Source organism: Heptranchias perlo, chromosome 2, assembly GCF_035084215.1.
Source record: "Heptranchias perlo isolate sHepPer1 chromosome 2, sHepPer1.hap1, whole genome shotgun sequence".
NCBI classification, from domain to species: Eukaryota; Metazoa; Chordata; class Chondrichthyes; order Hexanchiformes; family Hexanchidae; genus Heptranchias; species Heptranchias perlo.
The window spans coordinates 1,304,224-1,376,312 of NC_090326.1; the positions used below are offsets into that span (position 1 = coordinate 1,304,224).

At 45.5% G+C, this 72,089-nt stretch overlaps 1 protein-coding gene across 1 annotated transcript; it reads left to right on the plus strand.

Moving 5' to 3' along the window:
* The first annotated feature begins 12,770 nt into the window (after window positions 1-12,770).
* LOC137300291 (probable G-protein coupled receptor 139) lies at window positions 12,771-60,171 on the plus strand. The gene is made up of 3 exons (XM_067969399.1): window positions 12,771-12,960; window positions 36,847-36,999; window positions 59,270-60,171. Exons 1-3 carry the CDS (start codon window positions 12,771-12,773, stop codon window positions 60,169-60,171), a joined length of 1,245 nt encoding a protein of 414 aa, XP_067825500.1.
* Window positions 60,172-72,089: the final 11,918 nt, after the last annotated feature.

Here is a 72,089-nt window from a genome sequence, read left to right on the forward strand (position 1 = left end):
TACTGAGTGAATAACTTGTAAGCGGTAGGTCAGTGGTTAATATCACTGAGGGTAGTCAGGGTTTAAGTTTCTGGTGATTGGATATAAACAGGAACTAGTGATCAAAATATCACTGAGTCAGGGTTCGAATTCCTGGTGATTGGATATAAACAGGAACTTCGAGTCCCTGGGGGTTGGGTATGAACGGGAACTGATTGCTTGCGCTGATCGACTACAGAAGGAAGTGCCTGTCTCAACATGCAGCCTTAGACCGGTTGTTAAGAGGGGAGATCCCCCACGTGAAGGTCAGGACCCTGAAGTGGGCGTAGGGACCAAGGGCACTGAGGATTGTGAGGCACAAGCATCAGTACCGTCCTCATATTCTGTAATAAGCAACTGAGTGGCGATAATACGGTTGTGTTGACTAGTTGAATAAGAATAAAAGAACGGGGAATGTAAATGGCCATTGGGAGGAACTAAAAACTTAGATGCCGCCAAAAAGGCTCAGGAATTAATTTGGAAAAATAACAGAGGTACCACAGCCAAAGAACTAATTGCTTTATGGAGACAGTACTGTAAAAAAAAAATATGGATAGAATTAAGTGACTAGACAAATGTTTAAAAGACAGAGACCCGAAAAAGAAAGGTTCTGTTGTTTAAGTGTACTGTCCCTTTAAAAAGCCTGTCTTGATCAGTGTTTTTTTTTGTCGGTGTTGTGGGCCACGCCCCCTTCTTACTGTGTCTTACGTGTTTTCTTCCTTTGTGTAATGTATCTGTCTTGTCGTGTGTTTAATTCTGATGCTGCTGAATTAAAATTGGAGTTATTGAGGTTAAGTGACCTATTAAATTTTGGTTCTTATAAAGTGTGGGCATGTTAAATTCCAGACATGGGATCTTCAAAAAATTGGCATTTTGAATGTTTATTTTGTGATTGGCTGTGGTTTAAAAAGAGGTTAAAAATTAACGGGATAGATTAAAAAAACTATCTGGTATCACTGTGATAGGAAAAGTCGGAAAGCTGGAACAGCTCGGAGCGTTGATTATAATCACATCCACTAAAAGTATGTGAAAAAATAGTGTGCAAAAATATAGTATAAAGCAATCCACAAATGTGAGAATTAAAAAAATCAGTCAAACCTGTGTAAAGTGAAATTTTGAAGGTGGAAACTTAATCTCAAAGGGAGAAGGATCAAATTACTCCTGCCACAAGAGCAAGTTAATATTAACCCCTTCCATCCCAAGAAGCCAGGCTGTCATGCCAAGAGCAATTCAAACAGATAGAAATGACCCAGTCGGTTGAGAACTGTCTGAGGCTTGCCCAGAACACAGGTGAACATGAGGTAACAATTGGTATAGGTTATATTAGTAAAATTGTCCCAATCACTCGGAAATGCCAAAGGCTACAATTGACTGAGATATAAGTTTTCACGCTACAGTGAAAAATTGATAAGAAAGGAATGTAAAACAAATCATATGAAAAGGAAGCATAGGTTAGACAATTGGAAGTCCATTACTTGAGCTATGTACTGACACAGGGTACTAAACACCTATCAGTTTTACCCTGCCACAGTATGATAATGAAGTTTTGACAAGTTCTGGGGCTATTCAATTTTATTTGAAATTAATAGTAGAATACAAGATCTGACCAAAGAGGGGAGACCTTCCATGACAAATTATATAACTCGCATTGAGAATGCTAAGAAAACTCAACAATTAGATCAACACCTCCTAACTCAAGTGTTAAAACAAAGAGTGACATGGAATGGAGGTGGACATCGTAAAAAGAGATAGGCAAATATGGAGACGTAAAGGTCTGTGATAAGTGATATAGCAACTGCCTTTGCCTCAGTTGTTAACACCATTGATTTGACAACATGAGATCAAAAGGTCAGAGATTTAGGGTCGCGCATTAAAGATATATTAAAAGATAAATGAAAATACAGATAAGGAATTGTCTGAGGATCAAATGCTGACCATACATTTGCAACAGATAGCTACAGTGCTAGAAACACATGCCCAAACCATTAATAAATTAATAAAAGAGGAATATAACGTATCTTAGCAGGCGGCTGCTAATGATATCTGCTTAATGTGGTTACATCTTGAAAACACAGAGATTAGGACTTGGAGTTAGAAATTCCAGTCTGCAGCCCTGTTTACATCTGTATGTGGGAGAGACAGTGTTTATTTCAGACAGGCTGCGGGCTTCAGAGAGAGAGCGAGAGAGGGACTAGGCAATTTCTCTCTCCTGTTTTGTTTTCTGAATTTGTTTCGGGTAAAGGGATTATTCCTTTGGATAAATAAATAATAAATGAAGATTTGACAAATTAATCACTTGGGCTCTCAAGAAGAGCCGCAATGGATTTTCTGTGTTTCTTTTAAAACAGGTGACCCTGGGGTTTTTTTGGGACCACGTGAGTGTTGATGGTGCAGGATTTCCCAGAGTAGTTACAAAGTTACGGTGCAACCTTTGCTGGAGAAATTTGGTGCAGGAAACGATCCAGTGGTGTTAAAAATTTAAGACTTTAGCTGCAGACATCAGCGGATACCTAATGTCACAGCGTGGTGATATCAACCTGATTCTCTTCTTTTGAAAACATTTTGATTTGTTTTGTTTTAACCTATTTGTTGTCTTCCGAGACAGAGTGCTTGAGGTGGGGAGATATGGGAATTTCTCTAAAGTCATTTAATTGGGCATGATTAAAAAAAATCAATCTGGCATAAATATACAATCTAGTGGAAGTCAGGAAAGTGTAGTTGAGAATAGTAAATTGATAGCTTTCTCGTGGAGATATTTGTGTCCTTGTCTATAATGAATAATGAGAAAACTACACTCAATAGCCTGGCCACTACCCTGACATCGGGACCATGCAGGGGGAGATAAGAACTCTGGACACCCCTGACCTTTTTGATAAGATAACCTGAAAACCTAAGAATGGCTGCAGTGGACATAAAAGATACAAATGTATGTTGCCATCATCTGAAACGGAGATCAGGATGAAGAACATGATTACAAAGGCCTATGGCCTGGTGAGCTATTGCAACCACTCTTTAAACAAACCAGTTGCTTTTACAGGACTGAATCCTACAGGACATATGATGTGTGCCATGGAAAATGTTCGGAAATACCATGAGGAAGAAGAGACTGGCCAGCAGAAAGTTAATATCCAAGAACACGAAGCTCATTCCTATGAGATGCTGCTAGTATGCGGAGATACATGAAGAAGATACAGTGAAGAATGAGTCTCAGACAGGCTCAGTTACTTGACAACAGCACAACAGGAAAATGGTTAATGTGGTCCAGGCGAGTGAGAAATCCTTTTAAACAAGGCACTGACACATGGTCCATAGAGAAACCAACTAATTAATGAAACAGTCAGGAAACACTGGTATCAATCAAAAGGACTGTATTTAAAGTAAAGAGGGACACAGTAATTTGGATTTCCAAAATTCAGGGTTAGGTTCCCATCAGTTAACAATAAAATTGGGAGAAACAATATTTAGAAGATATCCGCACGATGGATACAAAATTACAAGATTATGAGGGGCCCAAATAAAGTAAACAGGAAGTACATGTTTCCCCTCGCAGAGGGTTCAAGAACTAGAGGACGTAGATTTAAGCTAATTGGCTGGAACAAAATTAAAGGGATGTGTTACTAGACATGCTGTCACTGTGTGTCCACATAGTGTTGGACACAGCCTAGAAGCAAGGTGTGGGTTTAATAATACCGGTACCAATCAGGATATTAACTGTACCATGGAGGCCCTAGAGGCGGATCTAAAACCCACTTAAGTGGCATATGCCGTAGAGGGCGAATATTGTGTTATAACTAATTTGAAAACGTTTAAATATGCCAATCTAACTTGTGATATTTTAAGTCCAGAATTCTACACCATTTCTGAAGTCCTGGTTCGGATTGGACCCGAGGAACTGGTAGAGATACACCGGCATAACCTCACCACCTTACAAGTTTCTGAGAATGTCAAAAAGGATTTAAAAGCATATCAGGACACATTTGGGTATCTGACACCCCTGTTGCCTAAATACTTGAAAGCATTACGAATGGAGATACGCCTCTCCCAGAAGGTTTATTATAACCTACAACAGGACAATAACAACATTAAGCATGACATTGACCAAATTAAAGTCACCACCTGGTGAAATGACCTCTGGAATTTGGGACTGAATATACAGATCCATCTTTGGATTAGATTAATTTGATATGTATTAGTCGTAGTGCAGTTTGTTGTAATGTGCTTCTTGATTTTCATTGCATGTAATAAATGTAAGCAGAGGATGAAGGGTTTGGCAAAGATAGTAAAACAGAGCCTGGGTGAGAATGTCCCCATTGTCTCTGTGGTTTCATAGAGTCATAGAGTCATAGAGTCATACGGCAAGGATAGAGGCCCTTCGGCCCATCGTGTCCGCGCCGGCCATCAAGCCCTGTCTACTCTAATCCCATATTCCAGCATTTGGTCCGTAGCCTTGTATGCTATGGCATTTCAAGTGCTCATCCAAATGCTTCTTGAATGTTGTGAGGGTTCCTGCCTCCACAACCCTTTCAGGCAGTGAGTTCCAGACTCCAAACACCCTCTGGGTGAAAAAGTTCTTTCTCAAATCCCCTCTAAACCTCCCGCCTTTTACCTTGAATCTATGTCCCCTTGTTATAGAACCCTCAACGAAGGGAAAAAGCTCCTTAGTATCCATCCTATCTGTGCCCCTCATAATTTTGTACACCTCAATCATGTCCCCCCTCAGCCTCCTCTGCTCCAAGGAAAACAAACCCAATCTTCCCAGTCTCTCTTCATAGCTGAAGCGCTCCAGCCCTGGTAACATCCTGGTGAATCTCCTCTGCACCCTCTCCAAAGCGATCACATCCTTCCTGTAGTGTGGTGACCAGAACTGCACACAGTACTCCAGCTGTGGCCTAACCAGTGTTCTATACAGCTCCATCATAACCTCCTTGCTCTTATATTCTATGCCTCGGCTAATAAAGGCAAGTATCCCATATGCCTTCTTTGCAAGTTTCAACTAAGAACACATCTTAATGGTACCGGGAGTAGCACCCGCTGGGGTAAGGTGCATGTAAAAGGGAAGACAATTATAGTTTGATAGGATTATCAGATGCTCTGCCTCTCTTCCACCCGGACTGGTGGCCAACACGAAGGGAACCTGGTTAAGATGAGGTACAGCATCTAACGGGATATTGTAGGGAGAATTTGGATTAAGGGATATAATGGGGAGGGCACCAATTCACAGGTGTAAAACGGTCTGAAAGGTACCATTCAGTCCAGTTAGGCTGGAAACAAAATATAAAGCACCATAGGATATTTGACTATGATAGCCTTTTCAAACTAACATGAATAGGTTTGATGTGGAGATGCCGGTGATGGACTGGGGTTGACAATTGTAAACAATTTTACAACACCAAGTTATAGTCCAGCAATTTTATTTTAAATTCACAAGCTTTCGGAGGCTTCCTCCTTCCTCAGGTAAATGTTTACCTGAGGAAGGAGGAAGCCTCCGAAAGCTTGTGAATTTAAAATAAAATTGCTGGACTATAACTTGGTGTTGTAAAATTGTTTACAATTGAATAGGTTTAGCTGACCAAGGACATTCGCAGCTTACTTGAGAGATGATGTGGAGATGCCGGTGATGGACTGGGGTTGACAATTGTAAACAATTTTACAACACCAAGTTATAGTCCAGCAATTTTATTTTAAATTCACAAGCTTTCGGAGATTTTCTCCTTCATTTGTATCCATTTGCCTGAGGAAGGAGAAAATCTCCGAAAGCTTGTGAATTTAAAATAAAATTGCTGGACTATAACTTGGTGTTGTAAAATTGTTTACTTGAGAGATGTTTAGAAGGAGTCTGTTCCTGAGAACAGATAAGAGTACAAAGGCGTATTGATGAAACATGTCTGTGTTCTATTGGGACTTCTCTAGTTCAAGGGCTAGTCATATTCATTGTTATAATTCTTATAGTTTATTGCTTACTTAAATGTTGCTGCGCTGCAGAACCTGCAGAACCAGTGAGCACCGTAATAATTGGTTATCATGAAATGATAATAGGGAGGAATGAGAATCCCTACGTGGTCAGTATTCGGTAAAATATTAAGATGCCAATGTGGCAAAGAAGCAGAATGCAAAATGGTTAGAAAGGGTTAATTAGTTAGTAACTGAGATTGGTAAAGGTGGCCTGGCCTCCTGCTGGGCCATATGTTTGCGTAGTCAGCAGGTTTGCATTGTCTTATCAATGCAGAGTTTTTGATGTGATTCAAGGACAGGTCTGAATGTCTCCATGTATATGGCAGATCAATATAGGTAACGAGCTTAGCCAAAGTTGAAAGACATTCCAGGTTGGGAGATAAGGAACAGAAGGAACAGGGAAGAACATTCCAAGTTGGAAGATGAGGAAGTATCCCCTTTGATGTCCAACAGCAACATGGTCAGCACATGGATTGTCTATGATTGGCCGGAAATAATGTAACCTCGCATGGCAACCTATGCCCGGCTTATGATTCGTGTTGACCCTCATTAAGTATGTTCCAACCCCTATTGATCTGTATAAAAACGTGTGGATTTCTGTATGTTTTTGTTCTTGCTCTGCCAGCATAGAGGGACTCTATCAGGAGTCCAAATCAATGCTGCAGACTAAGAACCCTGCTATTAAAGTTGTGATGAACTTTAAAATGTATTCGACTCAGTTTTTACTGAACCAGACTGAGGGGAAAGAATCCGGATCGTCAACACGACAACGCAAAATCGTCGAGCAGAAATTGATAGCCAAGTTCCGCACCCATGAGGACGGCCTCAACCGGGATCTTGGGTGCATGTCACGCTACACGTAACCCCACCAGCAGAAAAAAAAATTATCTGTTTTTAATACAACTGGAAATTCTCTCTCTCTCTGCCTTTCGGGTCCCTTTCTCTCTGTCTGTGTAATTTGACACATTGTGTATTCAGTATACTGGGATCTACTGTTTTCCGTGGCTAACCTGTCTGAACACCAACGACACCTTTGATTGGTGTGATGGTGTCCCAGCCTAATATAAGATATGCGATTTGAGAACCTCTCATTCACTCACTCACCTGACGAAGGAGATAATCTCCGAAAGCTTGTGATTTTAAAATAAAATTGTTGGACTATAACCTGGTGTTGTAAGATTCCTTCAATAAGATCATGGCTGATCATCGACCTCAACTCCACTTTCTTATCCCATCCACATATCCCTTGATTACCCCAGAGTCCAAAAATCTATCGATCTCAGCCTTAAATATACTCAATGACTCAGCATCCACAGCACTTTGGGGTAGATAATTCCAAAGGTTCACAACCCTCTGAGTGAAGAAATTCCTCTTTGTCTCAGTCTTAAATGGCCGACCCCTAATCCTAAGACTATGTCCCCTAGTCCTGGACACTCCAGAAAGGGGAAATAACCTCTCAGTATCTAGCCTGTCAAGCCCACTCAGAATCTTATATGTTTCAATGAGATCACCTCTCATTTTTCTAAACGCTAGAGAATAGAGGCCCATTTTACACAAACTCTCCATGTAGGACAACACTCTCATCCCAGGAAACAATCGAGTGAACCTTTGTTGCGCCGCCTGTAAGGCAAGTATATCCTTTGTCAAATAAGGAGATTAAAACTGTGCACAATACTCCAGGTGTGGTCTCACAAAAGCCCTGTACAATTGTAACAAGACTTCCTTACTCCTGTACTCCAATCCCCTTGCAAAAAAGGCCAACATTCCATTTACCTTCCGAATTGCTTGTTGTACTTACATGTTAACTTTCTGTGTTTCATGTACAAGGTCACCCGAATCCCTCTGAACACCAATATTTAATAGTTTCTCACCATTTAAAAAATATTCTGTTTTTCAATCTTGCTACCAAAGTGAATAACCTCACATTTCCCCACATTATACTCCATCTGCCACCTCTTGCCCACTCACTTAACCTGTATACATCCCTTCACAGATTCTTTGTGTCCTCCTCACAGCTTACTTTTCTACCCATCTTTGTATCGTCAGCATACTTGGATACATTACACTCGGTCCCTCCATCTAAGTCATTAATATAGACTGTAAATAGCTGAGGCCCAAGCACCGATCCTTGCAACACCCCACTAGTTACAGTCTGCCAACCTGAGAATAACCCGTTTATCCCTACTCTCTGTTTTCTGTCCATTAACCAATCCTCCATCCATGCTAATATATTACCCCCAACCCCATGAGCCCTTATCTTGCGTAACAACCTTTTATGTGGCACCTTATCGAATGCCTTTTGAAAACCCAAATATACCAGATCCACTGGTTCACCTTTATCTACCCTGCTCGTTACATCCTCAAAGAACTCTACTAAATTTGTTGAATGCGATTTCCCTCTCATAAAACCATGTTGACTCTGCCTAATCATGTTATGATTTTCTAAGTGCCCTGTTACCATTTCCTTAATAATGTATTCCTGCATTTTCCTGACAACTGATGTCAGGCGAACTGGCCTGTAGTTCCCTGTTGTCTCTTTCCCTTCTTTCTTGAATAGCGGAGTTACATTTCCTATCTTTCAATCCGCCTTGTCCGTTCTAGAATCTTGGGAATTTTGAAAGTTCACAACCAATGCATCCACTATCTCTGCGGCCACCTCTTCTAGAACCCTAGGTTGTAGGCCATCAGGTCCAGGGGATTTGTCGGCTTTTAGCCCCGTCAGTTTCTCTACTACCTTTACTCTACTGATATTAATTGTTTTAAGTTCCTCCCTCTCATTAGACCCTTGGTTCCCCACTATTTCTGGTATGCTTTTTGTGTCTTCTGCTGTGAAGACAGATACAAAGTATTTGTTTAGAGTCTCTGTCATTTCCTTATTCCCCATTATAATTTCTCCAGTCTCAGCCTCTAAAGGACCAATGTTTATTTTTGCTACTCTCTTACTTTTTACGTATGTATAGAATCTGTTTCGATATTTCTTGCTAGTTTGCTTTCATATTCTATTATCTCCCTTTCCATCAATTTTTTGGTCATCCTTTGCTGGTTTCTAAAGCTCTCCCAATCCTTACTGTTCTTCGCAACACTATCAGCTTCTTCTTTTAATCTAATACTATCCTTAATTTCTTTAATTTGCCACGGATGGATCGCTTTTCCCGTAGAGTTCTCAATGGAATGTATATTAGTTGAGAATTCTGAAATATTTCATTCAATTTCTGCCACTGCTTACCTTTTAATTTAATTTCCAATCTATTGTAGCCAACTCGCCCCTCATGCCTATGTCATTGGCTTTATGTAAGTTTGAGACTCTACTTTCGGACTTAAATATGACATCCTCAAACTCAATGTGAAATTCTATCATTTTATAATCACTCTTGCCCAGAGGATGCTTCACTATGAGATTACTAATTAACCCTGTCTCATTACACAATACAAAATAAGTTTGTTCCCTGCTTGGTTCCATCTTGTATTGTTCCAGGAAACTGTCTCGAATGCATTCCATGATACCATTGCCAATTTGATTTGCCCGGTCTATATAAAGATTAAAGTCCCCCACAATTACTGCATTAGCTTGGTTGCAAGCTCCTATTATTTCTTGATTAACACTCTGTCCAACTGTATAGCTATTGTTAGGGGGCCTATAAATTACTCCCACCAGTGTTTTCTGCCCCACTTTCAAATCCCTCCACGATCTCGCCTCTCCCTATCTTTGTAACCTCCTCCAATCCTACAACCCTCCAAGACGTCTGTATTCCTCTAACTCTGGCCTCTTCTGGATCACCCACTCCCTGTGCCCCACTATTTTTGGCCATGCCTTCAGATATCTAGGCCATAAGCTCTTGAATACCCTAAACGTCTTCGCTGCTCCACCTCTTCCTCCTCCTTTAAGATGATTCTTAAAACTTATCTCTTTGACCAAGTTTTGGTCACTTGTCCTAATGTCTCCTTCTTTGGCTTGGTGTCATTTTTTGTCTGATTATGCTCCTGTGCAGAACCTTGGGACTTTTTTTATTACGTTAAAGGCACTATATTGAGTTACGTAGACTCATAGAATGGTTGCAGCAGAGAAGAAGGACCATTCAGCCCGTCAAGCCCCGTGCTGGCTCTCTGCAAGACCAATCCAGCTAGTCCCACTCCCCTGCCCTTTCCCCGTAGCCCTGCAATTTTTTTCACTTTAAGTACTTATCCAGTTCCCTTTTTGAAGGCCATGATTGAATCTGCCTCCACCACCCCCTCGGGCAGTGCATTGCAGATCCTAACCACTCACTGTTAAAAAGTTTTTTTTCTCATGTCACCTTTGGTTCTTTTGTCAATCACCTTACTCTGTGTTGGCTGGTTCTTGACTCTTCAACCAATGGGAACAGTTTCTCTCTATCTACTCTGTCTAGGCCCTTCATGATTTTAAATACCTCTATCAAATCTCCTCGCAACCTTTTCTGCTCTAAGGAGAACAACCCCAGCTTCTCCAGTCTATCCATGTAACTAAAGTTCCTCATCCCCGGAAAAATTCTCGTAAATCTCTTCTGCACCCTCTCTAAGGCCTTCACATCCTTCCTAAATTGTGGTGCCCAGAACTGGACACAATACTCCAGTTTTGGCCGAACCAGTGTTTTATAAAGGTTCATTATAACTTCCTTGCTTTTGTACTCTATACCTCTATTGATAAAGCCCAGGATACTGTATGCTTTTTTAACCGCTTTCTCAACCTGCCCTGCCAACTTCAACGATTTTGCACATATTTCCCCCAGGTCTCTCTCTCTTCCTGCACCCCAGAATTGTACCCTTTACTTTATATTGTCTCTCCTTGTTCTTCCTACCAAAATGTATCACTTCACACTTCTCCACGTTAAATTTCATCTGCCATGTGACCACCCATTCCACCAGCCTGAATATGTCCTCTTACAGTCAGTCCACAGCACAGAAACAGGCCATTCGGCCCAACTGGTCTGTGCCAGAGTTTATGCTCCACACGAGCCTCCTCCCTCCCTATTTCATCTCCCCCTATCAGCATATCCTTTCTCCCTCATGTGCATATCTAGCTTCTCCTTAAATGCATCTATATTATTTGCCTCAACTACTCCTTGTGGTAGCGAGTTCCACATTCTTACCACTCTCTGGATAAAAAAGTTTCTCCTTCATTCCTTATTGGATTTATTAGCGACTATCATATTGATAACCTTTAGTTTTTGACTCCCCCACAAGTGGAAACATTTTCTCTACATCGACCCTATCAAACCCCATCATTATCTTAAAGACCTCTGTCAGATCACCCCCTCAGCAGTCTCATTTCTAGAGAAAAAAGCCCAAGCCTCTTTAGTGTTTCCTGATAATTATATTCTCTCAGTTCTGGTATAATCTTTGTGAATCTTTTTTGCTCTTCCTTTAAACCCAAGTGCTCTGTAATTACACAGGTGAATCGACCTGTCTGTGTTCAGGATGAGGTGCAGAGTTTGTTCGGTCCCCATTGCTCTGAGGTGCCGCGTTCATCGAGGAGAAGCTGTCATCTCCCCTTATGTGCTCATCAAAGAATAAGAGCTTGTACCGAATGTCAAAATAGCTCCGTTGGGCGAGTGTTAGACGGGAGGTTTACAGGTCTTTAGTTCATTCTTGGGATTCGACAGCTTTTTCTGTTGGGAGAATCCAGAATGAGGGGGCTTCATCTTGGAAGCAGAGCTAGACCGTCCAGACAATAAATCAGTCATCATTTTATAACGGAAAGTGTTATAGAAATCTTGAACTCTCCCCAGCAAAAGGCTGAAAATGCTGGGGGTCCAATTGCATTTTCAAGACTGAGATTGATCGATCTTTCCCCGAACGGGGATCGAGACTTTGTGTCACAGGCGGGTAAATAGAGTTGATGTACAGATCATCCCTGATCGAATTAAATGGTGCAGCAGGTTCGAGGGAATTAATATTTTTCTCTTGTGCCTATGTTCCTAAAATTCTCAGCGCGGGGCTGGATGACAAGTTTATTCATCAAGCCTTAATGCAACAAGACTCAGAAAGCCCTTTAATTAACTTCTTGCCCAACTCAAAAGCGCTGGACTCAGATGGGAAAGAGCAAGAAAGCCACTGTTCAATCACCAGTCACATATTTCACTATTGGTTGAGCACTCCAGTGCTTGCGTTGCCAAGCGGTCGATGGATTTAAGGGCCAATCGCTGCGGGGGCGTGGGTTTGAATTCTCACCGCGACTCGAATTTCCAGCAATCCTCATTTTGACCGATTCACGGAAAACCGGATTGCGGTGCGATGGAGCGGAGCAGGTAAAAGAAGCTGAAAGTGAAAGTGCAGATTTTAGTTTCATCAAGGGGACACGACACGTTTCCACAGGTAAGGGCCTCTCACCTTAATTTTTTTCCAGCAGAGTTGAATGTTTTATATAACAGTCCAGGCTCGGGAAATGCCGACCTTGTAAGTTCGACTCTCACTGAGAGCAAACAATCCTATTGCTGTGAACATTTCGACCTGAATTAAAGGTACAATTGGTGTGTTCCAAAATAGACCTGTTTATTAGTGTTGTTCCTCCTGCCTACCGTGTTCCAATAGCACATAAGAGGTTTAAATCAGTGCGTTAGTATTAATTGTTTACAGCAGGGAAGCTGCAGTTTTAGAGCCACAAACTATGATTTTGATCCATCAGAAAATTGTGTGATTTAATTAGAGCTTTAAACCAGCGCCTGAGAGCACTCAGCCAGGATAGTTCCCACCCTGCACATCAGGAGCTACTTTTACAGGAATAGAATTACTGCAAGCAAGAATTCTACCCCTGAAGCACCAATGCTCGCACGGTAGCAGGCTGCATGTGTCCAGTTGGAAACCTGTCTGAAAGAACATGCCGCCTGACAGAGCTGGAAGTCCAGGAGATTGACTTTTGCTCTCAGCAGATGATGAGCCTCCTTCTTGAGTGTTTCACCGATCCAGCTCAGAGGGGATTGAGCATCATGAACTCCGGTGGGACTGGAGCCATTTGTATCACAGGAAGTGGAGTTGGTAATTTCCCATCCTGGACGGACATTAATGATATAGTTGCCGTCTTGCTGCAAAATTTCACTCCCAGCTCCGTAAGCACCGAACCCAGAACTAAAATTCAACTCTGGTGGGACTCAAACCAATAAGCTTCCAATGGCTGTTTCACCATTAATTAGAAATCCAACACGCTATCCATTGCTTCAGAGCGAATTGTGTTTTCTGTCAAATCTACTGTCAGTTTGTCCAATACAAAGTGTTCTCTCTCTCTCCCTTTCTTTCTTTTCCCCTGTCTCTCTCGCTCTCTTGCGCTCTCGCACCTCTCCCCCCTCTTTATCTCAAGATGGTTGGAATACAAACCGTTGGAAATTATGTTAGAGCTGCACAGAGTCCTGGTGAGACCCCATCTGGAGCATTGCATTCAGTTCTGGAATCCACACCTCGGGAAGGATACATTAGCCTCTATGCTCGAGGGGCTGAGTTCTTCAAATTGAATCCCAGTGTGACAACATACACGATTTCAAAGCTGAACAGGGTGTGTGAGATTGGCAGGAGAGTGCGAGTGGGGACCACGGGCCTGGGAGATCAGCTCCTGTTCCTAAGTTCCAATGAATGAAACAATAATTTAAGTATAGAGACCCTACTGTATCAGGATGTATGAGGGAATAATGTTTTCTGTTTAATGTACTGATTTCAGTCGTTGACTGTCCTCAGTGTCCCAGCTCAGTCCAGTCCAATCCGGACAAGCTGCTCACACAAAGTGCCATTGTCGGTGAGGACATGAAATACTTCTTGAGGCAGTGAGAGCACCGAGTGCGGGTAGGCCTGCGCATGAAACGGAAAAGTGAGGTGAAATTCTCCCACAAGCTGCTGATGTCTCTGTTTCCATTTACAAAATGAACGCCCGCACGGACCGAATCGATGCAGCTCCTGGAAAAGGTGCGAGGAGACTCAGGTCAGCAACTGGGACACACAAAATCCTGCCCGTTTCACGGGGCATCTCCTATTTTTGATTCTTCTTTCCCTCCAGTTTTCCTCTGCTCCCCTGCCAGCTGAATTAGATGTTCGATGCAAACACAGCGAATTTATGAAACCCAACCTGACATGGAGAGCGGGGAGAGAGGGAAAGGACGGTGCTGACCATTGAGTGGGGATGGATTTTGCACATGCCGGAATAAATAGACACAGAGATCTTATCTCCCTGCTTCTTTCCTGTGCGGAATATCTTAATGTTCAGGAGCTGATCTCCCAGGCCCGTGATCCCCACTCGCACTCTCCTGCCAATCTCACACACCCTGTTTAGCTTTGAAATCGTGTATGTTGTCACACTGGGATTGAATTTGAAGAAAGCGGTGCTGTAATAACCGAGGGCTATTGAGGAGATACAGTGTAAGATACATAAAAGGCACTAAAAACAGTGACTGCTCTGACACTGTGAGCTACAGTTAAAGGCTGCCAATATTTAAAGTTTCATGCAACAGGTCTGGGTCCAAATCTTTCACGGAGCATCTCCTTCTGCTTCTGTCACTTCCTTTCCTCCTCGCAGGGTGGATTTGAAATTCCTGTGCGGCTGCACTGCGCAATTTCCAGATCTACTTCGAGCGCAATTCGCTTCAGTTGATCGATTGCAGATATTAGTTTCCGAGAGGTGAGGACAGTATAAAAGGAGAGACCGAGAGCGGGAGGAGAGTCTGAGAGGTGAACGCAGGGTAAATCTAAGGCAAGTCATGGCAGCAGAGCTCGCACCCGTGATATGCTCCTCCTGCACTATGTGGGAAGTCATGGACACTACCAGTGTCCCTGGTGACTACGTGTGCAGGAAGTGTGTCCAGCTGCAGCTACTGGCAAACCGCATTTCGGAGCTGGAGCTGCAGGTGGATTCACTGTGGAGCATCCGTGATGCTGAGACTATCGTGGATAGCACGTTCAGTGAGGTGGTCACACCGCAGGTAAAGATTACACAGGCAGAAAGGAAATGAGTACCGCCAGGCAGAGTAAAAGGACCAGGCAGGTAGAGCAGGAGTCCCCTGGGGCCATCTCCCTCTCAAACAGATATTCTGTTTTGGATACTGTTGGGGGAGATGGCTTATCAGGGGAAAGCAGCAAGAGCCAAGTTCGTGGCACCACGGGTGGCTCTGCTGCACAGGAGGGGAGGAAGAAGAGTGGGAGGGCTATAGTGATAGGGGATTCAATTGTAAGGGGAACAGATAGGCGTTTCTGCGGCCGTAAACGTGACTCCAGGATGGTATGTTGCCTCCCTGGTGCTAGGGTCAAGGATGTCACGGAACGGCTGCAGGACATTCAGGAGGGGGAGGGTGAACAGCCAGTAGTCATGGTCCATTTCGGTACCAAGGACATAGGTAAAAAAAAGGGATGAGGTCCTGCAAGGTGAATTCAAGGTGTTAGGAGATAAATTAAAAAGCAGGATTTCAAAGGTAGTGATCTCAGGATTACTACCAGTGCCACGTGCTAGTGAGTATAGGAACAGGAGAATAGACTGGATGAATGCGTGGCTGCAGGGATGGTGTAGGAGGGAGGGATTTAGATTCCTGGGACATTGGGACCAGTTCTGGGGAAGGTGGGACCTGTACAAGCGTGACGGGTTACACCCGAACAGGACCGGGACCAATGTCCTCGCGGGGGTGTTTGCTCGTGTTGTTGGGGAAGGTTTAAACTAGAGTGGCAGAGGGATGGGAACCTGAGCGGGGAGTCAGAAGGGAGTAAAGTTGAGAGCAGCAAGAGAGGGGAAGACCCAGGGGAAATTTACAATACAAATAGTACAAACAGTTGTTCAAGAACAAGTGAAAGGGAAAAGCGTAGAGCAGCGGAAAGAAAGTGTACTTTAGACACTACAGATAAAGTGAAAACTAGAAGGTGGAAGGCGATTATCCCAGCATCAAAGCTGAAGGTCAGGCTAGGGTGTGTGGCCCAACTAAGAGTTCTATATACAAATGCACGGAGTATAATGAATAAATTAAATGAACAACAGGTTCAAATTCAAATTGGAGGGTATGACATGATAGCTATTACTGAGACATGGCTGCAGGATGGTCAGGATTGGGAAATAAATATACCAGGTTACAAGGTCTGCAGGAGAGATAGGGAAAATGGAAGAGGGGGAGGAGTAGCCTTAGTGATTAGAGATTAAATCAATTCCATGATAAAGAAGGATATAACGAGAGGTAAGCAGCCAACAGAGACCTTATGGGTTGAATTGAGAAATAGGAAAGGATCTAAGACTATAGTGGGAGTTGTGTATAGGAGCCCTGGCAGCAGCTCTGAAGTGCTAGATTGTATAAATGCAGAGATTAGACAAGCATGTAAGAAAGGCATAGTGGTCTTAATGGGGGACTTTAACCTTCACATAGATTGGGGAAAGTAGACTAGCAACTGTCAGAAAGGTAGTGAATTTTTTGAGTGTGTTCGGGATAGTTTTCTGCAGCAGTATGTCCTGGAGGCAACAAGGGGGCAAGCCATACTAGAATTCGTAATGAGTAATGAACCAGATTTAGTTAACAGCTTAACTGTGTGAAAACATCTATCCAATAGCGATCATAACATGATCAAGTTCAATGTAATGTTTGAAAGGGAAAAAAGTGAGTCAGCTGCTAAGATTCGAGACTTGGGTGAGGCCGACTTCAATGGGATGAGACAGAGACTGTCCACAGTAAACAGTTAATGGGTAAAACGACTGATGATCAGTGGGAAATGTTTAAAGAAACATTTAACGAGATACAGAACTGGTTTATACCCCTGAGGGGCAAGAACTCTCCTTGCCAAAAAAAAAAAACAGCCATGGACAACTAAATAGGTAAGGGACAATATAAGACGTAAGGAAAGGGCATACAAAAAGGCAAAAAATAGCAGAGATCCTGGCGAATGGGAAAGATACAAAGATCAACAATGGGTCACAAAACAGATAGTAAGAGCTACAAAAAGAGAGTATGAAAAGAAACTTGCAAGGGATATCAAAACCAATATGAAGAATTTTTATAGTTATATTCGGAAAAAGAGGGTGGTCAGGAGCAATGTTGGCCCCTTTAAAACTGAAAGTGGGGATATTGTCATTGACAATGGGGAAATGGCGGACATGTTCAACAATTACTTTGCGTCAGTATTTACAGTAGAAAAAGAGATAGCATGCCAGAAATTCCAAGAAAACTTACATTCAATCGGGGACAGGGAATCGATAAAATTAACATAAGTAAAGCAACAGTAATGAAGAAAATAATAGCACTAAAGTGTGACAAATCCCCTGGACCAGATGGTTTCCATCCCAGGGTTTTAAAGGAAGTAGGTGAGCACATTGCAGATGCCCTAACTATAATCTTTCAAAGTTCTCTAGATTCAGGAACTGTCCCTTTAGATTGGAAAATTGCACATGTCACTCCGCTTTTTAAGAAAGGAGAGAGAGGGAAACTGGGGAATTATAGACCAGTTTGCCTAACATCTGTTGTGGGGAATTTGCTGGAGTCTATAATTAAGGATAGGGTGACTGAACACCTGGAGAATTTTCAGTTAATCAGAGAGAGCCAGCATGGATTTGTGAAAGGTAGGTCGTGCCTGACAAACCTGATTGAATTTTTTGAAGAGGTGACTAAAGTAGTGGACAGGGGAATGTCAATGGATGTTATTTATATGGACTTCCTGAAGGCATTTGATAAGGTCCCACATAAGAGACTGTTAGCTAAGATAGAAGCCCATGGAATCGAGGGAAAAGTACGGACTTGGTTAGGAAATTGGCTGAGCGAAAGGCGACAGAGAGTAGGGATAATGGGTAGGTACTCACATTGGCAGGATGTGACTAGTGGAGTCCCGCAGGGATCTGTCTTGGGGCCTCAATTATTCACAATATTTATTAACGACTTAGATGAAGGCATAGAAAGTCTCATATCTAAGTTTGCAGATGACACAAAGATTGGTGACATTGTAAGCAGTGTAGATGAAAACATAAAATTACAAAGGGATATTGATAGATTAGGTGAATGGGCAAAATTGTGGCAAATGGAATTCAATGTAGACAAATGTGAGGTCATCCACTTTGGATCAAAAAAGGATAGAACAGGGTACTTTCTAAATGGTAAAAAGTTAAAAACGGTGGATGTCCAAAGGGACTTAGGGGTTCAGGTACATCGATCACTGAAGTGTCATGAACAGGTGCAGAAAATAATCAAGAAGGCGAATGGAATGCTGGCCTTTATATCTAGAGGACGAGAGTACAAGGGGGCAGAAGTTACGCTGCAGCTATACAAAACCCTGGTTAGACCGCACCTGGAGTACTGTGAGCAGTTCTGGGCACCGCACCTTCGGAAGGACATATTGGCCTTGAAGGGACAGTTCCTGAATCTAGAGAGCTTTGTGCAATAATATCAAAATTAAATTTGATACATTAATGAGCTTTTTTCTGTTACTTTCTATTTATCCCCTCTCCAGTTTTATGTGGAAACAGTAACAATGTTTAAGGAGTGTGGTGTGCAATGTTTGTGGAATCAGTGTAATTATATTTGATACTTTAATCTCTTCCTTCTCCAACCCAGACTCATACCGTTAGATTTGTAACTTCACCTAGTTGAAAATGGGATAGTGATATAAATAAATCAGTAACAGCCCCGAAACGTCAGCAGGTAGCTTTGTTCCAATACTTAGTGACGGTCCCGATTTTCAATGAAATTTTCAATCATCAAATCCCAGCGGGTGTTTTAGGTTTGACAAACTAATTTAACTGCTTGACTGGCTCCTGGAAATGATCCACTGGAGATTTCCTTACCGTACAGATATACAAATAAATACATTGATTCATTTGGCAAATGATGGTTGCGTAAATAAACAAATTTCGACATGGAACATAGAAAAGCAGCTCTTCGTGTCATTAAAACACAAATTACGCATTGTTTTCTTTATCCGCTTACGTTTAAATGTAGAACATACATTCATCGGAACATAGGACCAGGAGGAGGCCATTCAGCCCCTCGTGCCTGCTCCGCCATTTGATAAGATCATGGCTGATCTGCGATCTAACTCCATATACCTGCCTTTGGCCCATATCCCTTAATATCTTTGGTTGCCAAAAAGCTATCTATCTCAGATTTAAATTTAGCAATTGAGCTAGTATCAATTGCTGTTTGCGGAAGAGAGTTCCAAACTTCTACCACCCTTTGTGTGTAGAAATGTTTTCTAATCTCGCTCCTGAAAGGTCTGGCTCTAATTTTTAGACTGTGCCCCCTGCTCCTAAAATCACCAACCAGCGGAAATAGTTTCTCTCTATCCACCCTATCCGTTCCCTTTACAATCTTATAAACTTCGATCAGATCACCCCTTAACCTTCTAAACTCTAGAGAATACAACCCCAATATGTGTAATCTCTCCTCGTAACTTAACCCTTGAAGTCCGGGTATCATTCTAGTAAACCTACACTGCACTCCCTCCAAGGCCAATATGTCCTTCCGAAGGTGCGGTGCCCAGAACTGCTCACAGTACTCCAGGTGCGGTCTAACCAGGGTTTTGTATAGCTGCAGCATAACTTCTGCCCCCTTGTACTCTCGTCCTCTAGATATAAAGGCCAGCATTCCATTAGCCTTCTTGATTATTTTCTGCACCTGTTCATGACACTTCAGTGATCGATGTACCTGAACCCCTAAGTCCCTTTGGACATCCACCGTTTTTAACTTTTTACCATTTAGAAAGTACCCTGTTCTATCCTTTTTTGATCCAAAGTGGATGACCTCACATTTGTCTACATTGAATTCCATTTGCCACAGTTTTGCCCATTCACCTAATCTATCGATATCGCTTTGTAATTTTATGTTTTCATCTGCTTCCAATGCCACCAATCTTCGTGTCATCGGCAAACTTCGATATGAGACTTTCTATGCCTTCATCTAAGTCGTTAATAAATATTGTGAATAATTGAGGCCCCAAGACAGATCCCTGCGGGACTCCACTAATCACATCCTGCCAATGTGAGTACCTACCCATTATCCCTACTCTCTGTCGCCTTTCGCTCAGCCAACTTCCTAACCAAGTCTGTACTTTTCCCTCGATTCCATGGGCTGCTATCTTAGCTTACATTCTTTTATGTGGGGCCTTATCAAATGCCTTCTGGAAGTCCATATAAATAACATCCATTGACATTCCCCTGTCCACTATCCATGCTGTCTCTTTCTGATTAACTGAAAATTCGCGAGGTGTTCAGTCACCCTATCCTTAATTATAGACTCCAGCATTTTCCCCACAACAGATGTTAGACAAACTGGTCTATAATTCCCCAGTTTCCCTCTCTCTCCTTTCTTAAAAAGCGGAGTGACATGTGCAATTTTCCAATCTAGAGAGACAGTTCCTGAATCTAGTGAACTTTGAAAGATTATAGTTAGGGCATCTGCAATCTGCTCACCTACTTCCTTTAAAGCCCTGGGATGGAAACCATCTGGTCCTGGGGATTTGTCACTCTTTAGTGCTATTATTTTCTTCATTACTGTTGCTTTACTTATGTTAATTTTATCGAGTCCCTGTCCCCGATTCAATATAAGTTTTCTTGGGATTTCCGGCATGCTATCTCTTTTTCTACTGTAAATACTGACGCAAAGTAATTATTCAACATGTCCGCCATTTCCCCATTGTCAATGACAATATCCCCACTTTCAGTTTTTAAGGGGCCAACACTGCTCCTGACCACCCTCTTTTTCCTAATATAACCATAAAAGTTCTTCATATTGGTTTTGATATCCCTTGCAAGTTTCTTTTCATACTCTCTTTTTGTAGCCCTTACTATCTGTTTTGTGACCCATTGTTGATCTTTATATCTTTCCCATTCGCCAGGATCTGTGTCATTTTTTGCCTTTTTGTATGCCCTTTCCTTATTTCTTATATTGTCCCTTATCTCTTTAGTTGTCCATGGCTGTTTTTTTTGGCAAGTAGATTTCTTGCCCCTCAGGGGTATAAACCGAATCTGTATCTAGTTAAATGTTTCTTTAAACATTTCCCACTGATCATCAGTCGTTTCACCCGTTAACAGATTTGCCCAGTTTACTGTGGAGAACATTCATAACATTCCTCTAAACTTGAAGAACGTGATAACAATTCCAGAGTTTACAAACACATAACATGCTATCGTATAAATAAGATTAATTATTACTTTGTAATTTTTAAATTCTAATCGCCTTTATGACATTACGGAAAATATTTCCAGCTGTCCGTTCCCAACTTAACGGAGAAACTGAGATGAAAACCGAGCGGATTTTTCCAGAACTATCTGGAGCGATTTGATCAGTTCCGCTTCTCCTTTCTTTAATTGTTACCTTTTGCTAATTGTTCACCTCGATCCGTTTGCTTCATTTTTTCCTCAGACAGGTCAGGTGAATTTTCTATTAAAGTCCTTAAATATTTGATTGGTTTGTTCCCTCCCTCTTGACTTGTGATTTGTTGGCCTTTTTTCTTTATTCGCGGGTCAATCCAGTTCACCAGGTGTCTCCCACTCCTTTTTTTTTTCTTTTTTATTAGGCCCCCCTTTTATAAGAAGGGGGGGGTGTGGGGTGTGCTTAACAACTAAAAACCAAACAAACCAAAACCAAGTGTTCAAATCAAAATTTTATTATCCTCGTTGAGGATGCACTCCAGCCCCTGCGGTGCCCACCGGTCGTGGAAAGCCTCAAGCGTACCGGCAGACACCGCATGCTCCATCTCCAGGGCCACCCGGGCGCGGAGCAACCCGCGAAAGAGAGGCAGACAGGCTGAGCACCCGCCCCCACGGACCGCGAGCATCCTGGACCTGTGGATAGCCACCTTGGACAGGCCCAGGAGCAGGCCCACGAGGACGTCCACCGACCTGCCCGCCCCACTCCTCACCGGGCGGCCAAAGATCAGGAGCGTGGGACTGAAGTGCAGCCAGAACTTGAGGAGCAGCCCCTCCAAATAATGGAACAGGGGCTGCAGTCTCGCACACCCAGTGTACAAATGAAACACGGACTCCTCCAGGCCGCAGAAAATGCAAGCGGCCTGGGTGTCCGTAAAATGGCGTAAACGCCTGTTGCACGGGACTGCTCCGTGCAACACCCTCCACCCCAGATCCCCAAAGTAACACAGGAGGACCCCCGTATGGAGAGCCTCCCACTGGGGACCCCCGCCTCCGCCGGAAGATTCGTTGGCCTTCAGGTAAAAGTCTGAAACAGAAATGTGTTTATATACAGGCGGGACTCTGGAGTGTGAGACCGAGAGAGCACCTGCTGGAGGCAGGACTGACCGGAACCTAATATACCCGCTGTGGCATTGCTCATGATAGGTCGGATGACAGTGTTTTATATTGACTGAACGGCTATGTGTGTAACACACAACGGATTTTACTGCTGCTTTAACTCCACAAAGTAGAATCACCACAAATGAGCAAAGTCTCCGATCAGTTAGAATTGAATTGCTGTTGGTGAGGGGAGTTTGTACATTGGAAGGAGTTTCTACATTTACAGCTCCAGGTAAACCTGCAAACCTCTCTCACCTGTAGGTGATGTCACCATGAGGTGTCTCCCTTTCTCTGTGTTTCTGGATTTCTGAAGTGTGATTAAACCGAGCCGAAAGTTTCCTATAATTAGTGAGGAAGGAAAGTATCTGTGTAAATAACAGCAACACACGTGGATGTTTCATTGGGTACCATGGGAACCAGATACACCGCTCATTCCAGTGATTTGTCCAGCTGGAAACAGAAATCATTCTCTTCAACCCTCCTCTCCCGAAGGAAAAGGAACAAACTAACCGGCTCGGCCATTGTTCCGGCTTCTTCTGCTGGTTTACAACCACTCACGGAGTGAGAGAGACTGAGAGATTGGATTGGCTTGTTCACTTTGTAATCGATTATCCTCTGTATTTGTGCCTGACATTCTCATTGATACTAAGATGTCCTTTAAATTAGTTTCTACTAATTACACATTGAGGATATAAGCTGAACGCCGAAAACTGCTCTGAAACCAGCTTCGCATCGCAACCTTTGGTGGTTGCTGGTGATAAGTCAAGAAGTTTGTAAAATCAGCCCTCGAGAGCAGTACCCTCGAAACGGGTTTCGGATATACTGTATGAGAGGTCCCTCTGTACAATGAGGGAGCACTTCCGCACTGCGGTTCTGCAATCCTTTTCATGTCGACTCTGGAACTAATGTAAATACCGCCCTGTCTAATTTTGTGGTTTAATTCACAAATGAGGTAAAAGTAACATAGGAGACCAAGACAAAAAAGCGACCCTCCCAAACAGGCACTTTGACCAGCTAAGCCAAGGAGCCAAGTCAAGCTGAAATTGCAGCACCTCCTCTCACTGATACCTGTCCGCTACCTGTCACTGTCTGTTGGCGCTTGAGGCCGTTTCTGCTTCTCTATTTCTCTTGTCTATTTCGCGATGTTTACCGATAATCTCCATCTCTCGCTGTGTTGATCTCTGTTTGTCAATCTGTGGGTTGATTCTGAATAAACACGTGTGTTTGTGTTTGTTCCATGAAATAAATAAGATCAGACAATTCTCCCTCTGACACTGGGGATCTAATGAGACAAACTTTATAACAAGATATTGTTTGTTGTGAGGCAGCAAAGAAAACATTCCATCTTGAATGATTTAGGTTCAGTTTTGTACAAAAAGAAACTGTGACCACAACGTGTTTCCAACACGCCGCCTTTTAATTTCACGTCAGACACTCTAACATTGGAGCACGAGGTGTCGGCAGCGAGCTGATGACCTTCATGTGTAGATGGGCTTTGCAGACGCTTCGTGTTACACAAGGTTTTGACAGGGTAGATGCTGAGAGGTTGTTTCCCCTCGCTGGCGAGTCTAGAACTAGGGGGCACAGTCTCAGAATAAGGGGTCGGCCGATTAAGACTGAGATGAGGAAGAATTTCTTCACTCAGAGGCTTGTGAATCTTTGGAATTCTCTACCCCAGAGGGCTGTGGATGCTGAGTCACTGAATATATTCAAGGCTGAGAGCAATAGATTTTTGGACTCCAGGGAAATCAATGGATATGGGGATTGGTCGGGAAAGTGGAGTTGAGGTCGAAGATCAGCCATGATCTTATTAATTGGTGGAGCAGGCTCAAGGGGCCGTATGGCCTACTCCTGCTCCTAATTCTTTTGTTCTTATGAGTACGCTGTTGTTTCATAAACTGTGCGAGTGTGACGTTCATATATGAAGTGTGGGTGTGTACATATGAGTGTGACGTTTACGTACAAAGTGAGGAATGAACCAGAGAGGCAATTCTCCCCGGGGTTATATTTTCTTCCAAGTGGATGACACAAGATGTAATTTGTTGTGGTGCTGAAATAGCTCAGTTGGGAGAGCCACTTTAACAGTTTCCAGTTACACGGCCCTAACCGTCTCCTTTTTACCATGCCGTCCAGTCCCTCTACACCTCCATCCCCCACCAGGACAGCCTGCAGGCCCTCTGCTTCTTCCTTGAACAGGGGCTCAACCAGTCCCCATCCACCACCACCCTCCTCCGCCTGGCTGAACTTGTTCTTACGTTGAACAACTTCTCCTTTGAATCCACTCACTTCCTCCAAATAAAAGGTGTCGCTATGGGAACCTGTATGGGTCCAGGCTATGCCTGCCCTTTTATGGGTCCATCTCCAACTCTTCCCTTAGCTTCATTGACTTCTCTATTTCCATCTCGGGGGACAGGCTGTCAACCAATATCTACTATAAGCCCACCGACTCCCACAGCTACCTTGATTGCACTTCCTCCCAGCCCACTGCCTGTGAGGACTCTATTCCCTTCTCCCAGTTTCTCCGTTTCCGTCACATCTGTTCTGACGATACCACCTTCCACACCAATGCTTCCGATATGTCTTCCTTTTTCCTCAAATGAGAATTCCCCTCCACTGCAGTTGACAGGGCCCTCGACCGTGTCTGTCCCATTTCCCACACTTCAGCCCTCACCCCTTCCCCTCCCTCCCAGAACCATGATGGGGTCCCCCTTGTCCTCACCTTCTATCCCACCAGCCTCCACGTTCAACGTATCATCCTCCACCATTTCCACCACCTCCAGCACGATCCCACCAACAAACACATCTTCCCCTCCCCTCCCCTTTCAGCATTCCGAAGGGACCGCTCCCTCCGCGATACCCTGGTCCACTCTTCCATCACCCCCAACACCCGCTCTCCTCCCCACGGCACCTTCCCGTGCGAGCACAGGAGATACAACACCTGCCCCTTCACCTCCTCCCTTCCCACTGTCCAGGGCCCCAAACACTCCTTTCAGGTGAAACAGCAGTTCACTTGTACTTTTCAATTTAGTAAACTGTATTTGCTGCTCACGGTGCAGTCTCCCCTACATTGGGGAGACCAAACGCAGACTGGGTGATCACGTTGTTGAACACCTCCACTCAGTCCGCAAGTGTGACCCTGACCTTCCGGTCACTTGCCATTTTAATTCCCCGTCCCACTCTCACTCTGAACTCTCTGTCCTCGGCCTCTTACACTGTTCCAATGAAGCTCAACAGAAGCTCGAGGAACAGGACCTCATCTTTCGTTTAGGCAATTTACAACCTTCTGGACTCAACATTGATTTCAATAACTTCAAATCATAACCACTGCTCCCATTTTTTTGGTTCTGTTGCTGCCATTTACAGCCACTCCTGATCAATCTTTTGTTTCTTTACTTGTCCCATTCCCACCCTCCTTGCCTTGCACCATTGTCCCTTTTATCATTTAATCACTCCTGCCCTCCACCCTATCACAGACCTTCCCTTTTGTTCTTTCCTCCCCTCCCTCCCACCCGCCCCCCCACTTTCCCCGGCTCTGTACTTGCTTAAAACTTTAATCTTTAACATCTTCCAGTTCTGACAAAGGGTCAGCGACCTGAAACGTTAACTCTGTTTCTTTCTCCACAGATGCTGCCTGACTTGCTGAGCCTCTCCAGTATTTTCTGTTTTTATTTCCGTTGGGAGAGCGTTCAATACTGGATGTCGGCAGTTTAGGGGATTTAGTTTCTTCTTCTTTCGGACGATTATCGCATTTATTTATACTGAAATGTTATTCCCGCCCTTGGTGGATTGGGGATGAAATAGGGAGACATCAAGGATGGGAAATATTTCAATCGTATTCATTTAGTGTTTATTTCTCTAATTCCTTCAATCTACATTACTTATTGCATCACAGGAAGGCTACATGTTCATATCACGCTGGGTGACAGTTGCTTTTAGAGCTGATAGTATTCAGGATTGTTCCAGAATGAATGTTTTATTTGCTTTTTGTCAAAGTACAGAACCTTGCTCTAAAGTCTGTCTCCCGAGTTTCCCAGTTTCAGGGAGGTGTATCATTCTGCCCTCGACTTTTACGTAGAGAAACAAGCCATTTGGCCCAACTTAAATGCATCGATTCTATTTGCCTCAACTAGTCCTTGTGGTAGAGAGTTCCACATTCCGACCACACTCTGAGTAAAGAAGTTTATCCTGAATTCCTTATTGAATTTATTAGTGACTGCCTTATACGTATGAACACTAGTTCTGGTCTCCCCCCACAAGCGGAAACATTTTCTCTACGTCTACCCTATCAAATCCTTTCTTCATCTTAAAGACCTCTATCAGGTCACCCCTTGGTCTTCTCTTTTCTAGAGAAAAGAGTCCCAGCCTGTTCAGCCTTTCCTAATAAGTATATCCTCTCAGTTCTGGTATCATCCTTGTGAATCTTTTTTGCACCTTCCCTAATGCCTCTATACCCTTTAAATAATACGGAGACCAGAACTGTGCACAGTACTCTAAGTGTTGTCTAACTAAGGTTCTCTACATGTTTAATATAACTTCTTTGCTTATCAATTTTATCCCTCTAGAAGTGAACCCCGGTGCTTGGTTTGCTTTCTCATGGCCTTATTAACCTGTGTCGTTCCTTCTAGTGATTTGTGTATCTTTACCCCTGGACCCCTCTGATCCCCTACCACATTTAGACTCTTATTATCCAAACAGTCTGTCACCTCCTTATTCTTCTGACCAAAATGCACCACCTCACACTTACCTATATTGAAATTAATTTGCTATTTACACGCCCATTCTGCAAGTTTATTAATGTCTTCCTGTATTTTTCGCATTCTTCCCTTGTATTAACTACACCCCCCCCAATTCGGTGTCGTCTGCCAAATTTTGAAATTGAACTTCCGATTCCTGAGTCCAAATCATTAATGTGAATTGTGAACAACAGCAGTCCCAGCAGCGTTAAATTATGAACAACACTGGTCCCATCACCGATAATTTGAGAACAACAGTAGTCCCAGCACTTTTCATCTTGAACTGCGGTTGAAACTTTTGCAAGGAGGGAAAAGAAGTCCCCAAATCACTCCACGTGAATTTCAAGCGCTTTGGAAGAAGTTCAGTGCAAACAATCAGGACTTTAAATGCACCTCGGTGACCTGCACTTTCTTTGAATGAGTTTTGTTCGCCGTTGCATTCGACCATGAAATCGCTCTTGGCTTTCATCTCACTGAAGCAGAGTGAGGCCACGTTGTATCTGTCAGTGTGGAAGTGACGAGGTTGGGGTAAGTATAGGTCTTATCCAATTTTTGAAATCTCACCAAGCGCCAGGGAAAAGAAACTTGGAGTCGAACTGTCCCTGTCAGTGATGAGTTGAAGGGAATATCGCTCCAAGCTGATCTGGACAATGCGCAATGCAGCCGCACTGAAATTCCAAGTCCACCCTCTCGACACTCGGCAATCACATTAATGGAACTTTACTCTGACCCAGTGTCAACGTGCTGAAGTCGAGTCTTTCTGCGGCACATTCTTTCTGAACATCATAATCACTGGTTTAAGAGTGAAAACTGCCGTCCACTTCACTGTTAGTGCAAGAGACAACTTTGTAGATACCGTATAGTGTTACAGACCGCCTCGTTGGAACTGCTCATTTCAACTCGTCTCATTTTTAGCAATCCTGAACATTACTGAAAAAGAGGATGGTGAATCACAGCTCAAAAAACCAATGCTGTCCATCACCAGAGGACTGAATCTTCCAACATACAAGCATTTAGGGGCAAGGGGTGTTTGATGTTCAAAAATAAGACAGCACAGGTTTTCTCTTGTGCAAGTTTCACACCCTTTATTTTGGAAAAGTAAACTGATAGTAAACAACTGTTATTCTGATCGCTGCAACCTGAAGCTTTAGCTTGGTGCAAGCTGGCTGGCGTCCTGTGTCTGTGGTGCAATCGGTTAGTGCGTTCAGCTATTGACTGAAAGGTTGGTGTTTTGAGCACTGTGGCTGCAGTGTGTACCATCTACAAGGTGCATTGCAGCAACTCGCTGATCGACCTTTCTTAGGTCCAAAATAGATGACCCCACACTTTCCCCCATTGAATTCCACCTGCCACAGTTTTGCCCACTCACTGACTCAATCAAATTTAGACAAAGGGCTCTCTATTCCTGCATCCAAGTCATTAACAAATATCGTGAAAAGCTGAGGCCACACGACAGATCCCTCGGGAACACCACTAGTCACATCCTGCCAATTTCAGTACATATACATTGTCCCTACCCTCTGTGCCCTAACTCCTAACTACTTCTCTGGTCCACGCCAATAGATTGCCTGCAATTCCATGTGCTTTCATCTTTGTTAGCAGTCTCTTATGTGCAATCTTGGTGAATGCCTTCAGGAAGTCCATGTAATTGAAATTCGTAGACTTTACTTTATCTACCACGTTAGTTACCTTCTCAAATAATTCAACTCGATCCGTTAGACATGACTTACATCTTAAAATCCATCCTGGCTCTCTCTGATCAGCTCACAAGCTCAATCACTCTGTCCCTAATAACAGATTCTAGTAACTTCCCCACAACTGACGTTAGACTAATAGGCCTATAATTTCCTGGTTTATCTCTGGTACCCTTCTTAAATAATGGCAGTTTTCCAATCCAAGGGGACAATTCCTGAATCGAGAGAACTTTGGGAGATCACGACAAATGCATCCACAATTTCCTCACCTACTTATTCTAAGTCCCTCGGGTAGAAACCATTGGGTCTATCTTTAATCTCATTTGTTTCTCTGCACCATTTGTTTTACTTATTTTGAATTTAGTTGGTTCCTCCCCTTGATTTATTTTTACTTTTCCTCCTATCTCTGGTAATTTATCCTCATTCTCTGTTGTGAAGACGATGCAAAGTAACGATTTAGTAGGTCTGCCATTGCCTTATTTTCAATTTCAACATCACCTGTGTCTGTCATTAAGGGGCCCACATTACTCTTAGCCAACCACTCCCTTTTAATATATATATTTTTAAAAAACTTTACTTTTGTCCTCGATATCCCATGGATGTTTTTCTTGTATTCCCTTTTTGCAGTTCCAGCTACTTTATTTGTATCCCTTTGCTGTTCTTTATATCTCTCCCAGCCTGTGGGATCTCCACTGTTCTTTGCCTTCGTATAAGCCCTTTCTTCTAGTTTTATATTACCTCTCACTTCCCTTGTTGACCAAGGTCATTTGATTACACAAGTAGAGCTGTTGCTCTTTAATGTTATGAACAGGTCTTGTATTCTACCAAATAATTTTTTGAACAGCCCCCACTGTTCATCCACCGTTTTATCCATTCATTGATCTGCCCAGTCTGTTGTGACCAATCCATTCCTTATCCATCCAAAGTCAGCCTCACCTCAATTTAAAACATTGGTTCGTGACTCACCCTTCTCCATCATATAATGGTCACTGTTAGCCCAGTGTTCCCTTTCCGTTAGATTATTAAGTAGTTCAGGCTCATTACTCATTACTAAATCTAAGATGGCGTTTCTCTTGTTGTTTGAAGAACACATTGATCCAGAATACTGAGCTGAAAATGTTCAAGAAATTTGCTGCTCCGCTTCTGTGTGAAAGTTAAAGACTCCAATTATAATCACTCTGTTTTTGCAACAAGCTTCTCTGATCTCCGCTTCTGTGTATCCTGCTACTTTATCATTGCTATGTGGGGGTCCAGAAACAACTCCCACCATGGCTTGCATCCTTTTCTGTTACTCAATTCTACCAAAGTGTCTCTACTGCGTGCTCACCTGTACTGATATTCTCTCTTTGTAATGGTGTGATAGAGTTCTTTGTCAATATCGTTACTCCTCTGCCTTTTCCAATGTCCTTGTCCTTTGTAAAGACCTTATAACCTGAAATATTTATCACCGGCCAATCCCAGTTTGCAGTCATCGCTCAGTGATGGATGCTATGTCATACCCTGTAAGCTGAATTTGCGCTTCTAATTAATTTGTTTTATTTCTTATGCGACATGCATTAGTTTATAGAACTTTTAATTGGGAAATAAACCCTAACCTGCCCTTATGCCCTGATGTTGTGTTTAACACATTTGCTAAATAAGGTTGGTGAGCTGCAGGCACAAGTTAGCAACATGGGATTATGAAATACAGGCAATAATGGAGACCTGACTTAAACAAGGGGCGGAATAGGCATTTCATAATCCTGGCTACAAATATTCAGGGGAGGAGAAAAAGGAAGGGGGTGGGTTGGGGGCACCATTGATCAAAGATACTGTTACAACGGTAGAAAGGGATGATGTGCTTATGATCAAAGACAGAATCTATTTGGTTAGAATTAAGGAACAAGAGAGAAGCTGGTACTAGACTGGATGCATACTATAGATGACCAACGAGTGGGAGGGAGATAGAGCATCAAATTGGCAAGCAATTTGCAGAAAGATGCAAGAATTTGAGAGTAGTGACAATGGAGTACTTCATTTATCCTAATATAGACTGGGAAAATAGCAGTGTAAAGGGCAAAGCGGGGGAGCAATTATTGACATGTGCACAGGAGAACTTTCTTGATCAATATGTTTTCAGCCCAACGAGGATGCTGAATCTAGTCCTGGGTAATGAAATGGGGCGAGTGGAGCTTGATTCAATGAGTGAAGATTTGGAGCATCTTTAGAGTAGTTATGGAAAAGGCAAGGAAAATTCAAATTTGAAAATACTCAACTGGAGGAGAGCTTATTCCAGCGAGTTAGAAAAGGATCTTGTCCAAGTGGATTGGAATCAAAGATCGGCAGGTAAAACAGTAAATGAGCAATGGCAGTCTTTGAATGAGGAGACAGTTAGGATGCGGACTAGACACATTCATATGAGGGGGAAAGGTGCAGACTACAAATTTAGAGCTCCCTCGATGACAAACGAGCATTTGAAACAGCATTTTGTATATTCTGAACGCCCGTCACGTGGGTCCACAGTAAATCGACCACAATCTCGTCACCTACATGCTGACAGATACAAAGCGGTCATCCTGCTTCAGTGAGATGAAATCCGAGAGGGGTTTCAAGGTCGATTGCATTCAGAGGATGAGGAGGTCATTGAGGTGTCTTTAAAATTCCTGCTAGTTTGAATAGGAGTTCAAGATCAAAAGTCGAGGGCCTGTCTGGGATTTGAACGCAGGACCTAGCGCATATTTTAATTATCAACGCTACGGCGAGAATCATACCCCTAGATCAACGAACCGGATAATAAGCTAGCACGAAGCAGCGAAACGTGAGGGAGTGTTCTTGAGTGTCAGCGCCCACTTTTCCCAAATCTCCCTTAATGTACCGTAAATAAAAATGTGTCCGTACATTAATGAAAAATTATCAACGCAATTTCTTCTCTGCTGGGTTTTGTTCAGGGTTCCCAATGTTAAAGGTGATTGTGGACAGTAAATGAGAGTGGAGACACAGGTGTGAGGGCGCAGATACTCGGGTGTGAGGGCGCAGATACTCCGGTGTGAGGGCGCAGATACTCCGGTGTGAGGGCGCAGATACTCGGGTGTGAGGGCGCAGATACTCGGGTGTGAGGGCGCAGATACTCGGGTGTGAGGGTGCAGATACTCGGGTCTTTAAAAGTGGCAATGCAGGGAGCTAAAGCGAAATAACATGAAACTCACTCGCTCAATTCGCCCTACTGCAGTTTGTGAGCTGTTTGTTATTTGGATCCAACTAAAAAAAGCATCGACAAAGATATGATTGGAACCGCTGGTGTGAAGCACAATCGCGTTCACCACTCGGTCACCTCGCCATTGATCAGTGGAATCCAATTGGTTAAGTTCCAAAGGCAAAATAATTCTCAATGATCGTTTCCCACACAGAAGTCATCAACCAAGATGTGATTCATTTTATTTACAAGCGGAGGCTTGGAACTTTCTCATCGAGATTTTGGAAGTAGAAGCAAATAGATTAATAGAAAGACACAGAGTCAGCGATAGGATTCAAACTTCACTGAGCAGAAAACTACAATTCCAATCGGTCTGCCCGGGTGTCCTTTCAAAAGTAACAAAGAATCCAAGTCTCAAAAAATGTCGCCGACCATGTGGTGAATCTGGAAACTGAGACAGTGGACTAACCAGAGAAGGGTTGTTCTCGGGGTTTGAATTACGCTTCGGGTTTGATGATTAAAATATGCGAAGGGTCCTAAATTTGCACTCGGCTTTTAATCTTGAGCTGCTGTTAAACTATTCGGGATTTTAAAGGCACCTCAATGGTCTACTCGTCCTCTGAATACATTCTGCTTGTAATTGCAATCTACCTTGAAACCGCTCTCGTATTTCATCTCACTGAAGCAGAGTGTGACTGCTTTGTATGTGTCAGCGTGGAGGTGACGAGGTTGGGATTGATAACTGAGGGACATTGGTGTTCGGAATGTGCAAAATGCTGTTTCAAATGTTCGTTTTTCATCCAGGGAGCTCGACATTTCGATGCCCGTCCTATACCCAAACTATCTTCTCATTCAAAGCCTCCCATCGCTCATTTACTATTTTACCTGACAATCTTTGATTCCAATCCACCTGGGCCAGGATCCCTTTTCAACTTGCTGAAATTAGCTCTCCTCCTGTTGAGCGTTTTCATATTTAATTTTTCCTTGCATTTTCCATAACTGTGCTAAACCTAATGATATTGTGATTGTTTTTTCCCCACTGCTCCCCCCATTGAATAATGTTCCACTTAACCTCTTCATTCCCCAGGACTAGATCCAGCACTGCTTCCTGAATGCTGATGAGGGAGAGGGTTCCACTGAGGAGTGCAGCCAGAGCCAAGCCCACAGCACCATGGGTGACTCAGCTGTGTGGGGGGGGGGGAAGGTCAGGAGATCAATAGTGATAGGGGATTCAATCGTTAGGGGAACAGGCAGGTGTTTCTGTGGCTGCAGATGTGATTCCAGGATGGCATGTTGCCTCCCTGGTGCCAGGATCAAGGATGTTACTGAGCGGCTGCAGAACATTCTGAAGGGGGAGGGTGAACAGCCAGAGGTCATGGTCCATATAGGTACCAACGACATAGGCAGAAAGGGGGATGAGGTCCTGCAGGAAGAGATTAGGGAGTTAGGAAAGAGATTAATAAACAGGACCTCAAAGGTAGTAATCTCCAGATCACTCCCGGTGCCACGCGCTAGTGAGCATAGAAATAGGAGGAAAGGGCAGATGAACCGGTGGCTGGAGAGTTGATGCAGGAGAGATGGCTTTAGATTCCTGGGACATTGGGACATGTTCTGGAGAAGGTGGGACCTGTACAGGCCGGACGGGTTGTACCTCAACAGAGCTGGGCCCAATGTCCTTGCGGGGAGGTTCACTAGTCCTATGGGGGAGGGTTTAAAACTAATTTGGCATGGGGGATGAGCACCAGGATGTAACATTGGAAAGGAGAAACAAGGTGCAAAAATGAGTGGGAGAGACAGATAGCACTAGAGTAAGAAATAGTACAGTATTAGATGGGATCAGACTAGGAGAGAATACGAGAAGGTCTAAGATAGGCTTACAATTCATGTGTGTAAATGCAGGAAGCATAGTAAACAAGGTTGGTGAGCTATAGGTTCAATTAGCCACATGGAAATATGATGTTGTGGTGATAACGGAGACCTGGCTCAAAAAAAGGGCAGGATTGGGTACTCAATATTCCTGGAATCAAGGTATTCAGGAAAGTTCGGGAAGGAAAGAAAGGAGGGAGTTGGCAGTATTGATTAAGGAGAATATTGCAGTGCTGGAGAGAGAGGATGAGCTGCAGGGGCCATGTACAGAATCTATTTGGTTCGAGTTAAGAAACAATAGAGTTGCCATTACACTACTGGGTGTACTCTATAGGCCACCAACTAGTGGGAAAGATATCGAGAAGCAAATTAGCTGGGAAATTACAGAGATGTGCAAGAGCCATAGAGTAGTGATAATGGGGGACTTCAACTATCCTAATATAGTCTGGGATAGTAATAGTGTAAAGGGCAAAGATGGGGAAGAATTTTTGATGTGTGTTCAGGGAAACTTTCTTGAAGAGTATGTTCCTGTCCCAAAGAGGAAGGAGCATTACTGGATCTGGTCCTGGGAAATGAGATGGGCCAAGTGGAGCAAGTGTCAGTGGGAACATTTAGGGACTAGCGATCATAGTATTATAAGGTTTAGATTAGCTATGGAAAAGGACAAGGACCAGACTAAAGTAAAAATATTCAATTGGAGGAGGGCCAATTTCAGTGGGATGAGAACAGATCTGGCCCAGGTGAATTGGAATCAAAGATTGGCAGGTAAAACTGTAATTTAACAGTGGGCAATCTATAAAGAGGAGATGTTTCAGGTACAGTCTAAATACATTCCCATGAGGGGGAAAGGTAGGTAATTAACAACAGAGCTCCCTGATGACAAAAGAGATAGAGATTAAGACGAAGCGGAAAAAAGGGGCTTATGACAGATTCCAGGTTGATAATACAAGTGAGAATCAAGCTGAATATAAAAAGTAGATAAGAGGGGCAAAGAGAGAGTATGAGAATAGACTGGTGTCTAACAAAAAAGGGAATTCAAATGTCTTCTACAGGCATGTAAACAGTAAATGGGTAGTAAGAGGAGGGGTGCGATCGATTAGGGACCGAAAAGATCTATGCATGGAGGCAGAGGGCATGGCTGAGATACGAAATGAGTACTTTGCATCTGTTTTTACCAAGGAAGAAGATGCTGCCAAAGTCACAGTAAATGAAGAGATAGTTGAGATAAGAGATGGGCTAAAAATTGATAAAGAGGAGGTACTGGAAAGGCTGGCTGTACATAAAGTAGATAAGTCACCCGGTCTGGATGAGATGCATCCTTGGTTGCTGAAGGAAATTGCGGATGTACTGGCCATAATCTTCCAATCCTCCTTAGATACGGGGGTGGTGACAGAGGACTGGAGAATTGTGAATGTTACACCCTTGTTCAAAAAAGGGTGTAAGGATAAACCCAGCAACTATAGGCCAGTCAGTTTAATCTCGGTCGTGGGGAAACTTTTAGAAATGATAATCCGGGAGAACTTTCACAGTCACTTGGACAAGTGTGGATTAATAAAGGAAAGCCAGCATGGATTTGTTAAAGGCAAATCTTGTTCAACTGACTTGATAGAACCAAAGGCGACATGAGAGAAAACTTTTTTAGATGGCAAGTGGTTGTGATCTGGAATGCACTGCCTGAGGGGGTGGTGGAGGCAGATTCAATCATGGCTTTTAAAAGGGAATTGGATAGGTTCTGGAAGGAAAAAAAATTGCAGGGCTACGGGGATAGGTTTGAGGAGTGGGACTCGCTGGGTTGCTCTTGCAGAGAGCCGGCATGGACTCGTCGGGCCGAATGGCCTCCTTCCGTGCTGTAACTATTCTCTGATTCTAAATCTTTTCTTTACTTTTCTAAGAATAAACCAAGTTGCCTTTCCTCTTTTGATAACGTTTTGATTTGTTTCGCTTTAACCCATTTATTTTCTGAGACAGAATGTTTAAAGGGAGGGGGTGAGGGAGATATATCCAAAGATAATTACAAGAACTCCTGTCTCGACTGAAAAATCACAAAGCCTGGACATAATTTATTTCTGAAATTGGAATTGATAAAACAAATTGATGTGAGTTGCTGTTCAAGCATTCGAGAAGGGAACATTTACCTGTAGTTTAAGGGGATAATCAAATTATATTTTAAAATAAAAGGAGTTGAGTCTAAGGCCCTGATATTAGCGGGGAGGCGGGATGGCAGTGGGGGGAAGTGGGGGGCGATTGGGCACGTGGGTAACCCACCCAATAAAATCTCTCCATTCCCCACACTGTTGCAGGTAACTTGGAGCCGTTTAACGTGCCTTCCAGGTTTGACATCGGAAAGCTGCGTCGCGGGCGGACTGCGCACCCGCATCACAGGCTGTCAGCTGGAGGAGCTCTATTTAAAGGGGCAGTCCTCCAATGGCTGCTCCTGGAGCAAACACCCACACACCACAATGGAGCAGCACAGGGGAAAGGCTGCTCCGAGACTCAGTGATGCCTCACTCCAGGTGCTACTGGATGGGGTGAGGAGAAGGAGGGATGGCTTTTACCCAGTGGAAGGGAGGAAGTGGCCTGCCTCTGTCACCAAGAAGGCCTGGCTCGAGGTGGCAGAGGAGGTCACCAGCAGCAGCAACACCTCCCGCACCTGGATCCAGTGCAGGAAGTGCTTCAATGACCTAACTAGGTCAGTCAAAGTGAGTACACTTACTCATTCTCCTACATTCCATCTTCCACATCACCGCCCCCACCCCCCAACTCATTCCACACTGCCAACACTACTCTATCACATCACTCCTCACACCCACTCAAACCTCATCCTCAACCTACCTGCACTTCCTCACCAATTCCTCACCTCCCCATTACTCACCCCACCACTACCACTCAACCCAATCCTCATACAATGTCTTGGCTCTGTCTCATACTCACCCTCTGATGCATCTTTTTCATGGTCAGCCTCACCCAAACCAATGCATTCATCGGTTGGCCATGTCACCATCACTTATTCACGTGTCTGTACTTTCTCCCCTGAAAGGAAAAGAGAGCCCAGAATGCACGGGGGAGGGTGAGGACCGGAGGGGGCTGCAGACAAACATCTGGTAACAGAACTTTACATTCAGCACTCACAATAGTAAATGATGTTAACATGTCTTGCCATCTTCAGCACCTCAACATCTGTCATCATACTTAATATTGCCTTCTGTTCTCTTACAGGGCCTTCAGCGACTGCTGTGATGGCGGAGGACGATTCCTCAGAGTACTTGCTGGCCTCTGAGAGTGCACCGTCACATCTGAGTGAGCCATCCACCAGCACAGATACTCACCCCTCGGAGGGTCCCCGTCCGCAGCTAGTTGGGGTCGCACATGGTGAGTTACCACACAGATGTGAGCATGAGCAGACACTGGTGGCAGGGGCAGCTGTGGAGAGTCCCGTCGGTGGGAGCACTCTTCTCCAGGCTCTGCTCACCTGGACACAGATGCTGAACCCTGGGGGCCAACCTTTAAAAGGAGAATGATCGAGGGGCAGCAGCACATTTGTGAGGTGCTGGAACAGGTGCCATGCGCACTCTCCACAATCGCGCAGAGGATGGAGGAGTCCAACTCTTGCATAAGTGGAATGGTGGCACAGGTACAGGAGGGAATCTCTGAGATGCTGTCACAGGGACGTGAGGGCATCTCTGAGATAGTGTCGCGGGTGAGTGCAGGAATGTCTGCAATGGAGGGAAGGCTAGCATCCATGGAGCTTCAAGCATGGCTCACCAATGAGTCCATTGAGACCCTGACAACGGCCCTTCAGACTCATGGTGAACAACATTCTGCCATTTTAAACAGGCAGGCTGACCTTACAAGGCTTCACACATGTCCTCCAAACTGTCGTCCAGCAGAGTGGTAGGAGTGGCCTGTCCCAAAGGAGAGATGATGGTGAAAGGGGACATGGAAGTGGGGACACCCCTCAAAGTGCCCCCATTTCTCACCTGTTGCCCCCCCTCTTAACCAATACCCGCAATGCTGCCTCCTCGCCAGGTGGCCGAGTCTGCCCCAGTACAGGTGCAGGTGGAGCAGTTTTTGGAGGGGCCCTCATGGGCAACAAAACCCAGAGGGCGTAGGCCCAAAGCATCTAATCGGTCAGGGGATGAACAAGAGCAACCTGCCACTACCTCTGCTGCAGCCACAGGGGAGGCACCACGTAGAATTAGTCGGAAGCGAAAGGTGAAGGTTTTGTGAGCACGAAGGGGATGCACAAGGGTGTTTGACGGTTGGTCATGTTTTTGATTTATATTTGCTTTCTTTAAACGCACATTAAATATTATTATTGTCACCACGTCTTGGCCATTCTTGACTGGGTTCTGTAATAAGGCCCTTTCATAAAGTTTACCATGAACACCCACACTTGATGTCACCCATTGGGTCGCTCTACAGTGGTTGTATGTGTAGTTGCAGGCCTGTTTTGTGTGTGGTGGGGGGGGAGGCGGAGGAAGGGGGCTGTTGTGGGCACTGCCCTGTCCAGGTGGTGAGGACTGGACTCTTCACACTGTCTGATGTTTGGAGAACCGTTCACATACCAGTGACCCTGGCCTCACGAGCAGCCAGGTGAGCCGCTGTTCTGCCCATGAGTTGCTCCTGCAGCTCCTCCTCCCCCTCCGCCTTCTCCTCCTCAATGTGGGTGGCAGATGTGGACGGGACCTTCTCAAGTGGCACCCCTCTCTGTTGTGCCATGTTGTGCAGGGCACAACTCACGACTATAATGTGTCCCACTCTGTCTGGTGCGTATTGAAGCGCTCCCCCAGAACCATCAAGGCACCTAAATCGCATCTTGAGCAGCCCTATAACATGCTCAATTGTAGACCTGGTAGCGATGTGGCTGTCGTTGTATCGACACTGTTGCTCGGTGGTGGGCTTCCTCAGAGGTGTCATGAGTCACATGTGTAGGAGGTATCCCTTGTCCCCGAGGAGCCAGCCCTTGCGGTTGTTCGGTGCGTGGAAGAGGGGCGGGTTGTTGGACTCCTGGAGGATGAAGGAATCATGGCAGCTGCCAGGGAATCTGGTGCACACGTGAAGGAATCTCTTGTGGTGGTCACAAACGAGCTGAGTGTTGATGGAGTGATAGCCCTTCCTGTTGATGAACAGTCCTGGCTCGTGTGGAGGTGCTCGTATTGCTATATGGGTGCAATCGATTACACCCTGCACCCATGGGAAGCCAGCCACAGCGTGAAATCCCACTGCCCTCTCCGTCTGGCTGAGGTCGTCCATGGGGAAGTTGACGTAGTGCGAGGTCCTGCGAAACAAGCTGTCGGTGACCTGCCTTATGCACTCGTGTGCAGACGACTGAGAGACCCTGGCGATGTCCCCGGTGGCAACTTGGAATGATCCGGAGGCGAAGAAGTTGAGGGCAGTGGCGACTTTGACAGCGACAGGTAAGGAGATGCTGCTCGGCATGAAGGAGGCTGCAGATGTCTGCGACTACCTGGCGACTGACTCTGAGCCTCCGTATGCACTGCTCCTCAGAGAGGTCCAGGAAGCTGAGCCTCGGTCTGTAGACCCTGTGGCGAGGGTAGTGCCTCCTGCGACATCGCTCTCACTGTTGTTGCCCTCCGTGCTCTTGTGCAGGTGCCTGTGGTGCAGCACTGTGTGTGGAGCTCCACGGGGCGGAGGTGGACGCCGTGCCTGACAAGACTGATGATGTTGCTCGTCCTCGGATGAAGTGGTGATTTCAGACATGGTGCCCCCCACATCCTGACGGTGTGAGTTTGAGGGGGTCTGCAAAATAGGTAAATATGTTTGCACAGCAGAGTTTTGGGTGGAAAGTAAGAATTTTGAGCGAAAACACAAAGGTGTTGCAGCCAAAACTTTGTCTGAAGTGACAGAGTGCCCTGCTGCAATAAATGAGGTTTTCTTCAATATCTGTCAAATAAGAATTTGCATCTCCCACTGGATTTGTTTCAATTCGTTCATGGGATGTGGGCGTTGCTGGCGAGGCCAGCATTTATTGCCCATGTCTAATTGCCATTGAGAAGGTGGTGGTGAGCCGCCTTCTTGAACCGCTGCACTCCGTGTGGTGAAGGTTCTCCCACAGTGCTGTTAGGAAGGGAGTTCCAGGATTTTCACCCAGCGACGATAAAGGAACGGCGATATATTTCCAAGTCGGGATGGTGTGTGACTTGGAGGGGAATGTGCAGGTGGTGTTGTTACCATGTGCCTGCTGCTCTTGTCCTTCTAGGTGGTAGAGGTCGTGGGTTTGGGAGGTGCTGTCGAAGAAGCCTTGGCGAGTTGCTGCAGTGCATCCTGTGGATGGTACACACTGGAGCAACTGTGCGCCGATGTTGAAGGGAGTGAATGTTTAGGGTGGTGGATGAGGTGCCAGTCAAGCAGGCTACTTTGTCCTGGATGCTGTCGAGCTTCTTAAGTGTTGTTGGAACTGCACTCATCCAGGCAAGTGGAGAGTATTCCATCACACTCCTGACTTGTGCCTTGTAGAAGGTGGAAAGGCGTTGGGGAGTCAGGAGGTGAGTCACTCACCACAGAATACCCAGCCTTTGACCTGCACTTGTAGCCACAGTATTTATGTGGCTGGTCCAGTTAAGTTACTGGTCAATGGTGACCCCCAGGATGTTGATGGTGGGGGATTCGGCGATGGTAATGCCGTTGAATGTCAAGGGGAGGTGGTTAGGCGCCCTCTTGTTGGAGATGGTCATTGCCTGGTAATTGTCTGGTGCGAATGTTACTTGCCACTTATGAGCTCGGACTGCTTCATTATTTGAGGGGTTGCGAATGGAACTGAACACTGTGCAATCATCAGCGAGCATCCCCATTTCTGACCTTATGATGGAGGGAAGGTCATTGGTGAAGCAGCTGATGATGGTTGGGCTGAGGACACTGTCCTGAAGAACACCTGCAGCAATGTCCTGGGGCTGAGATGATTGGCCTCCAACAACCACTACCACCTTCCTTTGTGCTAGGTATGACTCCAGCCACTGGAGAGTTTTCCCCCTAATTCCCATGGACTTCAATTTTACTCGGGCTCCTTGGTGCCACACTCGGTCAAAAGCTGCCTTGATGTCAAGGGCAGTCACTCTCACCTCACCTCTGGAACTCAGCTCTTTTGTCCATGTTTGGACCAAGGCTGTAATGAGGTCTGGAGCCGAGTGGTCCTGGCGGAACCCAAACTGAGCATCGGTGAGCAAGTGCCGCTTGATAGCACTGTCGACGACACCTTCCATCACTTTGCTGATGATTGAGAGTAGACTGATGGGGCGGTAATTGGCCGGATTGGATTTGTCCTGCTTTTTGTGGACAGGACATACCTGGGCAATTTTCCACATTGTCGGGTGGATGCCAGTGTTGCAGCTGTACTGGAACAGCTTGGATAGAGGCGCAGCAAGTTCTGGAGCACAAGTCTTCAGCACTACAGCTGGGATGTTGTCGCGGCCCATAGCCTTTGCTGTATCCAGTGCACTCAGCCGTTTCTTGATATCACGTGGAGTGAATCGAATTGGCTGAAGACTGACTTCTGTGATGGTGGGGATATCGGGAGGAGGCCGAGATGGATCATCCACTCGGCACTTCTGGCTGAAGATGGTTGCAATCGCTTCAGCCTTGTCTTTTGCACTCACGTGCTGGACTCCGCCATCATTGAGGATGGGGATGTTTACAGAGCCTCCTCCCGTTAGTTAATTAATTGTCCACCACCATTCATGACTGGATGTGGCAGGACTGCAGAGCTTTGATCTGATCCGTTGGTTGTGGAATCGCTTAGCTCTGTCTATAGCATGTTGCTTCCGCTGTTTAGCATGCATGTAGTCCTGAGTTGTAGCTTCACCAGGTTGGCACCTCATTTTTAGGTACGCCTGGTGCTGCTCCTGGCTTGCTCTTCTACACTCCTCATTGAACCAGGGTTGATCCCCTGGCTTGTTGGTCATGGTGGAGTGAGGAATATGCCGGGCCATGAGGTTACAGATTGTGCTGGAATACAATTCTGCTGCTGCTGATGGCCCACAGTGCCTCATGGATGCCCAGTTTTGTGCTGCTAGATTTGACACATATTTCAATCTGTGTCACTCAGTATCAGGTTATGTTGACTGACACACATTACAATCTGTGTGAATCAGTGGGCTCTATTTTCGGATGTCCGAGACGGCGGGTTCGTGGCGGGGTGGGGGGGGGGGGGCTCCGAAAATCGGGGATTCCCGGGGTGGGTCCGTAGCCCGGCTCCAACCTGCCCACTTCCGGGTTCCCCAGTGACGCGCTTAGATGCGCGAGCAGCCCCCGCATGCAGGACTCCCACCGGCAATTAAAGCCAGTGGGATCCCACTTAAACCAATTAATTAGATCGTTCAGGTCATTTGCAGACCTGATTTGTAGGATATTTTAGGAGGGGTGGGGTTTTCAACTCAAACTGAGCGTGTTTCCCGTACTGGGGGAAACACTCCCAGTTGAAATGGATGTGTTGCAGCATCAGCCTGTGGCAGCTGCAAAGGTCCATTTGACAGGTGTGGGAGGGAGACCCTCACTCATTGCAGGAGGCCACTCTGTCACTTGGGACAAAGTTTGGCCTCCACCACCACCTACCTTGTGGACCCCCTCAAACGTACATCTTCCCGATGGGGGCCGCCGTAGCTGCAGTCATGACCTCCTCAGAGGGCGAACAGCCTCACCAGCCTCGCCGGCCACGCCGTCCACCTCTGACACGTGGAGCTCCACAACACTGTGCTGTGACACATCGACCTGCACAGCAGGAGGGAGGGCAATGGCAGAGAGAGATGCATCGCAGAAGGCACTACCCTCGCCACAGGGTCTACAGACCAAGGCTCAGCTTCCTGGACCTCTCTGAGCAGCAGTGCACACGGAGGCTCAGAGTTACTCAACATGTAGTCGTGGACATCTGCAGCCTCCTTCATGCCGAGCTGCTCCCGGCTGGCCCGAGCACCATCTTCTTATCTGTCGCTGTCAAAGTCAACACTGCTCTTAACAACTTCTCCTCCGCATCCTTCCAGGGTGCCACCGGGGACATCGCCGACGTCTCTCAGTCGTCTGCACAGAAGAGCCCTGCAAATACACCTACACACACTCTGCAGTGACACAATGGGTGGCATCAGGTGTGGGTCTTCAAGGTGATCCTCAGGAAAGGGCATTATTGCACAAGCCAGTCAAGAATGGCTAAGACGCGGCAGTAGTGGTAACAATATAATATGTAATGTGAGTTGATCAGAAATCAAATATAAGTAAAAACCATGACAAACCCTCAAACACCCTTGTGCATCCCCTTCATGCTCACGACACGTTTGCCTTACGCTGCCTACTGCACATATGTGATGCATGCCCTGTGGCTGCAGCACAGGTAGTGACAAGTTGAGTGAGGCTGGCCGTGAAAGAGATGCATGAGAGGGTGAGTATGAGATAGTGCCATGAGATTGTATGAAGATTGGGTTGAGTGGTAGTGGTGGGATGAGTACTGGCGAGGTGAGTAAGTGCAGGTAAGATGAGGATGAGGTTTGAGTGGGTGTGAGGAATGATGTGACAGAGTAGTGTGGGCAGTGCAGAAGGAGATGTGGGGTGGGGGCGGTGATGTGGCAGACGGAGTGTAGGGGAATGAGTAAGTGTACTCACTTTGGTTGACCTACTTAGGTCATTGGAGCACCTCCTGCACTGTATGCAGGTGCAAGATATGTTGGTGGTGCAGGTGACCTCCTCTGCCACCTCGAGCCAGGCCTTTGTGGTGGCAGAGGCAGGCCGCTTCCTCCCGCCCGCCGGGGAGAAGATCTCTGTCCTCCCCCTCCTCCTCACCCCATCCAGTAGGACCTGGAGTGAAGCATCATTAAACCTGGGAGCAGCCTTCCCCCTGGGCTGCTCCATGCTGTAATTTTGGCTCCATTTTGCAGCATCAGTCAGTGGAGGACTGCCCCTTTAAATAGGGCTCCTCCAGCGGACAGCCTATGATGTGGGTGCGCAGTCCACCCACTGTGCAGCTTTCCAGCGCGAATCCCGGAAGCCAAGATAAGTGGCTTCAGTTAGGCTGCGATCGCGTGCGGAGGACCCCGAATTCACTGGGCGGGTTACTCACGTGCCCAGTCAACCCACCGCTGCCAACCCACCTCCCTCCTAAAATCAAGCCCAGTATCTCGGTCTGTTTACTGACACACATTACAACCTGTGTCAGTCAGTATCCGGGTATGTTTACTGACACACATTACAATCTGTGTCACTCAGTATCCGGGTCTGTTTACTGACACACATTACAATCTGTGTCACTCAGTATCCGGGTATGTTTACTGACACACATTACAATCTGTGTCACTCAGTATCCGGGTATGTTTACTGACACACATTACAATCTGTGTCACTCAGTATCCGGGTATGTTTACTGACACACATTACAATCTGTGTCACTCAGTATCCGGGTATGTTTACTGACACACATTACAATCTGTGTCACTCAGTATCCGGGTATGTTTACTGACACTCATTACAATCTGTGTCACTCAGTATCCGGGTATGTTTACTGACACTCATTACAATCTGTGTCACTCAGTATCCTGGAATGTTTACTGACACTCATTACAATCTGTGTCAGTCAGTATCCGGGTATGTTTACTGACACACATTACAATCTGTGTCAGTCAGTATCTCGGTCTGTTTACTGACACACATTACAATCTGTGTCAGTCAGTATCTCGGTCTGTTTACTGACACACATTACAACCTGTGTCAGTCAGTATCCGGGTATGTTTACTGACACTCATTACAATCTGTTTCACTCAGTATCCTGGAATGTTTACTGACACTCATTACAATCTGTGTCAGTCAGTATCCGGGTATGTTTACTGACACACATTACAATCTGTGTCAGTCAGTATCTCGGTCTGTTTACTGACACTCATTACAACCTGTGTCAGTCAGTATCCGGGTATGTTTACTGACACACATTACAATCTGTGTCACTCAGTATCCGGGTATGTTTACTGACACTCATTACAATCTGTGTCACTCAGTATCCTGGAATGTTTACTGACACTCATTACAATCTGTGTCAGTCAGTATCCGGGTATGTTTACTGACACACATTACAATCTGTGTCAGTCAGTATCTCGGTCTGTTTACTGACACACATTACAATCTGTGTCAGTCAGTATCTCGGTCTGTTTACTGACACACATTACAACCTGTGTCAGTCAGTATCCGGGTATGTTTACTGACACTCATTACAATCTGTTTCACTCAGTATCCTGGAATGTTTACTGACACTCATTACAATCTGTGTCAGTCAGTATCCGGGTATGTTTACTGACACACATTACAATCTGTGTCAGTCAGTATCTCGGTCTGTTTACTGACACACATTACAATCTGTGTCACTCAGTATCCGGGTATGTTTACTGACACACATTACAATCTGTGTCACTCAGTATCCGGGTATGTTTACTGACACACATTACAATCTGTGTCAGTCAGTATCTCGGTCTGTTTACTGACACACATTACAACCTGTGTCAGTCAGTATCCGGGTATGTTTACTGACACACATTACAATCTGTGTCAGTCAGTATCTCGGTCTGTTTACTGACACACATTACAACCTGTGTCAGTCAGTATCCGGGTATGTTTACTGACACACATTACAATCTGTGTCAGTCAGTATCTCGGTCTGTTTACTGACACACATTACAATCTGTGTCACTCAGTATCCGGGTATGTTTACTGACACACATTACAATCTGTGTCACTCAGTATCCGGGTATGTTTACTGACACACATTACAATCTGTGTCAGTCAGTATCTCGGTCTGTTTACTGACACACATTACAACCTGTGTCAGTCAGTATCCGGGTATGTTTACTGACACACATTACAATCTGTGTCAGTCAGTATCTCGGTCTGTTTACTGACACACATTACAATCTGTGTCAGTCAGTATCCGGGTATGTTTACTGACACACATTACAATCTGTGTCACTCAGTATCCGGGTATGTTTACTGACACACATTACAATCTGTGTCACTCAGTATCCGGGTATGTTTACTGACACACATTACAATCTGTGTCAGTCAGTATCTCGGTCTGTTTACTGACACACATTACAACCTGTGTCAGTCAGTATCCGGGTATGTTTACTGACACACATTACAATCTGTGTCAGTCAGTATCTCGGTCTGTTTACTGACACACATTACAACCTGTGTCAGTCAGTATCCGGGTATGTTTACTGACACACATTACAATCTGTGTCAGTCAGTATCTCGGTCTGTTTACTGACACACATTACAATCTGTGTCACTCAGTATCCGGGTATGTTTACTGACACACATTACAATCTGTGTCACTCAGTATCCGGGTATGTTTACTGACACACATTACAATCTGTGTCAGTCAGTATCTCGGTCTGTTTACTGACACACATTACAACCTGTGTCAGTCAGTATCCGTGTATGTTTACTGACACACATTACAATCTGTGTCAGTCAGTATCTCGGTCTGTTTACTGACACACATTACAATCTGTGTCAGTCAGTATCCGGGTATGTTTACTGACACACATTACAATCTGTGTCACTCAGTATCCGGGTATGTTTACTGACACACATTACAATCTGTGTCACTCAGTATCCGGGTATGTTTACTGACACACATTACAATCTGTGTCAGTCAGTATCTCGGTCTGTTTACTGACACACATTACAACCTGTGTCACTCAGTATCTCGATATGTTTACTGACACACATTACAATCTGTGTCACTCAGTATCTCAGTATGTTTACTGACACACATTACAATCTGTGTCAGTCAGTATCCGGGTATGTTTACTGACACACATTACAATCTGTGTCACTCAGTATCTCAGTATGTTTACTGACACACATTACAATCTGTGTCACTCAGTATCTGTGTATGTTTACTGACACACATTACAATCTGTGTCAGTCAGTATCCAGGTATGTTTACTGACACACATTACAATCTGTGTCACTCAGTATCCGGGTATGTTTACTGACACACATTACAATCTGTGTCACTCAGTATCTCAGTATGTTTACTGACACACATTACAATCTGTGTCACTCAGTATCCGGGTATGTTTACTGACACACATTACAATCTCTGTCAGTCAGTATCCGGGTATGTTTACTGACACACATTACAATCTGTGTCACTCAGTATCCGGGTATGTTTACTGACACACATTACAATCTGTGTCACTCAGTATCTCAGTATGTTTACTGACACACATTACAATCTGTGTCACTCAGTATCTCGGTCTGTTTACTGACACACATTACAACCTGTGTCACTCAGCATCCGGGTATGTTTACTGACACACATTACAACCTGTGTCACTCAGTATCTCGGTCTGTTTACTGACACACATTACAACCTGTGTCACTCAGTATCTCGGTCTGTTTACTGACACACATTTCAACCTGTGTCACTCAGTATCTCGGTCTGTTTACTGACACACATTACAACCTGTGTCACTCAGTATCCGGTACCGATGTTTACTGACACACATTACAACCTGTGTCACTCAGTATCTCGGTATGTTTCCTGACACACATTACAACCTGTGTCACTCAGTATCCGGTATGTTTACTGACACACATTACAACCTGTGTCACTCAGCATCCGGGTATGTTTACTGTCACACATTACAACCTGTGTCACTCAGTATCTCAGTCTGTTTACTGACACACATTACAACCTGTGTCACTCAGTATCTCGGTCTGTTTACTGACACACATTACAACCTGTGTCACTCAGCATCCGGGTATGTTTCCTGACACACATTACAACCTGTGTCAGTCAGTATCACAGTCTGTTTACTGACACACATTACAACCTGTGTCAGTCAGTATCTCGGTCTGTTTACTGACACACATTACAACCTGTGTCACTCAGTATCCGGGTATGTTTACTGACAAACGTTACAATCTGTTTCACTCAGTATCCTGGAATGTTTACTGACACACATTACAACCTGTGTCAAACAGTATTGAAGTATGATTACTGATGTACATTACAACCTGTGTCACTCAGTATCCGGGTATGTTTACTGACACACATTACAATCTGTGTCACTCAGTATTAGGGTATGTTTACTGACACACATTACAATCTGTGTCATTCAGTATCCGGGTATGTTTACTGACACACATTACAACCTGTGTCACTCAGTATCTGGGTATGTTCACTGACACTCATTACAACCTGTGTCACTCAGTATCTGGGTATGTTCACTGAAAGACATTACAATCTGTGTCAGTCAGTATCCGGGTATGTTTACTGACACACATTACAACCTGTGTTAGTCAGTATCCGGTTATGTTTACTGACACACATTACAACCTGTGTCACTCAGTATCCGGGTATGTTTACTGACACACATTACAACCTGTGTCATTCAGTATCCGGGTATGTTTACTGACACACATTACAACCTGTGTCACTCAGTATCCGGGTATGTTTACTGACACACATTACAACCTGTGTTAGTCAGTATCCGGTTATGTTTACTGACACACATTACAACCTGTGTCAGTCAGTATCCGGGTATGTTTACTGACACTCATTACAATCTGTGTCACTCAGTATCCGGGTATGTTTACTGACACTCATTCCAACCTGTGTCACTCAGTCTCTGGGTATGTTCACTGAAAGACATTACAACCTGTGTCACTCAGTATCCGGGTCTGTTCACTGAAAGACATTACAACCTGTGTCAGTCAGTATCCGGGTATGTTTACTGACACTCATTACAATCTGTGTCACTCAGTATCCGGGTATGTTTGTAAACACAGAAAGCTGACACACCAGTGGAAAAATCACAGCCTTGGATATGGAGTGAAATACACTGAAGTGTTCATAAAAAGTTCCTGAACACACTTTGTGCGTTGAATTCTTCTTTGTTTTCTCGGCAGTGATGGGTTGTGAAGGGAGAGACGGGCCTGAGCTCCCTCTGATGGGTTGTGAAGGGAGAGACGGGCCCGAGCTCCCTCTGATGGGTTGTGAAGGGAGAGACGGGCCCGAGCTCCCTCTGATGGGTTGTGAAGGGAGAGACGGGCCTGAGCTCCCTCTGATGGGTTGTGAAGGGAGAGACGGGCCCGAGCTCCCTCTGATGGGCTGTGAAGGGAGAGACGGGCCCGAGCTCCCTCTGATGGGTTATGAAGGGAGAGACGGGCCCGAGCTCCCTCTGATGGGTTGTGAAGGGAGAGACGGGCCCGAGCTCCCTCTGATGGGTTGTGAAGGGGGAGACGGGCCCGAGCTCCCTCTGATGGGTTGTGAAGGGAGAGACGGGCCCGAGCTCCCTCTGATGGGTTGTGAAGGGAGAGACGGGCCCGAGCTCCCTCTGATGGGTTGTGAAGGGAGAGACGGGCCCGAGCTCCCTCTGATGGGTTGTGAAGGGAGAGACGGGCCCGAGCTCCCTCTGATGGGTTGTGAAGGGAGAGACGGGCCCGAGCTCCCTCTGATGGGTTGTGAAGGGAGAGACGGGCCCGAGCTCCCTCTGATGGGTTATGAAGGGAGAGGTGGGCCCGAGCTCCCTCTGATGGGTTGTGAAGGGAGAGGTGGGCCCGAGCTCCCTCTGATGGGTTGTGAAGGGAGAGACGGGCCCGAGCTCCCTCTGATGGGTTGTGAAGGGAGAGACGGGCCCGAGCTCCCTCTGATGGGTTGTGAAGGGAGAGACGGGCCCGAGCTCCCTCTGATGGGTTGTGAAGGGAGAGGTGGGCCTGAGCTCCCACTGATGGGTTGTGAAGGGGAGAGACGGGCCCGAGCTCCCTCTGATGGGTTGTGAAGGGAGAGACGGGCCCGAGCTCCCTCTGATGGGTTGTGAAGGGAGAGACGGGCCCGAGCTCCCTCTGATGGGTTGTGAAGGGAGAGACGGGCCCGAGCTCCCTCTGATGGGCTGTGAAGGGAGAGACGGGCCCGAGCTCCCTCTGATGTGTTGTGAAGGGAGAGACGGGCCCGAGCTCCCTCTGATGGGCTGTGAAGGGAGAGACGGGCCCGAGCTCCCTCTGATGGGTTGTGAAGGGAGAGACGGGCCCGAGCTCCCTCTGATGGGTTGTGAAGGGAGAGGTGGGCCCGAGCTCCCTCTGATGGGTTGTGAAGGGAGAGACGGGCCCGAGCTCCCTCTGATGGGTTGTGAAGGGAGAGACGGGCCCGAGCTCCCTCTGATGGGTTGTGAAGGGCGAGACGGGCCCGAGCTCCCTCTGATGGGTTGTGAAGGGAGAGACGGGCCCGAGCTCCCTCTGATGGGTTGTGAAGGGAGAGACGGGCCCGAGCTCCCTCTGATGGGTTGTGAAGGGAGAGACGGGCCCGAGCTCCCTCTGATGGGTTGTGAAGGGGGAGACGGCCCGAGTTCCCTCTGATCCGCACTGACCCCGAGCTGCGGGTGAAATGAAATCAAGTTCAACCTGCAGCAGTGAGCCGTTGGAGAGAGATCAGAGTCCGGAATCAAGGAGGACATTTATGATACTGTCCTTGAATATAATTTATATCAAATACTCCTTTAATTCTCTGCCTGGGGAATTCATAACTGGGAATCGCCTGTGAAATCAGCCTAAATATTAAAATAGGAACCGCCCAACGAGGGGCTCGATCCCATGAACCTGAGAACAGTTCACTTCGCACAGGTTGGAGACTGAGACTGTGTCTTTCCAGTTCAGAGTGGGGCTCATTCCCACCCCAGGTGAGATCAGATAATCATAGAAATGTTACAGCACAGAAGGAGGCCATGATTGAATCTCCTTCACCACCCCCTCGGGCAGTGCATTCCAGATCCTAACCACTCGCTGTGTAAAAAAGTTTTTCCTCATGTCGCCTTTGGTTCTTTTGCCAATCACCTTAAATCTATATCCTCTGTTTCTTGACCCTTCTGCCAATGGGAACAGTTTCTCTCTATCTACTCTGTCTCGACCCTTCATGATTTTGAATACCTCGATCAAATCTCCTCGCAACTGTCTCTGTTCCGAGGAGAACAACCCCAGCTTCTTCAGTCTAACCATGTAACTAAAGTCCCTCATCCCTGGAATCATTCTAGTAAATCTCTTCTGCACCCTCTCTAAGGCCTTCACATATTTCCTAAAGTGCAGTGCCCAGAACTGGACACAATACTCCAGTTGTGGCCGAACCAGTGTTTTATAAAGGTTCTCCATAGCTTCCTTGCTTTTGTACTCCAGCCTTCTATTTATAAAGCCCAGGATCCCCTACGCTTTTGTAACTGCTTTCTCAACCTGCCCTGCCACCTTCAATGATTTGTGCACATATACCCCCAGATCTCTCTGTTCCTGAACCCCTTTTAGAATTGTGCCCTCTTGTTTATATTGCCTTTCCTCATTCTTCCTACCGAAATGCATCACCTCGCATTTTTCTGCATTAAATATCATCTGCCATGTGTCCGCCCAGTCCACCAACCTGTCTATTGCCTCTTGAAGTCTATCACCATCATCCTCAATGTTCACTGCACTTCCAAGTTTTGTTTCACTCCCAAATTTGGAAATTATGTCCTGTACACCCAAGTCCAAGTCATTCATATATATCAAGAAAAGCAGGGGTCCCAGTACTGACCCCTGTGGAACCCCACTGCACACCTCCCTCCAGTCCGAAAAACAACCGTTCACCATTACTCTCTCTTTCTTGTTCCTTAGCCAATTCTTTATCCATGTTGCTACTGCACCTTTTATTCCACGGTCTTCAATCTTGACGACAAGCCTATTATGCGGCACTTTATTGAACACCTTTTGGAAGTCCATAAACATCACATCAACTGCATTGCCCTCATCTACCCTCTCTGTTACCTCATCAAAAAACTTTATCAATTTGATTTAACATGATTTGCCTTTATCAAATCCATGCTGGCTTTCCCTAATCAATCTACACTTGTCCAAGTGACTGTTAATTCTGTCCCGGATTATCATTTCTAAAAGTCTCCCCTCCAATGAGGTTAAACTGACTGGCCTATAGTTGCTGGGTTTATCCTTACACACTTTTTTGAACAAGGGTGTAACGTTTGCAATTCTCCAGTCCTCTGGCACCACCCCTGTATCTGAGGATGTTTGGAAGATTATGGCCAGTACCTCCGCAATTTCCACCCTTACTCCCCTCAACAACCTAGGGTGCATCCCATCCGGACCGGGTGACTTATCTACTTTAAGTACACCGAGCCTTTCTACGACCTCTTCTTTATCAACTTGTAGCCCATCCAGTATCTTAACTACATCTTCATTTACTGAGACTCTGGTAGCTTCTTCTTCCTTGGTAAAGACAGATGCAAAGTACTCATTTAGCACCTCGGCCATGCCCTCTGCCTTAATGAGTAGGTCTCCTTTTTGGTCGCTAGTCATTCCCGACCCTCCTCTTACTGCCCATTTACTGTTTACATGCCTATAGAAGACTTTTGGATTCCCTTTTATGTTGGCCGCCAGTCTATTCTCACACTCTCTCTTTTCTCCTCTTATTTCCTTTTTCACTTCCTCTCTGAACTTTCTATATTCAGCCTGGTTCTCACTTGTGTTATCAACCTGACATCTGTCATATGCTCTTTTTTCTGCTTTGTCTTACTCTCTATCTCTTTTATTATCCAGGGAGCTCTGGCTTTAGTTGCCCTACCTTTCTCCCTCATGGGAATGTGCCTAGACTGAACCCGAATCATCTCCTCTTTAAATGCTGCCCATTGTTCAATTACAGTTTACCTGCCAATCTTTGATTCCAATTTACCCGGGCCAGATCTGTTCTCATTCCACTGAAATTGGCCCTCCTCCAATTGAGTATTTTTACTTTAGAGTGGTCCGTGTCCTTTTCCATAGCTATTCTAAACCTTATGATACTATGATCGCTGCTCCCTAAATGCTCCCCCACTGACACTTGCTCCACTTGGCCCACCTCATTCCCTTGAACCAAGTCCAGCAATGCCTCCTCGCTATTCTAAACCTTATGATACTATGACCACTGATCCCTATATGTTACCCTTCTGACACTTGCTCCACTTGGCCCACCTCATTCCTGAATAATACAGCACAGGCCAAGGATCGAGCCTGGGCCTTTCCTGCTCTGTGTGGGGCTCAATATGTAAATGAACCTGCTCTCTCCTCACATCAGTGCTGCCAGACTGTGGGTCTCATAGTTTCTGTTCTTCCAAACATTCATTAAAATAGTATACTGGGCTTTGGGCTTTCTATCCTTGTAATATTTGGTTAAATATATGTTATGTTATAAAAATTGTTTGGTTTAACTGAATCTGTTTGTTCAGTGAGTGTAATTAATGTCAGTCTCCGTGGGCCCTAATTGTGTCACTGGAGTGTTTCTCTCTGCTATTAATAAGCGACTTCTTTCAACGTGTTATCCCATAGTGTCAGTGGGAGCATCACCTCCGGCACTAACAGGGATCAGCGACTCCACAGAGAGGGAAAGAATAGATCAGAATCTGACAGCAGTAGATTGTAATGTTAAACAATTTATCAGAATGGGAGAACAATAGATTATAATGTTAAACAATGGAACAGAATCTGAGAACAACAGATTGGAATGTTACAACAATGGGTCGGAATCTGAGAACAATAGATTGGAATATTTCAACAATGGGTCGGAATCTGGGAACAATAGATTGGAATATTTCAACAATGGGTCGGAATCTGAGAACAATAGATTGGAATATTTCAACAATGGGTCGGAATCTGAGAACAATAGATTGGAATATTTCAACAATGGGTCGGAATCTGAGAACAATAGATTGGAATATTTCAACAATGGGTCGGAATCTGGGAACAATAGATTGGAACAGCCCATTATGGACTTTTCAATTTGTGTATCTACTTTATGATTCACTAGCATTCGAGGAGCGGGCACTTTATGTGATTCTTGGTCTACAAGTAATTTACTATCCTCCCCTCGCTGCTGTTGGTGTCTCTGGTAAGTCTCGATATCCAGCTATTAATCCTATAACCAATGATTCACTTATGACTGTTCTTGTAGTACCCTGTCCCACACTCGCTGCAGTTCGATTTGATGACAAGTCTCCATATCCAGCTGTTAATTATATAAACCATGTCTTACTGTATTGCTCTTCTAGTCATTTACTGACCAACACTCGCTGCTGTCGATGTCACTGGTAAGTCTCGATATCCAGCTATTAATCCTATAACCAATGTTTCACTGCATTACTGTTCTTTTTTCCCCTGTCCCATACTCACTGCCATTGTTGTTCCAGGTAATTCACTATATCCAGTTATTAATTCTATAAACCAGGTTTCACTGTATCACTGTTATTTTTGTCCCCTGCCCTGCATTTGCTGCTGTACGATTTGATGGTAAGTTTTTATAACCAGCTCAAAAATTAAAGGGGGCACTCAGGAAGGGAGATATATTGATGGGTGGAACAGGGATGGGAGATATATTTCAGGGGATTTTCTGGGTGTGAGATTTAATTCACAATGGATCCCTGAGAGTGAGGCTGTATTTCAGGGATTCTGAATGTATGCATGTTTCACAGGGTCCTTGGGGTGTGTCAGTGTTTGAATGGGGTCCAGACATGGCACTAATATACAAGGGATCCAGTAATGGTACTAATATACAAGGGGTCCAGAGACAGTGATAATATACAGCAGATTCAGAGATTGTACTGATATACAGGGGATACTGAAACGGTGCTAATGTTCAGGGGATCCAGAGGCGGTGTTAATATACAGGGGGTGCAGAGATGGTGCTAATATTTACAAAGGGAAGCTATGAACAATTGCAGGGGATCGAGAGACAGTGCTAATATTTACAGAGAGATCCAGAGACACTACTAATAACTACAAAGGATCCATAGACGGTGCTAATGTACTGGGGATCCAGAGACGGTGCTAATATTTACAGGGGATCCAGAAATGGTATTAATAATAACAGAGGATAAAGAGATGGAAATAATACATACTGGGTATCCAGAGACAGTACTAATATTTACTGGGTATCCAGAGACAGTACTAATATTTACTGGGGATCCAGAGATGGTACTAATATTTACTGGGGATCCAGAGGCGGTACTAATATTGACAGGGGATCCAGAGACGTTACTAATATTTACAGCGGATGTAGAGACATTAATAATATGTACAGGGGATGTCGAGAAGGTACAAATATTTTCAGAGAATCCAGAGATTGTTCCAATATTGACAGGCCATCCAGTGAGGGTACGAATATTTACAAGGGATCTGGAGATTGTACTGATAGTTACAGGTGATGTAGAGACGTTACAAATAAATATAGCGGATGTAGAGATGGTACAAATATTTACACGGGATCCAGCGATGGAATTAATATTTACAGGAGATGTAGAAAATTCATTGGTATTTACAGGGGATCCAGGGATTGTACTATTATTCACACATTGATATTGAGATGGTAATAATATTTACAGAGGGATCCAGAAACCGTACTAATGTTTAAAGGTGGTCCAGAGATGGTACTAATATTTACAGGGGAGGTATCGACATAATTAATATTTACAGGTGATGTCGGGAAGCTACTAATAACTACACGGGATCCAGGAACGGTACTAATATTACAGGGGATCCAGGGTCAGTAGAACGTTTATAGTGGATCCAGAGACTGTACTAGTAGTTACAGGGGACCCAGGGATGGTACTAATATTCAGAGGGATCTAGAGAGCTCATAATAATTACATGTGGTCCAGAGATGCTACTAATATTTGCAGGGGCTCCAGTGATGGTACTAATATTTATATGTGGTTCAGAGACGGTACAAATATTTACAGGACGGTACAAGTATATACAGATTCTCTCAATCCACTGTAAATCGTGATAATATTTACAGTGGATTTAGAGAATCTACTAATATTTACAGGGGTGTAGAGACGTTATTACTATTTACTGGGGCTGTGGAGAAGATACTAATATTTACGAGGGATCTGGAGACAGTGCTAATATTTACAGTGGGTCTAGAGACGGTAATAATATTTATAGGTTATCTAGAGACTCTATTAATATTTACAGGGGAAACAGAGACAGTACTAATTCTTACAGGGGACAAAAAAATGTTAGTATCATTCAGAGTGGAATGCAGAGACAGTAATAATATTTACTGAGGAATGCAAAGACATTACTAGTATTTGCAGGAAACCCAGAGACGGTATTGATCTTTACAGGGGATTCAGAGACAGTGCTAATATTTACAGGGAATCCAGATATGATACTAACATGAAACAAAAATGGTACTAATATTCACAGTGGGATCCGGAGATGGTGTTAATGTTTACAGGGAATCAAGAGATGGTACTGAAATTTACAGGGGGTCCAGAGATGGTGCTAATATTGCTAATAATGGTGCACAGGATCCAGATGCATTACTAATATTTACAGGGGATCCAGAGAGGGTACCAATATTTACAGGGGATCCAGAGACAGTACTAATATTTACAGGGGATCCAGAGATGCTACTAATATTTACAGGGGATCCAGAGAGGGTACCAATATTTACAGGGGATCCAGAGACAGTACTAATATTTACAGGGGATCCAGAGATGGTACTAATATTTACAGGGGATCCAGAGATGGTCCTAATATTGATAAAGAAGAGGTACTTGAAAGGCTAGCTGTACTTAAAGTAGATAAGTCACCCAGTCCGGATGGGATGCATCCTAGGTTGCTGAGGGGAGTAAGGGTGGAAATTGCGGAGGTACTGGCCATAATCTTCCAAACATCCTTAGATACGGGGGTGGTGCCAGAGGATTGGAGAATTGCAAATATTACACCCTTGTTCAAAAAAGTGTGTAAGGATAAACCCAGCAACTATAGACCAGTCAGTTTAACCTCAGTTGTGGGGAAACTTTTAGAAACGATAATCCAGGACAAGATTAACAGCCACTTGGACGAGTGTGGATTGATTCGGGAAAGCCAGCATGGATTTGTTAAAGGCAAATCGTGTTTAACTAACCTGATAGAGTTTTGATGAGGTAACAGAGAGGGTAGAAGAGGGCAATACAGTTGATGTGGTGTATATAGACTTTCAAAAGACGTTTGATAAAGTGCCGCACGGTAAGCTTATCATAAAGATTGCGGCCCATGGAATAAAGGGGGCAGTCGCAAGATGGATACAGAATTGGGTAAGAGGCAGGAAACAGAGAGTAGTGGTGAACGGTTGTTTTTTGGACTGGAGGGAGGTGTACAGTGATGTTCCCCAGGGGTCGGTGCTGGGACCACTGCTTTTCTTGATATGTATTAATGACTTGGACTTGAATGTACAGGGCACAATTTCAAAATTTGCAGATGACACAAAACTTGGAAGGGTAGTAAACAGTGAGGAGGATAGTGATAGACTTCAAGAGGATATAGACAGGCTGGTGGCATGGGCGGACACATGGCAGATGAAATTTAACGCAGAAAAATGCAAAGTGATACACTTTGGCAGGAAGAATAAGGAGAGGCAATATAAACTAGAGGGCACAACTCTAAAAGGGGCACAGGAACAGAGAGGTCTGGGGGTATATGTGCATAAATCGTTGAAGATGGCAGGGCAGGTTGAGAAAGCGGTTAAAAAAGCATACGGGATCCTGGGCTTTATAAATAGAGGCATAGAGTACAAAAGTATGGAAGTCATGATGAACCTTTATAAAACACTGGTTCGGCCACAACTGGAGTATTGTGTCCAGTTCTGGGCACCGCACTTTAGGAAGGATGTGAAGGCCTTAGAGAGGGTGCAGAAGAGATTTACCAGAATGATTTCAGGGATGAGTGACTTTAGTTACGTGGATAGACTGGAGAAGCTGAGGTTGTTCTCCTTGGAAGAGAGAAGGTTGCGAGGAGATTTGATAGAGGGATTCAAGATCATGAACAGAGTAGTTAGAGAGAAACTATTCCCATTGGCGGAAGGGTCAAGAACCAGAGGAGGTAGATTTACGGTGATTGGCAAAAGAACCAAAGGTGACATGAGGAAAAACTTCTTTACACAGCGAGTGGTTAGGATCTGGAATGCACTGCCCGAGGCAGTTTCAATTGTGGCTTTCAAAAGGGAACTGGATAAGTACTTGAAAGGAAAAGAAATTGAAGGACTACGGGGATAGGGCAGGGGATGGAACGAGCTGGATTGTTCTTGCATAGAGCCGATGTGCACTCGATGGGCCGAATGGCCTCCTTCCGTGCTGTAACCTTTCTTTGATTCTACAGGGGATCCAGAGATGATACTAATTTTTACAGGGGAACCAGTGAAAATAATAATATTTACAGGGGATCCAGAGATGATACTAATTTTTACAGGGGATCCAGAGACAGTACTAATATTTACAATGGGATCTGGAGACAGCACTAATATTTACAGTTGATCCAGAGATGGTACTAATATTCATTGCAGGATCCATATGCAGTAATAATACTTACAGCGGATCCAGGCACAGTACTAATATATACTGGGGATCCAATATTCATAGCAGTTCTAGAGTTGGTACTCATATTTACAGAGTGATACAGAGACGGTAATAATTTTTACAGAAGATCCAGAAACAGTGCTAATATTTACAGGCTATCCAGAGACAGTACTAATATTTACAGGAATCCAGAGAAGTTACTAATATTCACAGACGAGAAAGAAATGGTAACAAAAATCACAGGGGGATCCCCTGGCAGGAGTAATATTTACATGGGATCCGGAGATGGTGCTAAAATTTACTGGGGATCCGGAGATGGTACTTGTATTCACTGGTGATCCAGAGACAGATACAGATGCAGTCCTATTATTTACAGTGAATCCAGATTTGGTACTAACATTTACAGGTGATCCAGAGACTGTACTAAGATTTACAGGGAATCCACAGATGGTACTAATGTTTACACTGTATCCAGAGACACTACTACTATTTAAAGAAGGATCCAGAAATGGTAATAATATTTTCAGAGGATCCAGAGACGTCACTAATATTTAGATGGGATGTAGACACGTTATTAATGATTACAGAGGATGTAGAGAAGGTACTAATATTTACAAGGGATCAAGGGAAGGTAATAATACCGACAGAGCATCCCGTACACTACTAATATTTACAGGGGATCAAGGGACAGGACTAATATTTACAGGATCTCCAGAGACAGTACTAATATTTACATGGGATACAGATACAGTGCTAATATTCGCAGGGTGAACCAGAGACTGTAATAATGTTTACCGAAGGATCCAGAGATGGTATTAATATTTATAGGTTATCCAGAGAATTTACCAATAGTTACAGGGGCTCCAGAGATGGTATTAATATTTACAGGGGCTCCAGAGATGGTATTAATAATTACAGCGGCTCCAGAGATGGTATTAATATTTACAGGGGCTCCAGAGATGGTATTAATATTTACAGAGGATCCAGAGATGGTATTAATATTTACAGAGGATCCAGAGATGGTATTAATATTTACAGGGGCTCCAGAGATGGTATTAATATTTACAGAGGATCCAGAGGCATTATTAATATTTACAGGGGCTCCAGAGATGGTATTAATATTTACAGGGGCTCCAGAGGTGGTATTAATATTTACAGGGGATCCAGAGGCGTTACTAATATTTACAGAATATCCAGAGACGGTATTGATACTTATAGGGGCTCCAGAGACTGTGCTAATATTTACACAGTGTCCCTGCCTGATGTATAATTCCCCTGTTTGTTTCCCTTTCTTACAGTTAATTTACTGGCGATTGTGACCCTGTCTCAGGGAAGGTGTGGTCTCTCCAAATGTGTCACTCGCTACCTGGTGGCGATGGCAGCGGGGGATTTAATGGTCATTATCTTCGATCTGATACTCAGACAGATTCCGATTGCTTATGCGAGTCACTTTCGTTTCCTGTACTCCATCCCTGTGTGTAATATCCACGCCGTCCTGCTTTTCGCAGCCACAGACTGTTCTGTCTGGTTCACCGTCACTTTCACCTTTGATCGATTTGTGGCCATTTGTTGTGAGAAGCTGAAAACTAAATATTGCACCGAGAGAACGGCGGCTGTGGTTCTGGGAACAGTGATTTTGCTGAGCTGTTTGAAGAACATTTCCTGGTACTTTATGTTCACGGGTTGGTATCAATTTTCCAATATGCCCTGGTTTTGTTTGGTAACAGTCAGTGTTGTGGAATCACGTGTGTGGGGAGTGATCGAACTCCTGCATTATATCCTCACCCCGGGGGTCCCATTTGTTCTGATTCTGCTGCTCAATGCTTTCACCGTCAGATTCATTTTAGTGGCCAGCAGAGCCCGCAGGAGACTCCGGGGTCACAGCAGTGGGGAGAGTCCCAGAGACCCAGAGATGGAGAGCAGAAGGAAATCCATCATTTTACTGTTTCTTATCTCGGGGAATTTCATACTGTTATGGGCATTGTTATTAGTGTATTCTATATGGAACCGGATGTTTTATTTGGGGTTTGAGTCTGTATTTCTATCTCAGTTGATACTAGAACTGGGATACATGCTCCAGCTCCTGAGTTGCTGCACAAACACTTTTATTTATGCCGTGACCCAAACGAAATTCAGAGAGCAGTTGAAGAATGTGGTGAAATATCCCTTCATTGCAAGTGTTCAAATCATTAAATCATGAGAGGATCTGAAGACTTTCTCAGAGCAGAGTCAGTTTTGTATCATACGGTGTCTGATTCTCTCTCCACCAGACACTGTGTATTCTGCAATCACTGAAACCTTTATAACTTGAGGCTATTTATCAACTCATTTCAGAGCGTGTCTCAAAGTTCATGGGGTAAAAATTGGATAAGGGCCGTTTTCGGGCGTTGGTAGCGTGATGTGCTATTACCCCCGCCCGATGACTCCTGCACAGGCAGGTCACAAGTTTCAGCCCACCAGAGGACTGACCTGCAATCAGGACTCCATTCCAGGCCTTGCAGGTGGAATCAATGCAATTCGCACTTTCCACCACCAGGGGAGCTCAATCTCTTAAAGGGAGGATGTTTCTTAGAAATTTCTTAAAGGTAGCTGGTACCTGTTATTTGCTGAAAATAACAGTCTACTGTCTGCACGGAGTCTGAACAGAGATCAGACATCGCACACGTAAAACACAGATGCAGGTCCCATCCCTATGTTTACACACTGATGAGTTATGTTAAAACATTGAATAAAGGTTGCACACTACTAAATCCCACATCCTCCAATCTGCACACCAGACCTCACCAATCTGCCGATCTGAGTTGGTACCAGGCCTGTGAGAGTGCATGCACCAAGGTTCTCTGATGATGCACTGGAGACCTTGGTGCAAGAGATGGACAGAAGGAGGGACATCCTATATCTGCAGGGTTGGGGGGGGGGGAGCAAGGGGCCCTCCAGACATATATCCAAAAGGCAGTGGGAGGCAGCGGGGGACGAAGTCAATGCCAGGCCCACAGCATCATGAACATGGATGCAGTGCAGGAAGAAGTTCAATGCTTTGTCACGAGTGGTCAAGGTGAGTGAGGTCAACTGTCAAGTGGAGTCTCCTACAAACTGCACCACACACTGCACCCCCATCACCCACATACCAACAAACTCTTTCCATCAGGACTCAACTCTTCCAATCAGATGTTTCCTCTCACCCTTACACATTAACACTGTTTCAAACCGCTCACCCACAACTCATAGGCCACACGCACTAGCTATTCAACCATGACAGGCACATCACCCAGACACACATCCCGCTTTCTTGCAGGAGAAGGTGGCGCATATCTAGAGGCAGCAAGTGGCAGTGGCATTTAGTCCCTCGAGCCTGTTCCACCATTCAATGTGATCATGGTGGACCTGTGACCTAACTCCATATACCCACCTTAGCCCCATATCCCTTAATACCCTTGGCTCACGGAAATCTATCAATCTCAGGTTTAACATTCACAAGTGAGCTAGCATCAACTGCCGTCTGTAGAAGAGTGTTCCAAACGTCTCCCACCCTTTGCGTGTAGAAGCATTTTCTAACTTCAGTCCTGAACGTCCCGGCTCTAAATGTTAGACAATGTCCCTGCGTATTAGTATTCAAGTGTAGGAGACCTCCAAAAACAGTTACAAATGTCTCGGCAGCCAGAAGCAATAATTTAGCCACTAACCTGTAAATCGTGCATGGTCCCTTTAAATAGCGCCGGTGGGGGGTCCTCCAGACACTCTAAGACACGTTCAGATGGTCGGGGTTATGACTGTGCGTAGAATTGAGCGTTAAGTCCCAAAATGGTGTCTATCACTTTAAATCAGCGTTGCACACTTAATGAAGCCATTTTCTCCCAACAATAGATGATTCCAGCGTTCGTTATCTGCGCCTGCACTAACTCCTGTCATTCCCTGTTTCCTCTCTCCCTCCTTTCTTGAATAGCGGGATTACATTTCCTACCTTCCAGTCCACTGGGACTGTTCCAGAATCGAGGGAATTTTGGACGATCATAACCAATGCATCCACTATCCCTGCAGCTATCTCTGTTAAACCTGAAAAAGTAAGCCATCTGGTCCAGGGAATTTGTCGGATATTAGCCCCATGATTATAAACACAGAAAGCTGGCACACCGGGGGAGGCCTCACAGTCTTGGACATGGAATGAAATACACTGAAGTGTTTTGAAATACAGAAAGCTGACACACCAGGGGAGACCTCACAGTGATGGACACGGAGTGAAAGACTGGTCAAAAAATTACAAGCCCATGGGATCCAAAATTAGCTCAGTGTCAGGAAGCAAAGGGTAATGGCCGACGGGTGTTTTTGTGACTGGAAGGCTGTTTCCAGTGGGGTTCTGCAGGGCGCAGTCCCTTGCTTTTGGTGATATATATTAATGATTTGGACTTAAATGTAGGGGGCATGATTAAGAAATTTGCAGATGATACAAAAATTGGCCGTGTGGTTGATCGTGAGGAGGAAAGCTGTAGACTGCAGGAAGTTATCAATGGACTGGTCAGGTGGGCAGAAAAGTGGAAAATAGAATTCAGTCTGGAGAAGTGTGAGGTAATGCATTTGGGGAGGGCAAACAAGGCAAGGGAATACACAATAAATGGGAGGATACTGAGAGGTGTAGAGGAAGTGAAGGACCTTGGAGTGCATGTCCACAGATCCCTGAAGGTAGCAGGACAGGGAGATAAGGTGGTGAAGAAGGGATATGGAATACATCCCTTTATCATCCGAGGCATAGAATATAAGAGCAGGGATGTTATGCTAGAACTGTATCAAAGATTGGTTAGGCCACAGCTTGTGTACTGAGTACAGTTCTGGTCACCACATTACAGGAAGGATGTGATTGCACTGGAGAGGGTGCAGAGGAGATTATGAGGCTGTTGCCAGGACTGGAGAATTTTAGCAATGAGGAAAGATTGGATAGGAGGGAGCAGGGAGCAGCAGCTATCGATGGAGTCTGGTTTTGACAAACTCGAAAATTGGAGAGCGGAGAGGGGCGGACCGAGAGGGGAGAGGGGCGGACCGAGAGGGGAGAGGGGCGGACCGAGAGGGGAGAGGGGCGGACCGAGAGGGGAGAGGAGCGGACCGAGAGGGGAGAGGAGCGGACCGAGAGGGGAGAGGGGCGGACCGAGAGGGGAGAGGGACGGACCGAGAGGGGAGAGGAGCGGACCGAGAGGGGAGAGGGGCGGACCGAGAGGGGAGAGGGGCGGACCGAGAGGGGAGGGGGGCGGACCGAGAGGGGAGAGGGGCGGACCGAGAGGGGAGAGGGGCGGACCGAGAGGGGAGGGGGGCGGACCGAGAGGGGAGAGGGGCGGACCGAGAGGGGAGAGGGGCGGACCGAGAGGGGAGAGGGGCGGACCGAGAGGGGAGAGGGGGGACCGAGAGGGGAGAGGGGCGGACCGAGAGGGGAGGGGGGCGGACCGAGAGGGGAGAGGGGCGGACCGAGAGGGGAGAGGGGCGGACCGAGAGGGGAGAGGAGCGGACCGAGAGGGGAGAGGGGCGGACCGAGAGGGGAGAGGGGCGGACCGAGAGGGGAGAGGGGCGGACCGAGAGGGGAGAGGGGCGGACCGAGAGGGGAGAGGGGCGGACCGAGAGGGGAGGGGGGCGGACCGAGAGGGGAGAGGGGCGGACCGAGAGGGGAGAGGGGCGGACCGAGAGAGGAGAGGGGCGGACCGAGAGGGGAGAGGGGCGGACCGAGAGGGGAGAGGGGCGGACCGAGAGGGGAGAGGGGCGGACCGAGAGGGGAGAGGGACGGACCGAGAGGGGAGAGGGACGGACCGAGAGGGGAGAGGGGCGGACCGAGAGGGGAGAGGGGCGGACCGAGAGGGGAGAGGGGCGGACCGAGAGGGGAGGGGGGCGGACCGAGAGGGGAGGGGGGCGGACCGAGAGGGGAGAGGGGCGGACCGAGAGGGGAGAGGGGCGGACCGAGAGGGGAGGGGGGCGGACCGAGAGGGGAGAGGGGCGGACCGAGAGGGGAGAGGGGCGGACCGAGAGGGGAGGGGGGCGGACCGAGAGGGGAGAGGGGGGGACCGAGAGGGGAGAGGGGCGGACCGAGAGGGGAGAGGGACGGACCGAGAGGGGAGAGGGACGGACCGAGAGGGGAGAGGGGCGGACCGAGAGGGGAGAGGGGCGGACCGAGAGGGGAGAGGGGCGGACCGAGAGGGGAGGGGGGCGGACCGAGAGGGGAGAGGGGCGGACCGAGAGGGGAGAGGGGCGGACCGAGAGGGGAGGGGGGCGGACCGAGAGGGGAGAGGGGCGGACCGAGAGGGGAGAGGGGCGGACCGAGAGGGGAGAGGGGCGGACCGAGAGAGGAGAGGGGCGGACCGAGAGGGGAGAGGGGGGGACCGAGAGGGGAGAGGGACGGACCGAGAGGGGAGAGGGGCGGACCGAGAGGGGAGAGGGGCGGACCGAGAGGGGAGAGGGGCGGACCGAGAGGGGAGAGGGGCGGACCGAGAGGGGAGAGGGGCGGACCGAGAGGGGAGAGGGGCGGACCGAGAGGGGAGAGGAGGGGACCGAGAGGGGAGAGGGACGGACCGAGAGGGGAGGGGGGCGGACCGAGAGGGGAGAGGGGCGGACCGAGAGCGGAGAGGGGCGGACCGAGAGGGGAGAGGAACGGACCGAGAGGGGAGAGGGGCGGACCGAGAGGGGAGAGGGGCGGACCGAGAGGGGAGAGGGGCGGACCGAGAGGGGAGAGGGGCGGACCGAGAGGGGAGAGGGGCGGACCGAGAGGGGAGAGGGGCGGACCGAGAGGGGAGAGGAGCGGACCGAGAGCGGAGAGGGGCGGACCGAGAGGGGAGAGGGGCGGACCGAGAGGGGAGAGGGGCGGACCGAGAGAGGGGAGAGGGGCGGACCGAGAGGGGAGAGGGGCGGACCGAGAGGGGAGAGGGGCGGACCGAGAGGGGAGGGGGGCGGACCGAGAGGGGAGAGGGGCGGACCGAGAGGGGAGAGGGGCGGACCGAGAGGGGAGAGGGGCGGACCGAGAGAGGGGAGAGGGGCGGACCGAGAGGGGAGAGGGGCGGACCGAGAGGGGAGAGGGGCGGACCGAGAGGGGAGGGGGGGACCGAGAGGGGAGAGGGGCGGACCGAGAGGGGAGAGGGACGGACCGAGAGGGGACACAGCAACAACAAAACTGCAATGTGACGTCACAGGTGAGGCAGGTCGGTGGTTGGTGGTGAGTCTCTCTTCTGTTTTCTTCTTTCTGAGGACTGTGTGCTCAGTAACCTAGAGCATAAAACTAATTTTTAAAGAAACTAAACTTAATTTAATAAACTAAACAAGGCCAGTACTTGGTTCAACCCAAAAATAATTTGATTGGCATTGTAGTAATCAATTAAATAAATAAAATAGTTATGACAGGGCAGGAGATGTGTTGCAGCTGCAATATGTGGGAGCTACTGGACAGTTTTGTCCAGGGCGACTACATCTACGGTAAGTGTCTGCAGCTCGAGGAACTTCGGCTCCCAGTTGAGGAGCTGGAGACCGAGCTGCAGACATTGCGAGGCATCAGGGAGGGAGACAGTTAACTGGACACTTTGAACCAGGAGGCAGTCACGCCTCTTGGACAAAAAACTGTAGAATTGGCAATTGGTCAGGGACAGGAGGGTGTGACTGCGAGTGAGGCAGGAACAGGGATCCAGGAGAAAGCATTTTAGGAGCCTCAGCCTTTGCACTTGTCCAATAGATGCGAGGTTCTTGCAGCCCTTGTGGACGAGTGCAGGTTCAGCTGGGAGGATGAGCAAACTGGCCACGGCACTGTGTTTCAGGGGGCCATTCAAATGGGTGGAGTAAAAAGGAATGTGGTTGTAGTAGGGGACAGTATAGTTAAAGGGACAGACACAGTTCTCTGCAGCCAAGAGTGAGAGTCCCGAAGGCTGTGTTGCCTACCCAGTGCCAGGGTTAAGGACATCTCCTCAGGGCTGCAAAGAAACTTGGAGTGGGAGGGGGAGAATCCAGTTGTCGTGGTCCACATGGTACCAACGACATAGGTAGGACTAAGAAAGAGGTTCTGCTGAGAGAGTTTGAACAGCTAGGGACGAAATTAAAAAGCAGAACTACAAAGGTGACAATCTTCGGATTATTACCTGAGCCACGAGCAAATTGGCACAGGATAAATCAGATCAGAGAGATGAATGCATGGCTCAAAGATTGGTGTGGGAGAAGTGGGTTTCGAATCATGAGACACTGGCACCAGTACTGGGGAAAGAGGGAGCTGTTCCGTTGGGACAGGCTTCACCTGAACCATGCTGGGACCAGTGTTCTGGCAAACCGAATAACTAGGGCGGGAGAGAAGACTTTAAACTAAATAGAGGGGTGGGGGGTGCTCAGGTTGGGTGAAGTTTAGATTGATAAAGAGAAAAGACAAGGAAGTAGTACAGGAAAGTGATGGGGGTAATGATAAACAGTGTGTCAGGAAGGGACAGAGCGAACAAACATAAGTGTGCACTAGCAAATGGGGCCGGGGTAGGAAAGAATGGTAAAAAGACAAAATTAACGGTTCTTTATCTGAATCCACGCAGCATTCGTAATAAGATAGATGAATTCACAGCACAGATAGAAACAAATGGGTATGATCTCATGGCCATAACAGAGATATGGTTGCAAGGTGACGAAGGTTGGGAGCTAAATATTCAGGGCTATTTATTATTTCGGAAGGACAGGGAAAAAGGTAAAGGTGGTGGGGTAACTCTGTTAATAAAGGATGAAATTGGTATAATAGTGAGAAATGATCTCGGCTCAGAAGATCAAGATGTCGAATCAATTTGGGTGGAGGTAAGAAATAGCAAGGGAAAGAAATCATTGGTGGGAGTAGTATATAGGCCCCCTAACAGTAGCTACACTGTAGGGCAAAATATAAATCAGGAAATAAGGGGGGGCTTGTAAAAAAGGTAATGCAATAATCATGGGCGATTTTAACTTTCACATAGATTGGACAAATCAAATTGGCAAAAATAGCCCTGAGGAGGAGTTCATAGAGTGTATTAGGGACTGTTTCTTACACCAATACATCGGGGAACCAACCAGGGAATAGGCCATTTTGGATCTGGTATTGGGTAAAGAAATAGAATTAATTAATGATCTCAAAGTAAAGGATCCCTTGGGTAGCAGTGATCATAACATGATAGAAATTCACATCCAGTTTGAGAGCGAGGATCTTGAGTCTAGAACTATTATATTAAACTTAAATAAGTGCAATTATAAAGGAATGAGGGCAGAATTGGCTAAAGTGGACTGGGTAAACAGATTAGATGGTACGATGGTGGATAAGCAGTGGCAAACATTTAAAAATATATTTTATGACTCACAACAAAAATATATCCTTGTGAGGAGGAAAGACTCCACAAAAAGGGTGAACCAACCTTGGCTAACTAAGGAAGCCAATGATGGTATCAGGTTAAAGGAAAAAGCATACAACATAGCAAAGATTACTGGGAAGCCCGAAGATTGGGAAAACTTTATAAACCAGCAAAGGATGACTAAAAGAATAATAAAAAGGGAGAAAATAAATTGTGAGAGTAAACTAGCAAGAAATATAAAAACTGACTGTGAAAGCTTCTACAAGTACATAAAAAGGAAAAGGGTAGCTAAAGTAAACATTGGTTCCTTAGTGGATGAGACTGGGGAAATAATAATGGAAAACAAGGAAATGGCAGAGAAATTGAACAGATATTTTGTATTTAGAACAGAGAAAGTTAAGAGGAGATTTGATAGAGGTATTCAAAATCATGAACGATTTGACAGAGTAAATAAGGAGAAACTGTTTCCAGTGTTGTTAGAAGGGTCGGTAACCAGAGGATACAGATTTCAGGTGATCAGCCAAAGAGCCAGAGACAACATGAGGAAACACTTTTTACGCAGTGAGTTGTAGTGAATTGTAATGGGAATTGGATAATTAATTGAAGGGAAAAAAATCAGGACTATGGGGAAAGAATAGGGGAATGGGAATAAAAGGATAGCTCTTTCAAAGAGCCGGCACTGTAAGGATGGGCCGAATGGCCTCCTCCTGTGTTGTGCCTACAATGATATTATGATGATACAAGGGAGGGAATGGTCTTCATTCAGTTGGTTGGAGCACGGTGCTTATAGCGCTGCGGTGTTGGGTTCTGGCTCATTATTGACCAGTGGGAATGTTACATTAATTTCTCACTGTCATTAACAATTGAAATGAAATGTTTATACCGAAACCCATAAACAAATTGTTAAAGATGTGATTTAGATACTGACTAAAATGAATTACAATGTTTGGAAGGAGGTGCAGCTTAGCAAAATAGCAGATGATCTGAATTAATCATTGATGTTGGTCGATTTATTTCTACACTTTGGAATTCAGGAGAACCTGGTTCGTGATTTGTCGAACAAGCTGAGCTGCTGGAGGGAAGCCAATAGCCGCCTCCCTGCAATAACACACAAGCAGACCTGGCTAAATCCCACTTCTTGCGAGTCGTCCTCTCCGTCTGGTCTTTTCCGGCTGGTCTTTTCCATCTGGTCTTTTTCTATATGAAATTATACTTTGTGCCTTCGGCCGGAGTTGATTTTTCTGCCCAGTTGATTTGCTCCTTCCAGAAAAACAACCCGTTATCCGGCCACAGCCGGTTTGTTTTTATTTATTGTAAGAATGTCTAGTGTTGGGGGTCAGCAGAACACGGCCCGTGGAATCAATCCACTGTGGCATTGACCAGTTGTTCCACTAACTCAGCCACTAGCCTCATATGACTAAATGGGAATCTAGATGTGGTTAATTGCTATTGCGATCACTAAATATAAAAATGAGTAATGGACACAGCCTTTGGGCCTTTGATCTCAATACTTATATTCCCATGACGTATGCATGCGAACTTTAACCTTTTTGTGTGTTGCTGGTAAAATGGTAAGAGGAAAAGCAGAGTGTGCGAGTGTAGTTTAGTCGTGGTGAGTGTTTTACTTGATTATTGAATGGTGGTAAATATTTGTTTAAAATAAACAGATGTGAAGTACACCCCCTGTATTGTGTGTAAGATGTTTTATACTAAAATCCGTTCATGAGGCTAAAACGGTGTCGCCGTAGCCACACCAGCGGCTAGTCAGCAATTTCTATTGGCCAACACTGGCATGGAGCATGGTCGAGAGGCCTGAGCCCGGTCACTGATGCTCGGTTATCGCCGCTAACAAGCTTTCCACCGACACGGAGTGATTGGCGGCCGCTGGTGCATAAACATCACAGTCACACAAACACACTCACACTTTCTATATCCACACTTGAGGTTGTACAATAGTTGGGGGGAGGGCTGGTTAATGCTCTTTAATTGAGGCGGCACTAGTTGGGGCTGTATGATTGAGTGGAACAGTCGTTACCCTTGTGTGTTAGTGAAGCGGGGAATTTAACAAAGGCTGCAGCAGATTCCTGGTGTCATAAACCCTGAACATTTTAACCAAGTCCTAAAATCCCGTCTGTAAAATGAGAACGGATGACAATTCAACACAAGCAAAACACAAAAAACTTATTCAAATGTTGACTGTCACTCGGTTAAGCATGTCAGGATTTCCCTCAATCTGAAACAGAAAGTTATCGGTTGATTAATGGCGATTAGAACAATTATTCATCTTTTTACAGAGTTTAATGAGTTTTGCTTAATTAATACAGTAAACTTTTGTAAAAGTTAATTCTCTGAACGAGAATCGAACACATTTCCCGCAATGAGACCATTTATAGACCGCAAATGCAGTCTCATCTGAGTTGTTCCTGTAAGAGCTTGCAGAGCAGACTTCCCGTAATGTAAGTGGTTATCAAATTCGCCCAACTCATGAAAAGTTATCGGTTCAAAACTGGATGGAAACATTTTAACAACGTTCTATATTAAAAATGAATCAGATTAAAGAATGGAAGATTTCATTTTGTGGTTAAATATAAAAAAATACAATATCTCAGAGAGCCGGTATATTTTCTTTTCCGTGTACAGTTCTCCTCACACTCAAACACCACACAGATATACCGAGAGTGTCTCTTCCTCACTCTCTTCACCTGCTCTGCTGGTGTAGAAAGCCTCTCTTAAATCTGCACATTCTGGCTGGTTTCAGTTGATTTGTGAGAGATCATTCAAGGATCCCGCAGCGCTGCCTCAGTTAATAACCATGATGTGGAGATGCCGGTGATGGACTGGGGTTGACAATTTTGTTGGACTATAACTTGGTGTTGTAAAATTGTTTACAATCGGTGAATAACGACAGTTCTAAACAGCATTGCAGCCGCGACAACAAACCCATCAGTTTTTCGCTATTCCCCAGCTCCAGGAATGAGCGAGGCCGCGACAGCAGCAACATTCAGGCCGCCTGTCCGGTCCCACTCTCTCCAATCACCCGCTGCCAGCGGAAAACAGCGAATGTCGTCTCTGACCGCGCATTTCTGCCCCTCCCTGGGAAACAAGATTCCACTGAAGCAGATAAGTGCCGAGCTTTACGGTGTTGAGGTGAATATCAATCGATTCACTTTTTGAAATTTCAGAAGAGCGCCTGGAAAAGAGGAACAGAGAATCGAATTGTTCCTGTAAATGATGGATTGAAAGGAATGGCTCTCCAAGCAGATCAATACAGTTCCAAATCCACCCTCTGGTCACCCGGCGATCATTTTAACATCAGTATTGCTAGTTTACGAATGAAAAGTGCCTTCTTCTGCACTCTAGTTGCAAGAGACAACTTTTAAATGCCGCAGAGTTGGCCAAGTAAAGGATCAGCGCCTGTGGAAGCGAGTGATTGAAAAGATTAGAGGAAAATTAAAAAGTGGCGAAAGAGGAGCGATTTCAGGAGGTTGGTCAGGAACGAATTGCTTTCTGAATGGCCGTGGGGCAGGAAGCTGTGTTCAGAAACGGCAGACTTTAAAACGCGAGTGTAGGAGAGTAAAGTGCGATCAGGCGTGCGAGAAGAGCACTAGAAAGTTGTGCTTGGAGCTTCGCCCTTGAAGCAACTTGCTTATTGTCAGGAAAACTGCTATAGTGAAATCACAAAAATAAAACCAGGAAATGCTGGAAACACTCAGCAGGTGAGGCAGCATCTGTGGAGGGAGAAACAGAATTAACGTTCAGAGGGATGATCTTTCATAAAACCTTCAAGTGTTCTTGTTGAGTGAGTTAATATTAAAGGTACAACTCTACCATTTCATCGGCGGGGCTTCGAATTCTACGGTTGCTAGAATTTGTGTCGCTGTTCATTTTGACTTCTTCAACAAAACCCCTCATTTTCCAAAAAGTGCCTTGCTGTGGTCGGGACACAATTACCCCAGCTGTTGTGTGGCGCGGTGATCATATCGTCTTTCCAATTATCGGCCCGCATTGCTTCATTTATTTTACTCCAGCAACACCTGCTAGTGGAACGCAGCAAGAAATCAATCTTTACTACATGAAAAAAAAGAACTGTTGATGGCGAAAACCTATTTACTCCTTTTACCCACTCGCACTCACACATACCTGTGCTTGATCCTCCAACATCCAAACCTACGTCTACTTTTAGATTTTTATTACTTCCACAATTAATAGACCTCCTTTATTTCCGTGTTTCCATTTATTTGATATTTTACTGCGGCCTTGCTTAATATAACATTCACTTCCACGTTCTTACAACTTTAACTTTGCTCTTCTACGACCGCTGCTCCGAGAGGCCATATGTCCCATTTGCACCAATATTCATTTGTGCCTTGAAAACAGTCGATACATCTGGATCTATGTGACTGCTGGTCAGACAAGCACTGCGAAAGCCGGGCTGGCATTCGGAAGGGCAGACGTCCTATGTTCAACGAAAATTTCTTGTGGAATCTTGCGATACAGGGAATGCTAACTGAAGAACTGGATTTTGCTTTCATGGCAGTTACAACATAAGAACATAAGAAATAGGAGCAGGAGTGGGCCACACGGCCCCTCGAGCCTGGTCCGCCATTCAATCGAATCATGGCTGATCTTCAACCTCAACTCCACTTTCCTGCCCGATCTACATATCGCTTAATTCCCCGAGAGTCCAAAAAAAATGCTATCTCAACCTTGACTATAATCAAAGACTCAGCATCCACAGCCCTCTGGAGTAGAGAATTACAAAGGTTCACAAACATCTGAGGGAAGAAATTCCTCCTCATCTGTCTTAAATGGCTGA

What these genes read in the sequence shown, in the direction of transcription:
- LOC137300291 (XM_067969399.1), top strand. Translation starts at nt 12,771, where the DNA reads ATGTGTCCAGTTGGAAACCTGTCTGAAAGAACATGCCGCCTGACAGAG. An exon ending in TATCACAGGAAGTGGAGTTG is followed by an intron (nt 12,961 to 36,846) that starts GTAATTTCCCAT and finishes GTTCTCTTACAG; the next exon opens with GGCCTTCAGCGACTGCTGTG. An exon ending in GCTAGTTGGGGTCGCACATG is followed by an intron (nt 37,000 to 59,269) that starts GTGAGTTACCAC and finishes CCTTTCTTACAG; the next exon opens with TTAATTTACTGGCGATTGTG.